Source organism: Cannabis sativa, chromosome 1 (assembly GCF_029168945.1).
Source record: "Cannabis sativa cultivar Pink pepper isolate KNU-18-1 chromosome 1, ASM2916894v1, whole genome shotgun sequence".
Lineage (NCBI taxonomy): Eukaryota > Viridiplantae > Streptophyta > Magnoliopsida > Rosales > Cannabaceae > Cannabis > Cannabis sativa.
In genome coordinates this window covers 5136895-5208983 of record NC_083601.1, presented here as the reverse complement: position 1 = coordinate 5208983, position 72089 = coordinate 5136895, and the positions used below count along the sequence as shown (strand labels likewise).

Here is a 72089-nt window from a genome sequence, read left to right as displayed (position 1 = left end):
TGGATTGCTTGTTCAGGCTTTGTTTCCTGAGAGCCATTCGGAGAAGATAGGACCTCAATTTGCGAGAACTGTCGTGGAGAGAGCAGTCATGATTTTGGAGCAGTGGAAGGGGCAGATGGATGGTGGTGAATCAGAAGGCTTGGCTTTAGGGGCTGCCGAAGCTGTTATGTTTGTGCAGATGGTAGTTGGGTTCGGGTTGAATGCGAAGTTCGATAAGGCTTTCTTGAGAAAGCTAATGCTGCAGCATGCTTCGAGGAGGGATATGGCAAAGCTCGCAGCTGTTTTAGAAGATAAAGACTCAATGCAAGGTAAGGTTGGTTTTTAATTTAGAGAACTACATTAAGTAGCTTAATAAACCTTTTGCTTTGCAGTGATAGTAGATATGTGTAGTTACATTTGATTGACTCCTAGCATGGTGAAATTGTAGAATTTATAACATTACATGAGAATTCACACGTTTAAATGATTGATATACATACAAGTGAATCCTGTATATGTTACAAAGGTACTGTGAACAGTACCATTACAGTGAGTATAACAGAAAACTTCTTGAAACTTATTGTCTAAATTGCTACTGGAAACCTGTCTATTATCTAGTGCAATGAAGTATAATATGGACAATGAGGCAAGGCAATGTAAGTAGGTTAAGAGATAAAAGTTTCAAGGCACTGGAAAAGGAATGGAAAGTATAATCATAGTTAGGCAGAGAAAGGTTTGAACTGTTATACGGTTCTTTTATGGGATGGGAGTTTTTTATGAATTTCAAGTGGAAAAAAAAAATAAAATAAAGGACAACTCTTATATATTCAAAAGTGACATTGGTTGCTCACATCTGAACTTGTTTTTGTTTAAGTAAAAGCTTTTAAAAGTTCCAAATGTTTACTTTGAATGCATATAATCGAGACATTTTTTTCTGACTTTGCAGAGATTATTGATGAGTTGGTGAAGAATAACAAAGAAGTGGAAGCTGTCTATTTTGCTTGTGAATCTGGGTTGGCTGAAAGATTCTCTCCTGTTACTTTGCTCAAGTCTCATCTCAAGAACTTCAAAAAGAATGTTGCCAACATATTAAAGAATGGAAACAATAGCTTGGTTGCAACGGTTTGTCTATATTCTGACATATTTTACAAATGTCTTTTTTGCATGTAGTCACATGACTGCACTTTTTAAGATTTTATAATCCAAGTCGTATCATCCACAGGAGGAATCTAGTAATGTGGAGTTAAATTCCATCAGAGCAATAATCAAATGTGTAGAAGACCACAAATTAGAGTCAGAATTTTCTGTTGAAAGTTTAAGAAAGCGGGCTACTCATCTGGAGAAAGCCAAGGCAGAGAGAAAGAAGAGTTCAGGAGCCTCCAGTAAACCTCAAAATAAGCGAGGATACAGTGCCAGCAGCGGCCGAGGTGGTGGTGGTGGATCATCTTCTTTTCGTCAATCCAAAGCTGCCAAGTATTCCAACACTTATTCCTCTTTTAGCAGGAGGAATGCGAATCCTCCTCCGCCGGTTCATCACAGCACTGCTGCAAGATATTCTGGAGCATACAACTACCCTGTTCAAGCTGTGTACGACACACCAGCTCCAGCCCCAGCCCCATATCCGTCCTCATACGGGGTTCCCCATGCTCAAAGCCCTGTCGCAATTCCTCAACACTATCTCTCGGCCGACAACTTGAGTAGTACTGCCTTTCGGAGCAGTGGCTCTTACAGTGGTCTGACCAACTACAGACCATATGATTATGCCGAAGCAGCTCCACATACTTACCAACCGTCCTCATATCCAAAATAGATTAGGAGCGGAAATGGCCTAATGATAAGAGCCTTGTAATATTACTTTTCTTTTCTCTTTTCTGGCCAACAGATGAGAGAATTTTGCTTAAAATGGCCGACTTTTTAAGGTTAAACCCAAAAGTTGGTAATAAGCCCTGTTTTTATGACAGTTTCAGAAAGGGCTTTTCCCAGCTTGCAATTTTTTCATTCTATTTTAAAATGATGTATATGATTATTAGATTACGATTACTGAACAGTGAATTAGCATAATATAGAGTAGTATTTTTAAAATTTCTTTCTAATATAGAGAAAGGTTTTATAAAACACTAAAGTTGATTTTTTTTTTTTTTAAATAATTTTTATATTATTTATTAAGAGTAATATAGTAATTTTATAATAACTCATTTTTTTCCTTAGTACTCACCAAGCAACTAAGAAATAAACAAGTTTTCAAGTAATTTTATGTCTTATGTTTTCTTAAAAGCGTAAAATATGCAATCGCATGTGGCAGTGGTTGGGACTTCTTTGGAAACAAGGAGGTTGTATAACTACAACTATTGTTTTCTTTTTTTTTTTTTTTTTTTGGTAATTTTTGGCTAAACTACGATTTAGTACGATCAATTCCTAGACTGAAATTTTAGGGACTAAGTGCATGTTTGACCTCATAACTAAAAAATTGTTTTTTGTTTTTAAAAACAGAAAATTGTTTTTTGAAAATAATTTGGCTTGTTTGGCCTTGTTTTTTGAAAACAGTTTTCAGAAAACAAAATTACAAAAAACAAGAATTTTGAAAACAACAAAATGCTGTTTTCTGTTTTAAAAACCAATTCACTTTTGGTCAATATTATTTTTAAAAAACACTAACCAAACATGACTTGTGTTTTAAAAACTTCAAAAACTATTTTTTATTTTCATTTCTAAAAACAATTTTTTGAAAACAAAAAACAGAAAATAATACCAAACATGCTCTAAGCTTTCCAAATTTTGGTTTTGTTTTGGTTTCACCATGATACCCGCATCCCCTTGAAATCTCTCTTGTTTCGCTCTGTTTCTCTTTCCTTTTCTCTCTCTGTCTCAATCTCTTTTGTCATCATCGTGGACAAAAATTAGGAGCTCGAATCTTTATCGATATCGTTCTCTACCATGAGTGGCTCACGAACAAGGAATTTCGAATTTTCAATCTCCATTCGTCCAGATCCAATCTTTTTCTCTCTTTCAGTTCTTTTAATTTTTTTTTGGAGGGAGAGGGGGTGGGCATCTGAATATTGTTGTGGCTGTGGTAGTAGATCTATATATTTTTTTTCTTAAATCTTTTCTCTTACCCCTAATTCCCAATCGATATACAGTAGAACCTCTCTTTAAAAATACCCTATTCAAGAATAACTCTAATTTGTTATAAAAAAAAATTAAGTCACAATTTGGGCCAATTATAAATAAGAATAAGGAAACTTACAAAAATACTGCTTTTTTACCAAATATTTTCAAAAATACTGGGACACGACAAACTTTACATTTTTACTGTCCAAGCCCATTTTTATTTCTTTTATACTGCCCAGACCAATATATTTACTTTTATACTGTAAACAGTAACAAAACACAAACGACATCTCTCCTTCGTGGTTGGAGACGGACAAATCAACATCGGAATCATAAAAATACCAAAAAAAAAAAACCATAAAATTTGGAAAGGAAAAAAAAAATTACTAAATCAACAACAAATTACTGTTTTGTAGTGTTATTTTACTGTTGTTTTAATATGAAAAAAAGCCACATAAATGAAATATTGTAAAAAATGACAGGACATGGAATCTATACCAGTTCTCATAAAGAGCAATGGACAATGGGAAAAAAATATAATTATTTCAAGAGAATGTGACAATGCTATAAAAAAAAATATAAGAAAACACTACTAAAATAAAAAAAAAATAAAATAAAATAAAGAACATATAAAACAAGCATAAAAAAACTCTGGAATGGTAGTATTCCGATCGAGTGTACTTGGATTCCCAATCCAATAAAAAAACATAAGAAAACACTACTAAAACAAAACTAAAAAATAAAAATAAATAAAGAACATAAAAAACAAGCATAAAAAAACATTAAAAGTAAAATAATGAAATGACACACCTCAACAACTCTTTTCCTAATTATGTCTTCAAACAGATCAGTTGATTGAACAATCTTCACTTGGTATTTACCCTTTCCCTAAGAGTTAACAAAATAAAACCAAAACAACAACAAGACACAGAGTCAAACAAACAGAAAACTATAAAATAGGACTAACAAAAAAAAAAAACATGCAAAAAAAAAAAGAAATAGGAAATATAATCAACTTGAAAAAAACCCTAAAACAACACAAGATCAATAGAAAAAAACCTTATCAGATTTGGGAGACTTTGGAACCTTGGCTCAAACTCAAAATCAGAGTCGAAGTTCTCCAACACAGATTGAGAGTATTTTTGATTTAGTGTTCTTTGAAGTACCAGAACCTATATTTGCAAGAACAAATCTAGAAAATCAAAATAAAAAAACCACTCTTTTATTTCCCCCAAAAGTGTGACTAAAAATTAGAAAAACTAAAAAAATGAGAAGAAGATGAAGAAGAAGAACATGAGGACGGTGGTGGTTGGGAACGGCAGAGATGAAGGACATGAGGTCACTACGGCCGAAAAACTTGGCAAGGAACAAGGTGGCGTTGCCTTGGGCTTCGGGGGATTCCATCCAGTGTAGGCAAGACCTCAGTACACACGACTCACCGCACCCCTTCCAGAGGACTCGGCAACCATTGCAGCTCATGCTTATAAATATATTATTATATAGTTTTTAAATCAATATGCTATTAAAAAAGATAAGAAGAAAGAAGATAATAATGATATATGATGGTGGTGATGAAAATATTTAATCTTTGATCGATTGATTTCTTGAAACGAAAGCAAAGGTATGACCTGAGAAAGTGTGTGTGAGAGAGGGAGACTCGAGAGGTGGGTGAGTGAGGTGTTGTTGGTTTCTCAAGAAAGCTAACTCTTCAATTTACTTGTTTGTTTATAAATGAAGAGAAGTTATTGATTTATATAAGAAGATGAGTAGTAAGATAAGATATTGAAAAGTGTGATTTATATAATAATTATTAAATATTAAAAATTAATAAAAAATTAGATTAAAAAAAAAGTAAAGAAGATGTCACTTTTGTCACATCTCACGTCCAATCAATTTCTCTAATAAAACAAAAAAAATTAAATTTTGATGTGAGAAAATCTTATAAAGATATGGGTAAGTAAAAAAAATAAAAAACCTTTGTTCCAAAAAGTCTGTACCTGCCGTATAAAAAAAAACATACACAGTAAAAAAGATAAAAATACCGCCTGACAGTATAAATGTAATAAATTGGGAAAAGTTAGTAATCTATGTAAATTTTTCTAAGAATAACCTCTAAATTGTAATTAGTTATACATTTTCTAAGTTCCATATTAACAAAATATACTTCTATATAAGAATAATTACATCTTAATAAAATATATACATATATTTTATAAAATTATTTATGTAGAATTACTAATTTTATTCTAAATTGTAATACATGTATAAATATTATATTTACTCAAAAACAATTCTATGATATAATATTAAGGATTGTTTAATGTCATTGTTGTTATATTGATATTTTTTGGTATTTTGATTTTTTTTTTCCTAGTGTAACTCTATTTAGTTATAACCTCTCAATTAGAATATAATTTGCTTAGTCCCAAGTATATTCTTGAATAGAGGTTCTACTGTATTTGTGCATAATATATGCATAAATTAGTATATATTATATATGGTTGTGAATTGGTATATAGTATACATGTTTGTGAATTGGTATATGAAGAAAAGAACTCGTAGTAGATGTAGCTAGTGCTATAAGTTCGTGCGTGTCATGCTGGCTCGATCTGTATTTTTTTTATGACATTCAAAAATGAGTCGTGTCGTGCCGTGCCACAAAAAAATATGAGTCATGCTATGTTGTGCCAATATTTTTAAAGGATACCGGCATGACCTGTAGGCCTAGTATTTTCGTGTTGTGCTTTGCTCGTGCCGACCCATATTTTTTTAAATAGATCAGCCTATTTTCATACTCAAGCTTAAATTCATGTTTAATTTTTCATATTTTTTTTACCGTTATTAAATTTTATATATTTCAAAGTTTTAGTTATATTCATATAAATTTTAAATAATATTTTATAGATAATCATATGAAAAAATTTTAATATCATTAAAATTTGAATATTTATTTATAAATGCTGAAATTTTTATATCACACTCTATAAACTATAAATAAATTAATATATAATTTTAATTCTTTTATATTTTAATAATTTTAATTATAAAATTATAATATTCAATATTATGTTTAAATTTTATTATTGTTTTAACTTATTTATAATTTTAAATTCATATCTTAATAATAATAATAATAATAATAATAATAATAATAATAATAATAATAATAATAATAATAATAAATTTTATGGTTTTATAATATGTTGTGCCGTGTTTTTTGGGCTAGTCTATTTGTGCTTACGTGCCGTGTCTTTCGTGCTTCTCGTGCCGTGTCATGCTTCATGACATATTTTTCGTGCCGTGTCGTGCCTAAACTCGTATTTTTTTGTGCCTAGTCGTGCTAGTGCTTTCTGGGCTCGTGTTGGTTTCATGTTGTGTCAGAAAGCCCGACCCTTATTTGAAAGGAGATCCAATATCATGATTCTGGAGGGTCAAACATCGTGTTCCTGAAAGAGTAGTTCAGTTTCTCTCTTTTATCCAAGTGCACAAAAAGGAATTAACTCTTTTCAAATCTCGGCCAAATGATCGTATTAAGCTAAAAAGTAAAATTACCACAAATGAAGATCAAGCAATTAATTCATAATTAATTGTCCACAATTAGAGGACACGCCAATGATAGCTTAATTGTGTCTAATATGCTTAGTCGACAAGTTTATCCTTTCCTGGGCTGGGCCTCATGAAACAACCCAATCTTATGTATTTTCATGTAAACTCCCCATTTAGAGAGAAAAAAGAAAATTAAGTATAATTCCTATAAACACTATAAATGCCCAACAAATTCTTCAGATTAAGGGTTGAATGCTTAGTCGCGACTATAGGCAAAACACAAAAATCAAGCTCTCTACCTGCTCCATAGTCGCGACCATGGTCGCAACCATGAAAAAGGGTCGCGACCATGGAAAATGGTGGTCGTGACTACTCAAGCAAATTGACAGCTTCAGCATCTTTCACTAAAATATGTATAACTTTCACATACAAACTCCAAATGAGTTGATTCAAGATGCGTTAGAAAGAAGAAAAAGAAATCTAAAGCTTCCATGTTTTGACTTTTTCTAAAATCTGATCAGAACATAGTCAAATTTAAACTTGAAGTTTCAGCTTTAATTTCTTGTAAAATTTTCTTTATTTTATAGATTGTTGTTTTCTGAAATTTGATCAATTTATATATTTCAAGTGTGAAACTTGAAACCAAAGAAAACAAGCATAATTCTATTCCAAAAATAATAACAAATAAGAAAAACAACTATAAAAAGTGACCCAAAACGTAGGCTAAAAATAGCCTAACAATGCTCTTGCAATACTTGCTCAAGAAAAAATAGAGAACTTATACTCATCGTATTCCCAAAGGCTTTTCTAGCTAAAAATATATAATAATATCGACTTGTGGACTAAGACTCATTAACGTCTTAACCACGTAAAAACCTTGTGTGTTTATTTTTTTTTTTGAATTATTTATTTCCTTAGTTCTAATTTCTTATAATTAGTTTTTTAAAAATCTCGGTAAACACACCCTGTAGGCCATTTGATAGTGTAGTATAGATCCTAAGGAATCAGGATCTTGATCTATGCCCACAATTTGAAGTTGAACCTTCAAGGCATCTACTAATTGTTTATCCCTCAATGACATGCAAAAATTGGGATATAATGTAACGATGATTGTGCCTGTATTGAGTGTTGCTTCTAGGGTGCCTATAGAGTCATGTTAAAATTTTCTTATTCTTGTATCAAGCAATGTTATTGAATATTCTGGTAAGCCTTTCCTCCCGTGATGGGTTAAGGCGAGTCTGATTGCCCCAAAATAGATGTGAGTTAGACCTTGGTCTATCTATTATTGTGAAAACTCAGGAGGGATTTGGAGAGTGACTAATTATTCTTGCTCTATAGTAGGAAGGTTACATTGATCAAATTTGGTTGATTGGACATATTCTTTGACAGTTTTTAGGTTTTGTTTAATGAGGATTTTTATTGTTTTAGTAAAAAGGCTTTGTGGTTTGAAGAAAGCTTGATAAGGGTTTATTAAGGGAAGGTCATATTATACAATTTTTTTCGTCATCGTAAAGATACAAAATTTCATATTAAATATCGAGTTTTCTCGCAAAAGATCGTCGTAATGTTGGGCTTATTGTAAGAGGCATGGATACTGGTATGGTATGTGTTGAGAGGTTGGAAGAGGCGATAATATTAGAAGGTGTTTTCATGATGTATGAGATTGGGATTTCTCAATAGGAAACATAAGGAGAACGATACCGAGCTCTGATACCATTTAGAGTTGAGTATAGGCTTGGTTAGACTAGTATGGACTAGTAGAGAGATAAACGCTAAGAGAAAATTTAGAAAGACATTGAGTTAAGAAAGATGAGATTTTTATTATCTAAATTTATGTGTTTATAATTGATAATGAGGGTCACTATATATAGGTTTTCTATTAACAAAAATGATAAAAAATTCAACTATATCCTTCCCTTGAGAAAGAATCTCTATGATTCTAGATTATATATATATATATAACTAGAAACAGATAAACTTTTTAGCTGGCCAGATGAATCTTTGTCGTATGTATGATTTCTTATCTTTAGATGTCATTTTTTATGAGCAAGAATCTCTGTTGGTCTTGTGAGTAGTCACATGTCTTGGTACACGAAACAATAGATTGACTTCTTTAGTAGTCACATATCCACCTTATGACATAAAACAAACACGACACAAGTATAGATGGGTATCTTTGCATGCTTTACCATTTTTTTGCTAATCGGTTCATGCGAGGGACTGAGGTTGAGGCACTCATTTGTGTCACTATCATCTTCATACCACACAAATGAAGGACTTGCTCTCTTGTTGCCACTTGTTGATGTAGTAGGGTTGCTGTTGACGAGTTGAGATATTGCTAGTCCCCTACATATTTTTTCATCAAGATCATTGAGTGAGAATGGACAGTTACAAGCTGTGTTTGGGTATTACGTATCTTAGAAAATTGGATCATTATCGTCGACCTCATTTTCATTGGCATAGTGTTTTTTGTTATGATTCATATCCTTTTCTATTTTTGGAGGTATTCAAGCGGATAATATTCCCATGGTGCGTCATCTTTGGGTTTTGGCCATATGTCACTTGAAATCACCATGTTGATGGCAAATAGGTTCTTTTCCAGCAGTCTTGCTTCAGGATTTCCATTACGACAAGTGGGTGCTCACTCGACTTATGTATTTTGACACTTATCATAAATGTTAAGTCTAGATTGACATGTAGCCTGAGTAGCAGGATTGTAAAACATCTCAATGGATTTGCTATGTTTTCATTAGTTGGGAAATTGAGTCCCACGAGCCTCTTGTTGTGAACCTTTTCCCACTCTTGTATGAGGAGTGCGTCCCATTCGGGAAATATTTTGAACCATTGCAACATAGCCATTGGATATTGGTAAGCAGACTTGAGGTCAGGGCGTTGTATATAGCTACGGATGAAAGTTCGAAGCCCTATTGTGTGTATCTAGACCGCAATAGTGTATGAATTGGCGATGTACCAGTATAGGTTATCTTTTTTGGCATGAATATGCTAATTTTTGTGTTTAAGAGTTTGGCAAAAGGTAGTCTAGATAGAAGCTAAGTTATTCAGATATAGCCTTGCCATATCTCTGGACGAGAGTGGAATGAACTTCTAAGGCTCTTTGGATTGCTTTATCCCTTAGGTTTTTGCTTTTGATAATTGTTTTGGCATCACTAAGGAATGTAGAGAGGATAACAGATAGGTTGGCCATATATTATTTATTTTTTGAGAAGATATATTATTTTGAAGAATATGGGAAGAATGGAAAAAATTAAAAAATTAGTATAATTTAAAGATAGGGCTTTTTTCATGTATATACTAAAATGACAAAAATATTACACAAATACATTGGACAGACCCTATAAACATTCATACAACTTAGGAACAAAAATTTACAAAAATACCTCTTAATCTATCCATTCAGCCTCACTAACCACCTTCTTCAACAACGACATCTTCCAGCAACCAACCTAATAACCTAACACAACCAAAACGAAACCCAAAAGTCTGACGACTTTACTTGAGAAGATGACCGAAATCAATCAAAACAGGGGTTGTTTTGAATTCATAAAAACAAGTTCAAAAAAACTATTACAAAACTAAAATTCAAATAGAAATTCAGTTTAATTCGCATAAAGCTAATGTCTTGACTTTAATTTTTAGATCTATGAAATGCAAATTCAAAGAGTTGAACTGGAGTTCCCAAATAATCTAACTCATGTACAAAAAAAGTTAAATGTTTATCCTGATGCATTTTTATTATTTTTTAGATTTCTCATGGTGAATTTGTTCATATTTAATCACAAACAGAATAGTAAATTCACATGCAAATAGAGTTACATATGTAAAAATACTGTTCTGGTATTTTATGTTTCATAACAGTTGCATAAATATTTTGCTAACTCTCTAAAACTTGACACATCAATTATTACAAATTGATAACAATACAATGGATTTTATCATATTTACAAGTATTTATATCGTTAATACAATACAAAGTTCTTTAAAGAAGCTTTTATAACATGGTTAGTTTTATTAATATACTAATTTAGTTGATATAAAGTTGGTTAACAAAGGTCTAACAATTCTTCTACATACAATTAAAATTGAAAGAACATGACTTCACAAGATATCCATTGTGTGTGATCTAGAAGACTAAGAGAAAGAAGATTTCTAAGTGAATGGAAAATAAAAAAATAAAATAGGTGCATCAAATATGGCTAAAAAAGTCACAACCGGAAGACATGCCATAACCAAACAATTAAATATTGAGAGAACATTAATTTGAATTATTTAATTTTTTTTCTGTAAACTTTTACAGGCAAAAAATGTTACTTTAATACATTGTTATTGCATTTAATACATTATTGGTTTTAAAAAAGTTACATAATAGTTGTTTTGTAGTTTAATGCTAGATCCAACATATTATCAAAAATGTAAAGCATTAGCAACACTATATTTGAAACATTAATTAGAAGTTCAAAAAACTTTTCTTATTACGTTGACAAGTATGTTGGTTATTCAACAATTACCAAACTATTGAATGATAGTTGTATAGCAGGCGTTACACATAATGTTAGGTAATTTTTTGGCAATTTAGTTGTCAAAATATTTTTTAATTAATGTGTATTTTTATTGAGCATTTAAATTGTTTTTGATTACATTGATTTTGTGCTTCTAATTACTCTTTTCTTTTATGGAAAGATCCATCACCAGCTAGTTGTAATTGTTTAGAAAGCTTTTCATGCAAGAGAAGAAATTCTCTATTTGAAAAGTTAACTATTTTTTGAAAAATTGACTTTCGCTTTTTTTAATTAATGATTTCAGTTTTGCCTTAATTAGAATAGGTCAAATAAACTTTGTTTGGTTGGTTTGAAGTTAAATTCGTGATCTTGGTTCAATTTAGAAAGTTTGCTTTCTAGTTCTGATCTGCTACTGCACAACCCGATTTTGATGCTACAATTTAGGAAATTTTTTTAAAAAATTTTATACAGCTGGAAAATCATTTTTGTGGCTCTCTCGAGGGTTGCTATGTTCTATAAATAAGACCTAGAGAGTAGCCAAACGATTTTATCTCTTCTAGTCTCATATTTTTATATCTTTTTTTGTGAGAAGAGAGTTTCATTTGTAAAAATCTAGAGTATTCAACTAGGTTTTAGTTTTCTTATTATGATCTCATACTACTATTCATAGAATAGGTTGAAGAGAAGCTTTGAACAAGTGTGAGTCTTTGGGAGAAGACTTTTCCAAATCTCATTTCATGAGGAAGTGAGCATATATCTTTGGAAGAAGATTTGTTTAAGCCTTACTTCGGGAGGAAGTAAGCACACATCAATAGCTCAACGGCGTTTACTACTTGGTATGTTTCAGAGATCAGATTAGCAAGGTGGATTACAAAAGGTTGCGACAAATCACTAGAGGGAGTCTAAATTTATTTAAGTCAATTGCTTTTGTAATCTAGCTTTGATACTTTACTAATTGATTTCATTCTCTGTGCGTGGCCTCGTGGACTAGTAATGTTTGAAAGAACACTAATACCACGCAGAATTCTCTTGTGTCAAGTTTTTAAATTCTGCACTATTTATTTCTAGTTCTGTTTTGATTCTGAAAATCTGTGTTCTACAGTGACAGGATTGCAATCTGTTGTTGCAGAATGTTACAGTTGTGTTTTTACTGAAATTTAGTATAATTATTGGCATTTACAAAAATACAGTTTTACACATAATACATTAATTCAAAAAATTCAAATAATTTCTCTAACTACTTTCATAGATATAATAACTAGACATGTTCAATAAACGTTATCCCACAATTAAATCAAATCAAATATCTTATATCAATATAAACAAGAAATTCTCACAAAAACATATCCATTATAACTCAAAATAATACATAATACTAGATGTTACTAGTTTCTAGGTGCTTCAATATTATATGAGAGGATGCTATATTGTGCAATTGTTTTTTTTTTTTTTTGAAACATGATCAGTATATAACTATATATGTTTGTAGAAAACTAGTGGGTAGGGGCCAGGGCCATCCTAAACGTACATGTGTATAAATAAAAAATCAAAGTGAATTTTGGTAAAATAATTACAAAATCAAATTATTACAGTGTACAAATGGTGCTTATTTGTTTTATTTACTTAATTTTTGTCATCTAATCTATAATAATACATTGTTATACTTTCTAAAAAGTTTAGTAGTCCATTTGAGGTAGTTAATTTTTTGTAATAGACCACTGGCATTATTTTCACATAACTTAACAATACATATATATCATATTTTTAGAAACAAAAATCATACACTGTTCCTTATAAAAAAAAATAAAAAATACTACACTAATTAATTAATTTTGTATACTATTGAATTAATAATGTTACCAAAATTCACTTTGATTTTGATTTTAAGTATTTCAATCTCAAATATTAATTTGTTTGTTTTTGTACCAATTTATACTTCCTCTTATTGCTACTAGTGAAAGTTATACGTGCTGCGCACGGAGAGCAAAATATTTATGACCATATAAATATTGACAAAAGATACTACTTATACTCAATATTACTATAAGATATTATATCACTATTATTATAATTAATTAAATATTAATTTTCACTGTTAACTATTTGTAAAGTGAAGACTATCTCCACTCAAAATATATATATATAAATATAGAAAAATTAAAAAATACACTTTACAAAATAATTATACAATATATATCTATATCGTGTTTTCAACACATAAATAGTTATTATTCTATTATTTTTATAAAACAATACACATTTCAGTTATTTAGCTTCTATATAAAATTACTTTAAGAGAATAATTTTTTAAAAGAATATTAAAAATATATATATTTTTACTAATAATTTTTTTTACTAATAACTTACTATCATATTAGTTTGGATTTAATAGCAATTAACAAGAAAATAAGGTCATTTTTGTAATTTAAGAAGCCCAAAATAACTTTTTCTCTTTTATATATTTATAGATTATTAATAATTTTTTTTTTACTAATAACTCACTACAATATTAATTTAGATTTAATGGTAATTAACAAAGTAAATAAGGATAATTTTGTAATTTAATGTAGGAAGCCCAAAACCACATTCTCTATTTTATATAGTTATAGATTAATATAGAAAATTTTAGAAGAACAAAATAGAGAAAAAATTGTGGGGAAGAAATTGAGATGATGGAAAGATCAAGATTGAAATCGTGTAGAGAAATTAAGGAGAAGAAATTGAATATGATTATTTGTATCTAATTTAAAAATCAAAACTGAAAAATAAAAAAAAAAAGGAAAGAAAGAGAAAACTTTGAGTGTGACAGTTATGTATGATGTGTGTAAAAATTATTTTAGTGAATAAAATTATAATAATAAAAGTAAAAATATTGTCCTAACTTTGTGAGAGTAAAAATGTAATAAAAGGATCATTTTGTATTTTTCATATAAATTTTTCTATATACTGTATTTTATATAAATTAAAAATAATTAAAATAAGTTCATTGGGATGTCCAAAATAATACTCACCGTAAATTTAATCTTAATAAATGAATAATTAATAGATTTAAATATATATATATATAATTGACTTTGACTCATTTATTATACTGTACAATATGTTTGGTACTTGTTTCTTATAAATATAATAACATCTCCTTTAGTTTTACACACAACCAGAAAAAAGAGAGAGATATGAGAAGTTATTACAAAGGCGGCAGCAGCAGTAGTAATGATAATATGATGGAGAAGAAGCCTGCTATAAAGTTCACAAAGCTTTTCATTAATGGAGAATTCGTTGATTCAGTTTCAGGTAATCAATCCTTCTAGATCTCTATCTATCTATAATAATATTTTTTCTTAGTAATAAGTTTATGGTATATAACCACACACACATGGTTATTAACATTAATAATTCTGTTGATCTGCATAATTGGCATGTATGTGGGTGCCTTATCAAAATTCTCTCATGATGACTAAACTAATAAAACAGGGAAAACATTCGAGACAATAGATCCCAGAAACGGAGAGGTACTAGGAAGAATCGCTGAAGGAGACCAAAACGACGTCGACTTAGCTGTGAAAGCCGCCCGTGGTGCTTTCGACCATGGGCCATGGCCTCGCTTACCGGGTTGTGTATGTCAATTCTCACTCTCTCTCTCACCTTAATTAATTATCTACCATCTAAATATTAATGATATCACCGTATCTCTTTCTCTCTCTTTGGAAATAATAGAGCTCTTACTTGTTTTTCTTTTTCTTCCTCATCAAATATTTTTAATGTGTATAAAAACGTACGTGTTGGAAAGGTCACTCACTGTGAACGCCACGTTAAAAATTGAAGTTAATGCATCTAGCTATAAGCTATATCGTTAGTTTTTTCTTTCCCAACTTGGAATTTTCAATATTTAAATCTACTCAGTTTAAAAAAAATCTAGAGCATGTGCTAAGGCATAGTGGTGCTTAGAAGTTAAATCAATTAAATAATTTTTAAGAAATATTATTAATTAATTTTATGGTGTCACCTATAAGTAGATAGCTAGAAATTAAGTGGATAATAAACAGATAATGCACCTTTCAATTCCGTTTCCGCTTTTCATTTATGCCCCCGATTTCCATCCTCGCCCCCGCCCCGCTTAATTCCGATGAGTTTGTGGTAGGGAAATCCCTATGGGGACCTATTAGGTACCCATTAAAAATTTAAACAATAATAATAAGAAAAAAATAATGTAATATAATTCAAAATAAAAATAAAAAATAAATTTTAATATAAATAAACATTACAACTATTAAAAAGTAGTTATTACATAAATTAATAGTCAATTTATAAGTATAGCCAACAACTTTCATAGGTAATAATTAAAAGAAGATTATATTTTTTGATCGAATTTGGAGTGAGTAGTATCACCCTCAAATCCGCCGCAAACCCGCTTCCAGTATATAAAATTGCATCCTATTCCCACTCTTTTATCTATTAAGGCAGATAATTTCTGCCTCATTCGAGGTGGATACAGGGCCGGCCCTGAAAATATATGGGCCCAAGACAAATTAAATTTTGGGGCCCTCAAAAATATATAAAAAAAAAAATTAAAAGAAGAGTGTTACGGGATTTGAACCCATGACCTTGGACTTTATGCCATCCACCTCAACCAACTAAGCTATAAATATTTATTGTTTATAATACACTTAAATTTTACTTAAATAAAAGCCTAATAATTTTTTTTATTTTTTTTATTTCGGGCCCCCAGAAAGTGTGGGCCCTAGGCACGGGCCTAGCCCGCCTATGCCTAGGGCCGGCCCTGGGTGGATACCCATGGATACTCATCTAGATGGGTAAAATTTCCATCATTACTTACTTTTAAGTAATGCTAGATATACTACTAATATCAAATAGCAATGCTTATTTATAAATATTTCCATTCAATTCATTTAAGAATAGGTATTGATGTTGTATATTAAAACAAAAGAATAGTTATTGAAGTTATCGTTGGGCTTTGGATTGGGGATCATATTTGTGTCATATAATCGATGGGAGACTTTGGAGATACTTGGATAGCAACACACTATTTTATATAGGTTAGAGAAGAGCTACGATTATAATTCCAACGTGGGACATGTATAATCTTTAAGATAGAGTATGGTCTTGAATTATTATTTCTACTATTTATTTTCATAATATTGCTTATTTAATACCGTATTTATGGTAGTCATAATAGAGTGTAAATAGTCATTTAATTTATACATAAAATTACAGAAATCAAGTCGGTTCAAAAATAGTGTCCAATAATATGTTAAACTAATCTATATTTAACAAGTTAATTAATTTTTTATTTATTAAAAAATTTAATTTTTAATTAAAAGTCAACAAAAGTAGTTAATATTTAAATATAAATTAAGTTAATTAATGTGTCAAAAATATAAATATGCATGCAAAAAAAATTATTTACACGAATAATTTAGTCACTTTTTGGTTTTTTTTTTTTTTTAAAGAATTTCTATTCGATAAATACTGTTATAAAAATTAAAATAAAAAAATTATATATTTTAAGAGTCAGTTTAGAGCATGGGACAAAGGATGAGATGGGATACATTTGTCCAATAATACGTTTGGCACAAATTTAGGTTCATGTATAATGGATTCTATAAATTTATTCAATGGCTTATTAATCATACTATCCCAACAAAAACATGTGTTATGATAGTGTTTCTCTTTTCTTTATATATATAAACTAATTTTATAAATATAATATATATTATTTATTTAAATTTTTAAAAGACAAATTATTTTTAAAAAAAATTATAAAAAGATAAGCCTTTTTAATTTTAAAATAATAAATGATGTATAACATATTTTTTTAATATTATTTAATTTCCACAATTATTATATACATAAAATAATGTGTTTTTTAATTAAATATCTCGTATTCAAAATTATTTAACATTATTTTTATTAACAGAAATTATAAAATTATATGTTTATTAGAAAAAAAATATTCATATTTTATTTAGTCCATTATTACACCAAATATAATATAGTACTAATATAATTCAATCCATTCTAGCTATATAGTCCAATGTTAACAAATAATCCATTAACTGTATACCAAACATGCCCTTCATCACAATTAGACTGAAAAAGAGAGCCAAATATATGTTGTGGGAGGCCTTGTTTCCTCCCAAATTTTTGATAAATGAACATATTATTAGTTTATTTCTTGGAATTTTTTCTGTAATAAACTAAAAATGGAACAAATTTACATTTATGATCCAGAAAAGGAAAATAAACAATATAGAAACTAAAAGTTGTTAATTACAAAAATACCAGCCAAGGAAAACGGAAGCCTCCATCTTCTTCGTGACCCAGCCGACGAACCCCAACAACCCATTCTCAACCATTTCCTTCCAAAACCAGAAAAATCAAATCTAAAAAAAATATAGATCTCAAGGGAAAACAACTTAAATCCCGAAAATCCAAATACAAAAACGGAAAGAAAAAAAAAATCATCCAACCTCCATTGCTGTACAAAAAAAACTCAAAAACAACATTCAGTCAAAAAAGCAAATCGCGTTTAGAGGTGAAGAATCGAATAGAAGGAGATCTTGAAATCATTGAAACTCACCCATGATTGAATTAGAGAAAGAATTAAAGGTAATAAAATATGAAAAAATAAACATCATCTAAACTTCCAGAAAAAAACCAGAAAAGCAACCACAAAACAACATTTTAAAAACACCCAGACATAAACAACCTAAAAGATGAACAACCGGGAAAAAACATATTAACAACAATCTGCAAAACATGAAATTACTAAAAAAATTGTTCACTGTGAAATAAAATTAAACAACACTAAAACTACTAAAAATAAACATTAAAACAGCTGTTTAGAAAAGGCCAATAGAACACTAAAAGAACAATCAAACAACGAATTAAAAATAAGGAAAAAATGTTACGAAAACACAAAACCTTCGTACAAAAAATGAGAACAAAAACAACAATAAACCCTAAAAAAATACATTTAAAACTTAAAAACAACTAATAAGAAAACCCAAACTGACAAAAAGAAAAATAGTGTAGTTTGGTTAAATGATGCTAAAAATTATTTAATAGCAGTAACAAAACCCAAAAAAAAACTAAAAAAACAAAAATGAGAACAAAAACAAAATGAAAAATAATGGTTGATTAAAAATTTCAACTTAAAAAAATGAAAAAATTCAAGGTAAACAACCCTTGGGTTGAACTTTAGGCTTCACTTCGAAATCAGGAACTTCATCCTCGAAGTCAAAATCGGAGAGAACCTAAAATATTATGGAGAAAAAAATTGAAACACAAAACAACGAACGAAAAACAAAACAACAAGAAAAAACTAAAAAAAAAAATCGAAAAACAACCCAACTTACATCCTTGACAAATCTCGAAGATTTGGTTCTCTTTGCCTTACGAGATTCAATCTTAGCTGGAAAAATCTTTTTTTAGAATCAGATGGCTCTGCAGCATCACGCATTCCCTTCTTCGCAATGTCTTTCAAACCCATTTTAGGATCGTAGCATAGATGGGAGGTTGAAATTCGTGGGTTAGGGCTTCACAGGGGATGATAGTGAGTTATGAAAAGAAAAACTAACAGAAAATAAAAGAAAAATAAAAAAAAATGAATGAAAGAGAAGAAGGTGGAAGAGATGGAGTGTAATATTGGAGATGAAAGAGAAGAAGGTGGAAGAGATAGAGTGTAATATTGGAGAAAACCTATGACATAAACATGCATATGTATTTGTGTAATTATCAAACTTTTTAAAATATAATATTGAAAAATAATTTTTTTAAAAATGTTTAAATAACCGAATAAAGACAAAAATGTAAAAAAATGGCAAAAAAAGATACCAAGTGTAAAAATCCCTTATTTCTTTTATAAAAAATTAATTAATTAATTTGTTCCCCTTTTTTTATTTTGCACTTCATATCCCCTTTTATAGTTGAACTTTAAAGGCATATTGCGCGTTTGCCTGCTTCATTATATAATTGTCTAATTAAGATTTTTTTTTCTTAAATTTTAACATTTATTAAATTGTATCGCCAAATTATTGAGATTATTACTAGATTTAAAAATTTTCATCCAATTCCGTTCAATTTACTAATGAACGTGTATCATAGTAATTATTCATATATTAAATTTTTTTCTCCAAATTAATTTTACCATGTATTAAATTGTGCCTAATAATATTAAGCAACTTAGTCAGTCTAGCTAAGCTCCTCTCAAGTTGTCTTGAGGCCGAAATGAATCATATGTGATATAAATATATACTAATGACTAATTAATTAATTAAATTAAATCTTGAAAATATTAATAGTATCTTAACTATATATTGAGCTGTGTAATTTTTGGATGTAATATGTGAGTATTAATTTCTAGCATTACGTTTCTATAATATATATACAATAGATTATAATTAAAGTTAGAGATATATCTACGTAATTTTATTTATAATTATAAATAAAATAGATTATTACAATGATTATTTTGAAGATTATTTATATTAATTAATTATGTGCCATGTTTCCAATTTCACCCTATTAATTAAACTTATTTGATTAAAATATCAAATTATAAACAATTATTTATTTATTATTTTTTTTTTTGCAATGAACAATTATTTTATTTGATTCTATAATTATTAATTGAAATAAATTTTAAATTTTAAGAATTAGAAAATTATTATTAAAATTTTGATTATTTATATTATATAATTTACAATATTTTAGTCCTATTAAAGATAAATGTATTTATATTGGAAAGTGTTGTTGTACTACATTATAGTATTATTTTCTGATATTTACTAAAGCATGAAGTTTTGACTACAAATATGTACAATATTTAAGTAAATAAGAAGAGGTAAGTCTGTATATACACCCTCCAAAATGTTTTAAAATTATAAATTATATGATTCTTTTTTTAAAAAAATAAATAAATAACAATAAGGTACACTTTCATAACCATAATTAATAAATAAATTTAAACTAAAAAAGTCTCTGTAAGTACCAAAATAAATAAAGGATACTATAACACCCTTTTTAAGAGTATAGAATAGATTTTTCTAATAAGAAGATAATCAAGTAGTTATATTCAAGTTTTACACGTGAATGTTTTCTTTTTTTTTTGAAAGCAATTTTACACGTGAAATTACTCGGCGGGTTTTGACTTTTAGTAGGCAGCATTATTAGTTTCATTAAATAACGAAACCATTGTTATTTACAGTTAATTATGAAAGCATTGTTGACTAAATTGCTTAATTACAATTCTTTAAAAATACGATATAAATATATATATATATTTTTGAAACCTGCAATAAATACAATTTTAAAATAAATACTTTAATGGAATACTCTATGCCTTAGTTTTTTTGAAAAAATATATTTAGTACCTTATATATATTTTCAATAATACTTCTTTCATATCTTATATTTTGAAATTGGACATATATAGTACCTAAAGTAAAATTTGATTAATATAATTTATTAGTTCGACCAAAGTTTTTAGTTATATATAATCATAATAATTAAATTTGGATTCATAATTTATAAAACTGAAGATAGTTTGATAACAAATTTAAATTTAAGGTACTAAATATGTATGATTTTAAAATATGATGTACCAACTATGAACTAAGTATTATAAAAAATATAAGATACTAAACTTGTATTTAGATAAAACATATATAAGGTACTAAATGTGTAAATACTATACTTTAAGGGTCCGTTTGGTACGCAGGACTGGATTGGATTAGACAGGCTAATTTGTCCAATCCAGTGTTTGGGCATGTCAGAAGTCTGGATAACTAATCCAGCTAATTTCATCTGTCTGGGATTATTTATCCCATTCAGCAGGGTGGGATAAATAATTCCATGCAGATGAGATTTTTTTTTTTTTTTATCGTTTTTTCTAATTTTGATTTTATTAATATATTTTAAATTTTATAAGAATTTAAATGAAAGAATTATCACACATTTATTTATAATTTTTTTAATCAAAAAGTTATTCATTAAAATTAGTGAAAATGTATAATTTTAAATTATTATACATAAGTTTTTAAAATTTAAAATATTGTTAATTAAAAAATAGTTACTTAAATTGATTCTAAGAGAAATAATATGACAATAAATTTATATATTATTTTTAAATGACTAGAAAATTTATATAAGTATGTTAAAAATTTAATATTTATATTAAATTAGTGATTAAATTACTGTTTAACATAAACAATTTTATATTATTCAAGTATTTTTATTTTACTATTTTAATTATTTATTAAATAAAAAAATATACTAACCTATTTTATTATATATTTATGATATATATTTAATTATATAGGATATATTATTTTATTTAATTATTTTTTATTTTTTTTAATGTGAATCATTCATTTTTTATTAATTTGTTTATTATTATATATTTCAATTTCAATTTAATATTATATATTTTTATTTTAATTTAAGTTTTTTTTTCTAAAAGGAAATAAATAAAATAGTCCAGTCTATTCTTAAGCCAAACACATGATTACTTTCAGCATAATCCAATATTGTCCAGTCTAGTCCAATCCTCTTCAGTCCAATCCAGTTCAATCCTGCGTACCAAACGGGCCCTAATGGGATATTGGCGGCTAAACCACCTGAACTTTACGTTTTGTAACACTTGACCACAAAAATCGATTTTTCGGGGGTAAATTGAACTACATAAACTCCTATTCCGTTTTGCTTTGTACCTCTCCGTCCAAAAAGCACAGTTAAATGTCACGGTGGACTGTCACGTGTACACACTTGTACGCGTGGCAAATTTTTAATGGTCCACGTAATATTAGTTTTAAAAAATATTAATTTAAAACTATAAAAATAAATAAATTAAAAAAAATTTAAAAATTATAAAATGACAAATATTTAAAAAAATTATAAAAAATCAGAAAAAAATTAACAATATTTTTTTTTCTTTTTCTTTTTCTTTCTTCTTCTTTCTTCTTCTTTTTCTACTGAACCGAAGCACCACCGGAGCCAAGCCTAAGCACCCAGGCCCTCTCTCTCTCTCTCTCTCTCTCTCTCTCTCTCTCCTCTCTCTCTCTCTCTCTCTTAGTGGTGGTCGTTGGAGGTCTTTCTTTTCGTGGTGGTCGTCGAGGTTGGTCGAGAGATTGGGGGGACGAGGAGGTCAGGGTTTTAGGGCTTGGGGATTCCAATTTTGTGGTCTCCTGGTCCATTGGTGGCTCCAACGCCGCACAAGGGGATCGGGGTTGGTCGCCGACGTTAGGGTTTGGTAGGATTTTTTAGTGAAGAAGAAGAAGAAAAGAAAAAGGAAAGAGAACAAAAAAAAGAAAAAAAGAAAATAAAAAAAATAATTTTTTATAATTTATTTATTTTTATAATTTTTAAGTTATTTCAAAAAAAGAAAAAGAAACAGAAAAAAAGTAAAAAAATATTTTAAATTTTTTTTCTTCAGATTTTTTAATTTTTTTTTAACTATTTATAATTATTTTTTAAATTAATATTACGTACGTGGATCACTAAAAATTTGGCATGTGTACACACAGTCCAACGTGATATTTAATTGTGCTTTTTGGACGGAAGGGTACCGAGCAAAACGGAATGAGAGTTTATATAGTTTTACCCCCAAAAAATCAATTTTTGTAGTTAAATGTTACAAAACATAAAATTCATGTAGTTTAGCCGTCAATATTCCTACTTTAATTAAAGCACACTCATCAACTTTATCTCAATAATTATTAGTGTTTTGTGTAGAGAAACACTATTTAAAAAAAGTTATAACTTAAATTTTGCTCATTTGATGGAATATTAGTTTTACTACATATTTTTTTCTATATATTAATTTGAAGAATAAGTTTACCTCAATTGATGTGAGTGGTCTTAGTTTTATGTAAGTACTCTCTATATATAATATTCATGCTGTAATAGTCTAATTCTATAGTTCAATATTATTATATATCATTCATTTTTTTTATAATGTCTCTTACTTCTCCTTATCTCATATTTCCTTATATCTTCTTATTATTTAAATGTATTACCAATTAATATAAAAATGTAATATTTAAATAATAAAAGTTTGAAATGAAATAAAATAAAAATATATATTTTTTTTTTTTACATTTACTTTAAAAGATAAAGTAGGAAATATACTTCTTATAAATAGTTCCCTAGACTTATGATGCCTTGCTACAATAATTTTTTTTTTTTTTTGAACAATGCCTTGCTACAATAATGAGTGGTTAGTTTGTTCAATATTTAGGGTATAACCATCTACTTGGTTTCTCCAAATACAACGAGAGATGATACTACGTTGGCAAGTGTCAATTTGATTAATAAATAAAATTTATTGAAAACACTAACATATTACTAAAAATATCTAAAATCAATGTATATAATATATATAGAAAAAATATCATACGGTGACACCGCATTTTAAAATTACTCAAAAATTACTTTTTTCTTATTTCTTTAATTGTCTCAATTTTAATATTTTACTAAAGCATAAATCTACAAATTGATATTTTACTATTTTTTTTATCAAGAAAAATAGCTTCATTAATCACAAACAAATACACCAAAAACTAAGCAATCAGCTCAATTGAGACACCAAACTACTCACAATATATTTTCTCTACATAATTCCTCTCATGATTTTTTAGGCTTCTTTTTTTGGTAATTAGTAATCTATAATAAACTCATTTTGTGTATCCTGTACAATTTTGGAGGCTATACTCGATTAATGAAATTAAATCTGTATCTTTATTGATAATTGAATGGAAAAGATTACATTGAAATAGAGTTTTATTTAGGGCATAAAGCCCAACAAAACTTTCTCTCAAGTTGCCATATGAAGCTTGCTTCTGTTCCCATTCCAACCCCAAAGGAACCCTCTACACAACTTTTCAATTTCCTTAGTGATTCTATGAGGAAGTATAAAGATGCTCATCCAGTAGTTATGCAGACCAAGTAACAGTGAATGAATGAGTTGGGCTCTTCCTGCAAAGGAAAGGTGCCTACTGGCCCAAATATGAAGCCTTTGTTTTATTTTGTTGATAATCACTCCACAATCTTTAGCTCTCCATTTATAGGTCTTAGAGGGACTCCCAAATATTTGAGAGGAAAATTTCCTTCTAAGAGGGTCACCTCTCTCAGTATAGAGTGTTTTTCTACTTCTCTCACCGCTCCAAAATAGAGTTGAGATTTGTTAGTGATGATAGCAAGCCCTAAGATAGCACTAAACTCATCCAATATAGCTTTTAGAACCTGTATTGATTGTAAATTTCCTTTGCTAAACAACATCAGGTCATCAACAAAGCAAAGGTTTACAATTTTGAGGCTCTTACACATGGGATGAAACCTGTAATTTGATTGACAGGTAGCCAATTGCAATCTTCTAGTAAGGTACTCCATGATCAAAACAAATAATAGAAGGGAGAGGGGATCACCTTGTCTCAACCCTTTCTTGCATTTAAAACTCCCTTGCACTCTTCCATTCATCAATATATAGAGTAGGAAGTTGCTCTCAAACATGTCATAACCCAGGAGATAAACTTGGCAGGCAAACTAAAAGTATTAAGAAGGGCTTCCAAAAACTCCCAATTCACTGTGTCATATGCTTTGGTGATATCTGTTGGAAATTATTTTACCAGGATCTTAGATCTACTCACAAGTATGTTTATTAACATCCTAAATATGAACTTTCTAAAACGATGAAATAAACACATATAAAGTTTAAGAAACCTTACATTGGGTGCAGCGGAATATAATGACTCCTTCCGTTCAGATATCTAGCCCTTGATTCCTTTACGTAGCGAGCATTATCAATATCTGAACCTGGATCTCTTTCTCTGAATCTTTGATGCTGAAGCTCCTTTGCTGATGATCTTTCTTCACGATCTTCCTCACTATGATTGAGGTATCACTTGATGTGTGTGGGCACTACTCAAATCACTAAGGATTTCGAAATTCTAAGGAAGAAGAGAGTGAGTGGTCAGCTAAAGATAGGGAGAGAGAAGGCTCAGTTTTTCTGAATAGAAAAAGTCAGAAGAAAAGTGTAATTTTCCTGAAGCCTTCACTATCTATTTATAGCATTCCTACTAGGGTTAGATTTGAATTATATGGCATTAAAATAATGAAAAAATCAGTTTAAATTTCCTACAAAAGTGGCTGGCCCTATACTAGTGGATTTGGGCCTCACTTTTTGTAATTTTGCAGTTTTACCTTTTACGCATACCGATTTTCTCAAAAATGCCAATTTTCTAATTCAACCATTTAAATGTCAATTCTAACTATTTAATAACTATAAATAATTATTAAATAATATTGTCATTTATCATATTTATTAATTGAACCATACAAAGTATCATAATTAACAAATATGCCCCTATAAACTCTTTCTTTACAATTTCGCCCTTACTTAGTGAAAAATTCACAAATAGACATAGTCTAAATTGAGAATTATAATTGATTAATCAAAACCAATTACATGAGTCTTACAAGCAATATTATCTCAACTAGTGGGGGGACCATGGGTCTACATAACCGAGCTTCCAATAAGTAGATCAAGAATTTAACACTAAAATTCACTAACTTATTAATTCTTCGTTGAATCCACGCATAGAACTTAGAATTGCACTCTCAGTATATAGAATGCTCTATATGTTCCACCATATAGACACATCATTAGTTATCCATTGTTATAATCCTAATGTGATCAATGATCCTCTATATGAATGATCTACACTGTAAAGGGATTAGATTACCGTTACACCCTACAATGTATTTTATCCTTAAAACACTTGACCCCGTATAAATGATATTTCAGCTTATGTGAAATGAGTACTCCACCATTTATGTTCGTTTGGTCAAGCTCGAAGGAGATCATCCTTTGCTTACTATTCGCCAGATAGAAGCTATAGATTCCATGTTTATGCTAGCGCTCCCACTCAATTGCACTACCGTGTTCCCAAAATGTACGTATCACCCTGACCTAAAAGTAGGCTTAACTAACAAATCAAAGAACACGAATAGCCTCTCGAGATTGAGCCTAATCATATCAGGATTAAGATCATTTGATCTAGGATCAACTAGACGATATTGACTTGAATAGATATTACGGTAAGTTTAATAAATCTAAGTCAAAGTTCAATATCGGTCCCTTCCGATGCATACTCCATGCATCCAACCTGAGCTTTACTTTAACCAATGTTCTGGAAAGAACATAGTATTTCTCCAAAAAGTAAACTCTTGTTGTAGATTATCATATCAGTAAGACCCTGTGTCTGATAAATCTAGGAAACTTTATTCACATAGTCATGTTTACTTTCCAATGTGTTGACGGCACAATAAACAGGATCAAGTATGTGAAAAAGGGTTTCAGATGAATTTATACATTATGTACATATAATCATGAAATAAATCATGTGAACCATGCAACATTAAATGTTATTTCTGATCTATATTAATAAGCAAATCTGATTATATTGAAATGAGTTTTATTTAGGGCATAAAACCCAACAAACTCCCACTTGCACTAATATAAAACAAAAAGTGTGTTTCAAATAATCTCAACACCTTGATATGCAAATCAAGTGTAGTAGTAGTAAACTCCTCGTAATAGGATCTGAAAGGTTGAATTAACCACAACCTTTTCTCCACTATTACTCTTCCTTAATCACAAAATCATTGATAATGTGAAATTCCTCTCTATATGTTTACTCTCTTGGGAGACTGGATTCTATATCTTTGGCAACTACTTTTGGTTAATCAGGAAATTAACACTAGTAGTTTAAGGCAATTTGGAATGGTGCCAAAGATGTATAGAACTTTCTTTAGACTGAATAAGTACCTTTCCTGCAGCTTTAACATTCAGTCCCTCTCTGGTAGACCTAGAAACTTCAGATAGGTTTTTACACTTCTCCAAAATCACTATTCCACCCCCAGAGTAACCACCATCTTATCAGAAAGATTTTCTAGCACTAAGGCAAATTTCGAAATCTGATATGGTGTAGTCTAAGAGTTTTTAAACACACTCTTATAGACTAACATATAGTTCTTCTTCTTAATCTTAGGATTTACTTGATTGTCTTCCAATGTTCTTCTCCTGGATTAATCTGATACCTACTCATTACTCCCACTCAACAGCAGGTGTCTGGTCTAAGGCATACAAAAGCATATCTAAGACCTCTCACTGTTGATATAAGAAATTCTTTCATGGCTTTATCTTTTCTGGAATAGTTAAGACTTTTCCTTAGATAAATAAAATCTATACCTAAGAAGTTGTGAAGCTTCTATAGATTGCCATTAGAAAGAAAATGCTTCAGCATCTTACTAAAATAAGTTGCTTGCATTAGAGTAAGTAATTACCAGGTATACCACAAGCCATAGGTTTAGATAAACTCAAACATATAATACTAGGAACAGGAAGTTTTGTTAAGTCCATTGAATGGACTTATAAACGAAAATTTCCTTTTATGTCCTTGTAATAGAAAACTTTAGGTTATTCCATGTGAATGGATTAAACCATAGTTCTATTGGCTTTCTTCTTAGTTTCTTATCTTGACAATCCATTACTTGTTTAAACTCACAATGGATTTTAATCACTAGTGTCTCCCAAGTCATAAGAAGGTGAGTTCCTAGAAACTCTCCCACTACGACAAGGTACCGTGAATTATGTCGAAGAAAACTAAATGGTATTAACCTCTTTGGTTGTGACAAGACAACAGAGGCAGTGGGATCATCATATGTTATATAAGATGATAGAACACTTTTGGAATCAAGAATTAAATATCTCCTTTATTTGCTACTTGTTTTCAGACTTAGTCATTTTCTTAGAAAAGTAGTATTTGTTTGAACAAACACTTTCTTATCTATTGACAATGGGATGGTCCACCCCTAATCACTTAGAATAGCTAAGAAAACATGGTTAACAGTTCTAGCTTTTCTTAAGATTTTGATTAGGTCATCCATGAATCTAGTAATGATTTACATTAAGTATACAACCATTACATCATTCTGAAATTGTATTACCATAGAAAATATTAGGCAACGACTAGTAACTAATCATCAACATGCAACTCGAAATTTCTGGGGAGGTAAGTTTGGATATAATTCAAAAATCAATGTAATGATCTTTGAACTGCATATCTACTAACTATTTCTCCACCCCTATCAGTTCGCAAGATCTTTAACCACATACCTTAATGGTGTTTAACCATTGCTAGAAATTGATGAAATTTTTCAAACATTTCAAATTTCTTTGCATAAGGTATAATCTAGAGTTATCGTTTTAAGAATACAACGAAAAACTCATATCCACCCCTGAATGTACATCCATCTGCGAATGAGATGAACTACTTTCAGTGGATATAGGCATATTAACTCTTTGCAGAGATTGATCTTGTCAAAACCACTATGAACAAGATACAAATGCCATAGATTAAAAAAAATGTGGTAGTGTCTTTGGATGATATAGGTTTAGTTACATCAAAGAGTTCTTAGAATAGTGCAAGTGGATCCTGGTCACAGAATACCTAACTCATATTCCATACAGTTTGAATCCATTAATAAAAGATGGATATTAAACACTTGAGAAAGTGTAACTGTATTGTATTCTGGAATTAGAAATATAAGAAAATTTCTGTTTGGATTCTAAAATTAAAGTCAAAGACTTAAATTCAACCAAATATAATGAGTAATTCTTTCTTGGACCACCACTACTAATACAAACTCTAAGTCAGATTTACCCATACAAGTAGGAGATTTCTAAGATTGAGGATTTATATCAATTGGGAATAGAATTTCGGGATTATAATCATATACGTCATTTAATTTCTTAAGAGAAAATATAATGACATGAAATGATTTATAGACCATTCATCCAATGATATATTATGGAGCTAATTCGAAATGAATAAGCTAAGAGGAATTAGGATAATTTCGTTTAAAATAAGAATCCAACGATGCTTCGATTAGCGAAAGACAAAGTAATCTTATTTATGTAATCTTCTTGTTTCATATTGTAAAAATACTAGTCTAAGGTGTCATCAATTGATGAACAGTTAGATGTCGCATATACAATACTTATCTTTCGAGATCTTACACTATTATGTATGTCTAATGGTGAAAATCCACTAGGGATTTATCTCATTAGATAAACAAACATGTTAGACCAACAATGAAGATTCGAAATTAAACTACAACTTAATAACAGAAAATAACATGGTTCAATATAAATTCATACACAATTCAGAAATTATAAACATATAGCAAGTAGGAATGACTAGTGAAAATACTAAAACATACAATCCTAAATAATTTCCAAGGTTTTCAACAAACTGATACAGTGTCCCGGTAGGCGAGAGTCAAAGCATCATTTATTGAATAGAGTTGTCAGCTCATCTAAAATAGAAACAATTCTAGCAACCTTTTATTCGATCAAAATAAGAATCCAACGTTGTCCCGGTAGGCGAGAGTCAAGGTTATTCTCATTTTATGAGCTTCCACCATTGTTTCATGTTTCATAAGTTTATCTCTAAGTAGTCACCGTAGGGGAGAGTCTAATAGAGACGAAAACTTACAAAACACTTATCAAATGAAATCTTACGGTGTTAAATGCGTTCAACGAATAACCATCCATAGGGGGACGAAGTCTAGCGTCTCGAGGTTATATTGAAAACATTTAACTTTTGTAAGACCAACAATGGAGATCGAATATCTTAATAATAATCAAGCTCATTATTTAAATTGAGTTGTATTTTCTTTGATTCTCTTTATTTATTCTATTTATTTTAAATATATATTTATTTAATTAAAATTTCCAATTTAGAATGAAAAATTCTAAATATAAATTTTAATTTAATATTTATAAATTTTACTTAGATGGATATGAAATAATATGAATTATTTCCATCTTAGTAATAATTTCCAATAAATATTTAGAAAAATATTCAATTTAAGTTGTTACAAAATTAATTTAAATTAATTTACAACTCAAATTTAATTTTCTATAAATATATATTGCATTTCGAAAAATTAAAGTATATAAGAATACAATTTTCGAAAAATGCATATTAAAATAAAAAAAAATAAATTCTGGAAAAATTATTCTAATTTAATGTTGGCCCAAAATTAATTAATAAAATTAATTTACAACAAAAAATATAATTTTCCTATTTAATTAAATATATAAGAAAAATTTCAAATATTTAAGTATGATGATGAAAATCAACTTAAATATTAATTTTCTATTTAATTAAATACACTAGAAAAATACTTCAAGCAAAAATATCATCTATCTAGATTTTCCTTTGACTAATTAATTCAATTTCTAATAATATACTTTAATTTAATGTATTTTAAATTAATCAATAAATGAAAAAATCATTGATTTAAGTTGATCCAAGAATTAATTAAAATAAATAATTAATTTACAACTTAATCTATTTTTCAAGATAAAATTCGAAATTCTGGCATTTAAGAAATGCAATTTCGAAAATTGATTAATAAAATAAAAAAAAATATATATTTTGAAAATTATTTAAATTTAGTTGAAAAAATAAATTTCAACTAAAATAATTTTCTATTTAATTAAATGTCATGAAAAAGAAATATTTAAGTATGATGACAAAAATCAACTTAGATATTTAATTTTCAAATTAATTAAATGTATTAAATTCAAGAAATAAATAATTAAGTGTAGAGAAGGCTTAATTATTAATTTCTAGTTTAATACTAGGAAAAATATACTTAAAATAAATTGTACCAAAATTAATTAAATAATTAATTTCACAATTTATAATATTTTCCTATTTAATATTAGAAATAATAAATAGTCTAGAAATAACTATCTAGAAAATATCTTATTTGACTAAGTATCTTTTCCACAAAATTTGAAAAAATATCTAATTTAAGTTGTATTAGAAAAAAATCTAGAACTTAAATATTTTTCAAATTTAAATTTAATTAAATATCAAAAATTAAGTTGTAACCACTTAATTTGAAAATATTCCATTTTAAGTTAATATTCGAAAAGATATTAACTTAAAAAAATATCTAAAGAATCTTAATAACCAATGCCTAAAATTCCTCAACTTAATTTTGAAATTTTGAATTCAAAAGATATTCAGATTTAAGTTGGTTAGTTGAAGATAACTAAATATCAACTTAAATAAGAATATTTAATGAAAAATTTAAATTAAGTTCCAGAAAGAATCTAGATGGTTATAATTCTATATTTAATTAAATACAAGAAAATACATATAGTTTAGCTTAGAATAAAGAATTCTTTAAACTATAATTTTCTTAAATTAATTTCAAAATAAATGAAATTAATTATGTTGCTAATCAATTTTATTAGGTTAAACTAGTGTAATTAACCTAGTACAGTTGTTCAAATCAGGCAAATGGGCCTTCACAATTGGGGTAGTTTGTGTGAGGGGGTGCTGGGTTCAGTATGTCGTACCCACTTCTATGGCTCCCAACTCTCACACAAGGCCCAAAAGAGAGGAATTTAACCTTAATAAGAACAACTGTTATTAATTGAATAGGCCCAAAAACTAAATGGGCCTAAATAAATTCTATCAATAACTATGATAATTTATTTTAGCAACATTAACCTATATGCATCTATAATAAAATTAAACACATAGGCTCACACAGGCACACTTTGGATGGGTCCTATCATGTTGCTAGGTCATACACAGATGAAAGAAGATTGTAAATATACCTGTTACAAATTATTATCTTGACCAAGGGAGCCATCAGATCATTAGATCTGGCAAAAAGTAACCATGGCTATTTGCAATCAAGTAATAATAGGTTTTGAAAACTTACAAACAAGCTAAAACACATACTCCTGCAACAAGGTTAGCTGGATAGTTGGAAGTAGGATTTATTTAATTTTAAATAAATAATTTCGAAAAATAAATAATTTAAAAAAATATTTAATTAATTTCGAAAATAAAGTTAAAAAAAAAATTTAATTTCAGAAATAAAAAAAATTTAAATTTCGAAAATTTAAAAAATATTTAAAATTAAACCTACTATTTTGAAAAATTAGGTTTCAACCAACCTAAATATCATTTCAAAATTTGCTAACTACTTTTAAAAATTAAATGTTATTTTAAAAATAAAAATTAAATAAAAATTAGAAAAGATAAATGAAATATCTTTTCAGATTTTAAATTTAATTTAAATAAATAAAATAACAAAATTTAAAAGTTAGCAAAATATCTTACATCTATTTAAAATTACATGATTATAAATATCTTATTTTAAATTTAAATAAGGTCAAAATATCTAAAAAGATTTAATTTAAAAAAAAAAATATCTTAAAAGATAAGATATAATTAAAAATATCTTAAAAGATAAGATATCTTAAAAATATCTTAAAATATTTTATAAATATCTTATAAAATCTGACCTTAAATTTAAAAAAAAGATAAGATATAAGCAAATTTAAAAATAAGATAGATTTTTAAGCAAGAAGATAGATACTAATTCTATTCAAATTCAAATTACACTAATATCTTGAATTAAATTTAAAAAATATTAAATTAATTCAAAATGATAATTAGAATTGAATTAGGAATAGTAATAGTATAAATACAAAACTATACAAAAAATTGGAAGTTAATTCCATGAAAAAGCATGAAAAATCGAAGAAAAACAAAAAAAATCGAAACTGTACGGACAGATTTGCGATCGCAGGAAAATATCAGCACAGCCCCGATTTTTTCAAATCTTCAAAAAATCATAACTAATTCAAATAAAATCCAAATTAAGTTCTGTAAAAGGCTAACTTGCTTAATTTTTTTCATACTATCCAATAAAAATAATTCCAGAGATAAAATCGCAATTATTTTTCACGAAAATTTCACAAACATCAATCAATCATCAAATAACACTCAATACAACATGATACCATCCAAAGAACATACAAACAATCGTTTTAAAGTCCAAATTTCTTGCAAGTAAATCAATTACCATGGCTCTGAGGCCAGTTGTTGGAAATTATTTTACCAGGATCTTAGATCTACTCACAAGTATGTTTATTAACATCCTAAATATGAACTTTCTAAAACGATGAAATAAACACATATAAAGTTTAAGAAACCTTACATTGGGTGCAGCGGAATATAATGACTCCTTCCGTTCAGATATCTAGCCCTTGATTCCTTTCTGTAGCAGAGCATTATCAATATCTGAACCTGGATCTCTTTCTCTGAATCTTTGATGCTGAAGCTCCTTTGCTGATGATCTTTCTTCACGATCTTCCTCACTATGATTGAGGTATCACTTGATGTGTGTGGGCACTACTCAAATCACTAAGGATTTCGAAATTCTAAGGAAGAAGAGAGTGAGTGGTCAGCTAAAGATAGGGAGAGAGAAGGCTCAGTTTTTCTGAATAGAAAAAGTCAGAAGAAAAGTGTAATTTTCCTGAAGCCTTCACTATCTATTTATAGCATTCCTACTAGGGTTAGATTTGAATTATATGGCATTAAAATAATGAAAAAATCAGTTTAAATTTCCTACAAAAGTGGCTGGCCCTATACTAGTGGATTTGGGCCTCACTTTTTGCAATTTTGCAGTTTTACCTTTTCTGCATCTGATTTTCTCAAAAATGCCAATTTTCTAATTCAACCATTTAAATGCCAATTCTAACTATTTAATAACTATAAATAATTATTAAATAATATTGTCATTTATCATATTTATTAATTGAACCATACAAAGTATCATAATTAACAAATATGCCCCTATAAACTCTTTCTTTACAATTTCGCCCTTACTTAGTGAAAAATTCACAAATAGACATAGTCTAAATTGAGAATTATAATTGATTAATCAAAACCAATTACATGAGTCTTACAAGCAATATTATCTCAACTAGTGGGGGGACCATGGGTCTATATAACCGAGCTTCCAATAAGTAGATCAAGAATTTAGCACTAAAATTCACTAACTTATTAATTCTTCGTTGAATCCACGCATAGAACTTAGAATTGCACTCTCAGTATATAGAATGCTCTATATGTTCCACCATATAGACACATCATTAGTTATCCATTGTTATAATCCTAATGTGATCAATGATCCTCTATATGAATGATCTACACTGTAAAGGGATTAGATTACCGTTACACCCTACAATGTATTTTATCCTTAAAACACTTGACCCCGTATAAATGATATTTCAGCTTATGTGAAATGAGTACTCCACCATTTATGTTCGTTTGGTCAAGCTCGAAGGAGATCATCCTTTGCTTACTATTCGCCAGATAGAAGCTATAGATTCCATGTTTATGCTAGCGCTCCCACTCAATTGCACTACCGTGTTCCCAAAATGTACGTATCACCCTGACCTAAAAGTAGGCTTAACTAACAAATCAAAGAACACGAATAGCCTCTCGAGATTGAGCCTAATCATATCAGGATTAAGATCATTTGATCTAGGATCAACTAGGCGATATTGACTTGAATAGATATTACGGTAAGTTTAATAAATCTAAGTCAAAGTTCAATATCGGTCCCTTCCGATGCATACTCCATGCATCCAACCTGAGCTTTACTTTAACCAATGTTCTGGAAAGAACATAGTATTTCTCCAAAAAGTAAACTCTTGTTGTAGATTATCATATCAGTAAGACCCTGTGTCTGATAAATCTAGGAAACTTTATTCACATAGTCATGTTTACTTTCCAATGTGTTGACGGCACAATAAACAGGATCAAGTATGTGAAAAAGGGTTTCAGATGAATTTATACATTATGTACATATAATCATGAAATAAATCATGTGAACCATGCAACATTAAATGTTATTTCTGATCTATATTAATAAGCAAATCTGATTATATTGAAATGAGTTTTATTTAGGGCATAAAACCCAACAATATCAACTTTGATAGTACATCTTGGGGATATGTTCTTCCTTTTATAATTCTTCAAGAGGTCTTGAAGAATCATGACATTATGAGCAATGGATCTCCCTTAAACAGAAGCTCATTGATTTTGATTAACTAATAAATGAGGAAGCACTTGGGAAAGTCTCAAACACAACAGTTTAGATATGATATTTTACTATTGTTTTAATAAATTTTCTATAAAAAAAGCATAAATCTACAAATTGATATTTTACTGTTATTTTAATAATTTTTCTATAAAAATATAAAATATTCTAAAAAATTTAGAAAATAAAAATATATATAATAATAATAATAATAAAAATTTACTGTTATCAATCAATATATATACCTTAACCTTTTTGGCTTTTTTTGTTTGTTTGTTTTTTTTTTTTTAAAAAAGTAAAATATAATAATAATAATAATAATAACAACAACTCTAATGTGTACATTTTTGGTTTTTTTTTTTAAAAAATAAGATATAATAATAATAATAATAATAATAATAATAATAATAATAATAAAAGAATCAGTTGTACGTGATACTTGAAATAATATTTTAATTATTTTTTATTACATTTAATTTTTTTTTAAAAAATATTAATTAATTTTTAACAAAAGTCTACTTTACGTCTTTTACGAAATAGTAACTTTAATGTCAAGCATTACATAATTATAACTAAAGAGCATTGTTATTGGACACCAGTAGTGTCCAACACCTTTTATAGGTAGCACTCTACAATTGATTAACGATATTCCCTAAATCTTATTTTTTTAAAGTTATATGAGACTTGCTACTTAATTACACTAATAGTGGTATAATACCAATGAGCTAGGGCTGCCTTTTAGCATTTCTCATAACTAAAATATCACATTTTTTTTTTATATTTTTTTGTTTTTTTAATTAAGATATTTCAAAAATAATAATTACTTTTTTAAAACATATTAATTGATAATAACAGAACAAACTAATTAATGAATTTCTCCAATATTGTCTTAAAAATGTTAAAAAATGTATAAAATTTGAGATGAAATTTAAGATTAAGATTAAGATTTGAGAAATACAATAGTGACAACTACAAGTAAACTACGGTAATGACAATGGATGAGATACAGTGATGACAACGGATGAGATACAGTGATGAAAATAAGTGAGATACAATGAGACAACAAGTGAGATACAATAATAACAATAGTTTTGAAAATGATCGAAATATGAAAATAATGTATTATGGGTACACCGTAATTTTTTTCTATACCATTCTATTTATAATTCCAAATAGTAATTAATAAAATTTTGCATTTAATTTTTAATAAGTAAAATTATTAATAATAACATGAAATAAAATATTATATTTATAATTTTAGTATATTAGAATTATATTTTCGAGTAACTATTTATTATAATACTAAAAGAAATTAAATTAGTAACACGAAAATTGTCTAGTGTATTTATACAATATATGCATTTATATTACGTAAAACTGCCTTTAAAAAGGATAGATTCAACTTTTCTATTTTATCTATTTTACTTTTACATTATATTACACATTATTTTTTTTTATTATTAAAATATTATGTTTTTAAATCATTTATCATATAAAATAATACAAAAGAAATAATAAAGAAAAAAAAATATAATTTTTCTTAAAAAAAAAGATTGAAAAAAAAACAAAAATGTTTAAAAAACCTTCAAGCTCTTAGAGCTATCACTAGAGTCTTAATGAAAAAGCTTCTTCGAATGAGCTATTATTTCTTTCTTTCACTACCTCCTATATAAACTACCTTTTAATTTCGCTTTGTCTTTGACTTTGTTAATTTATTAGACACCCAATTATATACTTTATAAAATATATAAATTATTTATGTTATTATAATGTTCTTTTGACAAAATATAATATATTATAATATTTAATAGGTTAAGAAAATATGTCAGGTAAACATTATAAATATTAAAAAAATATATAATAATATTATCAATTTTTAAAATATATATTTAAAATAAATAAAAAATATAATATTTAAACAATATAAAATAAAAAATAAAAATACTGATGTATGTATTTGAGCATAACATAGCTAAATGTGTATACTTTATTGGGTAAATACTATTTTAGATCATGTGTTTTTTAAAAGTTGCCAATTGGACCCTCTATTTTGGTAAATGATAAAATAGACCATATATTTTTTAAAATTGTAAAAATAAGTTCCTGAACTCAATTTTCAACAATTTTTTTTTAATATAACTAACTTTAAGACAATTTATAACACGAACATATACACAAAATTTAATCAGTTTTGTCATAACATCTTCAGATCAGATAATTATTAAGTTTTATTTTGACAAAAAATCAGTTCAGGTTCCTATGTGTACAATTTTAAAAAATATAGGATATATTTTGTCATTTAACAAAACAGAGGATCTAATAAGTAACTTTTGCAAAATCCGAGATCCAAAATAGTATTTACCCTACCTTATTTGATGGAGAGTGAATATTAACCATTTTAGCCGTACTTATTAATCTAAATTATCTTAACTCAGCTAATATTGTAATTGCTTTCACTACTACAAAAAGATGAATTCGTGACGGTCCCAAAAATAATTTTTTTAGGGACCGTCGTTAAAAAAATTGAGTAACTGTTTAAAATTGTCGGAAAAAATTAGTATTCCTGACAGTTTATAGCAATGCCTAAAATATTAGGCGACGTTTTTCATTAAAAACACACACACAAAAAATAAAATTACGGGATTATACCCGACGGTTTAAAATCGTCGGGTATACCCCATTTAAATTAATTTTTTTTTTTATATATACTACAAAAAGGGGAATAGCCGACTGTTCTAAACCGTCGGGTATAAACCTTCACTTACTTCTCACCATATTTGCCACGTGTCCACCTACTTTTTTTCTATTTCCCACATGCCCACCTATTTTTTCTCCATTTCCCACACCCTAAAACGGAAATATTAACTCTCCAAAACCCCACCCACGCGCACCATTGCCCTCCTCTCTCGTCGTCCTCCTCCCTTTCTTCTCGTCCATCGATCTCCACCCACCCCTCTTCCCGTCGGTCTCCCTCCTCTTCGTCGCATACGTCGAACCACCACCACCTCCCGTCAGTGTCCCTATCATCTCCGTCTCATACGTCGGACCACCACCACCTCCCATCCGTCTCCCTCTCTCTTCGAGCTCGGTATAAATATATTTATTATTTATATATTTTTTATTTATTATATATTTATTTTGTTATTGTACAAATTTAATGTGTTTTAAAGTTAATTGTTATTGTAATATAATTAATTAGTTATTTTATTGTAATAAAATTAATTAGTTTTTTTTACATTAGCGATAATTAAAAACTATCGCTTATTTTGCCCATTTTGCAACGGTTGTATAAACGACGGTTATAGAAACAGACGAGAATACTTTAAAATTTAAATGACTGTTTAAAAACGTCCGGAAAAACCATTTTTATAGTAGTGTTTCACGTTTGTCTCACTCACCTTAGAAGCTAATACTCCTGTAATATTAAATTATTACCATCTAAGTATTAAAAAAAAGAGAATTTTATTTGTACTATTACCAACAATCCCGCTTGGAGATTTTGGCGCCTCTTGCCCGGAATGCACTATCGGAGTTCTTGTGTGGTGATCAAGGGACAAGGGGTGATTCAGTCTTCGGCTTGCATGCACTATCGGAGTTCTTGTGTGGAGATCAAGGGACAAGGGGTGATTCAGTCTTCGGCTTGCATGACGTTGGGAGCTTTCACCTTTTACAGTGAGTGAGCTATATGTGTAACTCATGTATGGCACTAGCCAAATTTTTTACATTCTCCTTAGGAGAGTTAATTTGTGTTAAGCCACGTTCTTCCATTTTCTCAAAAGACCTCATACTAATAGAGTAGGTAAAACACTTATATTCAAGACAACTCTTACTTATTCTTCCCATGTGGGACTTGGGTTAATACTTCAATTGTTAGGATATCAACTCACATCCCACATTATGAGGCTATTTGGAAAAGGCCTATAAATAAAAAAAAATTCAATACATTCAACATCTTTAATTAGTATTTTTATTTAGTTTTAATGAGTAATTATATTTTCACATGTTATACGTAAAATATGTACATATGAAAATTAACACTAAAATGTAACTTTTTTTGTATTTAGATTGGATGGATCCAATTCAATCAAATAAATACTGGATCTAAAATATTTAATGTTAGAAGGATCCGATCCGATCCAAAAATACTAGGTTTAACCCAAATTAAACCAATAGATATATATGAAATACATTAAATTCTCCACGTTTATTGGATGTTAGATTGAATCGATTGGATGACTAAAATTAAACAGATCGAATGATAAAATTTAACATCTAATATATAATCTAGATAGAACTAAAAACATTAAATATCATCCAATAAAAAACCTAAACTATGAGTGTAATATAAATGTTATAAATCACTAGGAACAATATGGAACAATACCGACAAAAATTTGTCACTATAATAAATTTCAATCACACATATGATAGTTATCTAATTACCAAATCACAATCACAGGGTTAAAAGTTGGTAGTCCACTTTAATATTTTTATTTTGCATAAAAGAATAAAATATTTAATTTATACTTGCTTCATTTAATTTGTTTTCAATATTCTCTTAATTAACATGCATGCATTAACATTCATTTATTTATTTTTGTTATGAATAAATCTAGTAATATTAAAAAAAAATGGTGATAAATTGACAATGATTAGGAGAGGGGAAGGATTATGATGAAATTCGCAGACTTAATTGAGCAAAACTTGGAGGAACTAGCCACACTGGAAAGCCTTGATTGCGGAAAATTGTTTAACTATAACAAGTCAATCGACATACCAGGGGTGGCCGCCACTCTCCGGTACTACGCCGGCGCAGCCGACAAAATCCATGGGCAAGTTTTGAAAATGTCACGTGAGTTTCAAGGTTACACTTTGCTTGAACCTATTGGGGTTGTAGGCCACATCATTCCATGGAATTTCCCTTCCACTATGTTCTTTGCCAAGGTCAGCCCTGCCTTGGCTGCAGGCTGCACCATCGTACTCAAACCCGCCGAGCAAACTCCTCTCACAGCTCTGTTTTATGCCCATCTTGCTAAGCAGGTAAGGTATTCATATTATATAATATATGATTTGGGCATAGTTTTAAATATTTTTTAGTGAGCTGAAGTGAAGCTTACTATTAATTAGGCTGGTATACCTGATGGAGTGCTTAATGTAGTGACTGGGTTTGGGCCAACAGCTGGTGCTGCTATTAGCTCTCACATGGACATTAACATGGTATTATTGATTATATATATGTATATGCTATAATATGCAGTACTAAGTAACTTTATATTGTATTAGTTGAATTATTGGTTTGCTCATGTTTTGTTTAGGTGTGTTTTACTGGCTCCACAGAAACAGGTAGAGAGGTAATGAAGGCAGCAGCAATGAGCAACTTGAAACCAGTTTCATTAGAATTAGGAGGCAAGTCACCCCTCATCATTTTTGATGATGCTGATATTGAAATGGCTACTGATCTTGCCCTTACTGGAATCCTTTTTAACAAGGTAATAATAATTATGTAGCTTCTTTCACTGATGGGTAATTATGTGTAAGTTTTAGCATTTTGGATTGTATAATTAGCTTATTAAAAATGTTTAAGTTTTTATCACTTATTTGTATTATGACCCAGGGAGAAATATGTGTTGCAAGTTCTCGTGTTTATGTCCAAGAAGGGATTTATGATGAATTTGTAAACACGTTAGTAGAGAAGGCAAAAGCTTGGGTTGTTGGAGACCCTTTTGATCCTCAAGTTTGTCAAGGACCTCAGGTAATTAACTAGACCAAAATTAGCATTAAATAAAGAAATTAACATTTTGAGTTTTGGATAAATATATATATATGCTAATGCATTGTAGGTTGACAAGGCTCAATTTGATAAAATCCTAAGCTACATTGAGCATGGTAAGAGAGAAGGAGGGACTTTGTTAACTGGGGGAAAGAGTGTAGGGAACAAGGGATATTACATTGAGCCAACCATATTCACTGATGTTAATGAGGACATGCTTATTTTCAAGGATGAAATATTTGGGCCTGTTATGGCACTCATGAAGTTTAAGTAAGTCAATAATTAACTTAATGCTTCACTAAAATCATTATTTGACTTATTAATTTGTTTTCATTCAAAAAATAAAATTAGAGGTTCTGGTTTTTTAATTTATAGTTATAGGAGGTTATTTTTTTCTCTAACCATGACCTGTCGATTTTCTTTGGGTATAGATGCGGCTTAGTCGGATTTGTGTTAATTTGCTATTGTAATTTGATTTTTGTTACTGCGATTAATCTTTTCTCTGTAATATGATTTCGAATGTTTTAGTCTTGTTTATGACATGGTTTTGAGTATTTTAGTCTTGTTTATGTGGTATGGTTTTGTTTTATTGTGTTTCGTTGGTGGTTCTGATTTGCTTTCCAATGGCTCGTCATGAAATTGTTGTTAGTGATTGAGAATAACAAGTTTCTTGCGACTGAAGTGGTTGTTAGTAGTACAGTTATACTTATATTGCACAATATAGTTGAGACTCAAGCTACGATATGGAATGAACTTGGTGCAATAATTTTTACTGTTGTGTTTTTTGAGTAGTAGATAAAAACTAAATATAGGTGCTCTTAAAGTTAACTATGATGCTGCAATAATTTTTATCTTATTTTAATTTATAGTTTGTTTGTCAATCGATCTCAAAATTAGGCAGCTGGTCATTATTTTGCTCGTTTTTTTAATTTTAATCGTGCTCGTGTCTCCAACAAAAAAAAAAATTATTATTTGACTTTTGTATTGAATTAATATTGTGTAAGTGAGATGAATTAATTTTTGTGAATTGTTAGGACAATGGAAGAGGGAATAGCTAAAGCCAACAACACAAAATATGGGCTAGCAGCAGGGATTGTGACGAAGGACTTGAATGTGGCTAACACAGTTTCAAGATCAATCCGAGCTGGGATTATTTGGATCAATTGTTACCTTGTTTTCGATCGAGATTGTCCTTACGGTGGATACAAGATGAGTGGATTTGGAAGAGATCTTGGCTTAGAGGCACTTCATAAGTATCTTCAAGTCAAATCAGTCATAACTCCCATTTACAACTCTCCATGGCTTTAATTATTTCAGATTTGAGTGTACCAGCTAATACATAATATTGGGAGTTGTACAATTTTTTTTTTTTATTTTTAAGGTTATTCTATAAAAGAAACTTGTAAGATTTTTCCTTTTTTGAACATTTAATAAACAGGAGTGATTAAAAAGTGTATATGTATAATAAATAGAATCATTCAATAAATATGAGAACTTGTTATTGTATTAATATCATATGACTACTGTTGTGGCTGTTTTCTACAATTACGTAATTGTAAACCAACAGCTTGTAAAGGACAAAGGAAGAGGCAAGAGTTCAAATGAGAGCACTAGTGGAGTGCCAGTCAAAGGGACTCTAAAAATCAAGTTAGCACGATTACAATCGAATAATGAGACAACGATAAATAAATAAAATAATGATGATAAAGAGGTAAATCAGATGGTTGGATGAACGATTGAGAAAAAAAAAAAAAAGAAGAAGAAAAGTGTTAAAGGGTATTAGGAGTGTCAACTACTTTTCTACGTGTTAATATTGCTATTGGTTCAACTAAGTATTGAGTTTTATATAGTTTAATGTAATAACTTTTAGGTGACGTTTGGTTGGAGGTAATGAAATAGAATGGAATGGAAAGTAAACAATTTTCATTCCATTCCTTTGTTTGGTTGCATTTTAAAGTATTGGAATGGCATTCCAATGGAATGCTCTTTCCACCATTTTGGTGTAATGACTATTCTATTTTAAAAAGGAAAGAATGACCATTCTAATGTAACAAGAAAAAAAAATTAATTATTTTTTTATTAATTTTTTTTTATGCATTTTAAATTTTATTCCATTCCATTGTTAGACAATTTATATGTATAAACTGAAACATATATGATTAAGTATAAAGTGCGGAATTAATAAATCATATATGCACTATAATTTAAAGATCGAAATACCTCCAGCCATTGAATCTTGAGCTTCAAACCCACATAAGCTTTGATCTGCAAAGGAAATTGACTACCATGGGTAATCGGGCTTCCTCGCTCTCTCAACTCTCTTTAGATGGAATTTGCGGTTATGAATAGAATGAGTGAGGAGCTCGGGGACCGAGACCCTATTTTTATAGGTGAGATACTCCACCAGTATCTGTGCCACATTAATTGTCAGAATATTTTGACAATTAATTCAGGAAATCAAATTAGGTAATAAATATAGAAATTTGACCATATATAGAATATTACGTAATTGATTCTGTCCAGATTCAATGAATATAAAATATTCATTTATCAAAATCAATAATATTATTTTATTTCCTTAATTAGAAATATTCTAATATTCTCCCACTTGGTCAGCATTTAAACTAAAACATTCAAACCCAAACGTTCCTCATTATATAATAAACATACGAATCATAGCGACATGTCCTCATTATAAGTCGAGTATTATCTTCCATGTATTACGATATATTTATTATATAACAATGTACTTTATGTGGCAATGTACTTAAGCGAATAAACCCTAACCCTTATGTTTATTCAGGTCCTCTTACGATAATTTTCTCAGATGAAATTAAGGTGCACATAAATATGAAAAAATATCGAAATTAGAGTTTCATTAAATAATTTTTGGTTGTACAAATAAAAAACTGCATATGGGTTAACTGAATCCCATATTTACTTTATGATCCTTGAATTTGTGTTGCGGCATGCCTTTAGTCAAGGATCTATGCGATCACCCAATTCAGTTTGCGTGATTAATGACCACTTATCACGCCTTTTTATGGCTAAATACTTAATGTCGATATGCTAGCTTCGACCAGTACTCTTAGAGTTATTAGCCATAAATATTGTAGCTGAATTTATCGCAAAATTTTCTTAATGGCCTAATGAAACTGTAATTCTGAACTCTAGGCCTACTATGAAACTCTATAATACATCATACGAGATGTATCCTCAAAACAATAAATGAATTTGACTTCTATAGTGGAAATAACAACCAGTGAAGTATATTAGAATCTAATTGGTTAACTATATTTCCAGATGGTCAATTCATCTTAAAATATGTATGAATATAATTTTTAGTATCTTAAAGATACCTCATCACTTTATATGAAAAATAAAGTGGTCTTAACTTTAGTTATTCTGATACTACTTAACGATCCTGAAACAAATGTAATGCAAAGTCTTATTCAGACTCTTAGGCATACATTAGGCTTCTAAAATAGAAGCAAATGAATGTTCTTAATTTATTCTCACTCCAGATCATTTTTCAGATGCTGGTTCGAGTTGAATTTATCACACTTAAAGATAAAAGTTATATCTGATAAATAATACATAATTTTATTTAATCAGAGATGCTGTGGCTACTCTCTAATTAATTAAAATTATATATATTATTTATATTCCTTATCTCAAAATAATAATTTAAGATATGAATAATTTCAACTTATATAGAAAACTTTTATCATCATTTGCAAGTAACATATTGTCGACGTATAAAACAAATATTACTCCCACTAACTTTCTGGTATATAATTATTTCCATAATTCTCTTTTCAAACCTAAAGGAAAAGATGATATAATACCAATTTGTGAGATGTTTGTTTTAATCTATAGGTAGACACTTTAAGCTTGCATATGTTCACCACTATTAGAGGAAAATCTTTATGGCAGTCTATATACCTTCTCCTCTAGTTCACTATTTGGAATTGATTAATGAATTAAAACAAGCAACAAATGCCAAGGTCTATAATAGAATCTTTTATAAAAATAATTGAGAATGTAAATGTCATTTGTTATTGATTCTTAGTTCAAAATGAACTTCTTAGCAATGAATATTCTTTTATATCTTTATGTTTCTCAATGTTGCCTAATGAATATTATTGGTGAAAAAACCTATGCTTAATTAATGTTCTCCACCCCATTAGGCAACTTTACTAAAGATAAACTTTATTGCTATTTAAGATATTCATTTCTTCATTCATGGCATATTGTACTACAACTTCAATTCTTTATCATTCTATAATTTAATTTGTGTCTCAAATTAATATTGTAGTTGAACTCTTATTGTACAAAATGTGATCACTAGAATACATTGATCTTACTGTTCTAATAAGTCATCTTAAGGATGGACCAACAAACTCTTAAAAGAGCAAATGGTTCAATAACATGTTATTTTAGAAATTGTAAGCAATTACTAAATAACATAACTTATTAGAATTTTACCAATGACTTGTATATTATTAATGATTAGTTATGAATTCTCAATAACCATTAATCTTAAGGGTTGTTGTGAATCATAATTAATCTAACACTTGAGGTGGAAGTTTGAGTAAATATGAATGATCTTTCTCGGAAACTAGGTTCCTAGATTGATCACTCCCACTGATCAAGTCAATTCTTAATTCCACAATTCTAGTGTTGTGAGATGGATAATAAAATATGTAACCCTTAAACCTTATAGCTTTTCAAATGAAATATGCTCATTTATGGTTTAGGGCTCAGATCTTTTCTTTGACAATTGTACTCTAACTATATATGGGTATTTATAAAATGTGTACATGTCATCAAGTCGGTTTTCAACCTTATCACAACTCAAAATATGTTTGAGAAACAACTTTGGTTAGAACACGATTCGATATGTACACCCCATTGTTGAGTATCAATAGACAAAGATTTAGGAAAGATTGGAGTTTGCTATGTAGGCTCCACCCCATGTCCAAAAAATGCTTAGTTTCTTAAATCTGTTACACACTATAATTTGGGTGTACCAAGCATATGTATCGGGCAATGAACCCATGCTTAAAGAAACTTTACAAATAGACTGGGAGTTTATCCATACTCACGAATTTTAATGTAGTATTCTCCATTTTATATTTGATCTCACTATCTTAATATGCAAAATGCACCATTTCTCTACTTAAGATTTAAATGTCTTTGAAACATATAAATCTATACTTTTGTAGAAAAATTATTTATGTGAGTAATCGTTAAAAAGGAGATGCAAAATTTGAGTCCATGTCTTCAAAATTAATTGACTTGTATGATTTCTAATATGATAGAATTCTAGTATGCACCGATTTTGACTTGTTGGAATACATATTCTTAATGAAATTCACACAAGTTCTAAATAAAGTTAGTAAAATCAAGTGTAATGAAGATCCCCACCATTTACTAACATTTATTCTATTTATGGAGATATGTTCCATAATTTTTGGTGCTATAATGTAGAAGAATTCTTATTAATAACACATTTCTTATTGTCAGATTGAACTTGCATATCTTTATGAGTGACATCATTTGTAGTAAAGACCTCTAAATGTGTCTAAATCAAGTTTCAATAGAATCTTGGAACATAAAGGTCTTTGCCAATTTTAAAACAAAGCCACTACTATATTGCTTGTTCCTTAAACTTCTAAATGTGAGAACTTATCTTGTCTATGGATAAGATTTGCTCACAGTTATTGACTTTCTTAGTTTTATTTGTAAACCTTGCAAGAAATTATGAATGTGGAATAACAATCTAAAATAATCCACTATGTGTTAATAATCACATTAACTATATTAGAATGAATTCATACACAATAAATTAAAATTTATTGGTGATAATAAAGTGTGATTTATTTTTCTTAATTATACAGTAAAAACTGTACATTTTAGATTAAGTTATCAGAATAAATTTTTGGAAATTTCTACTGGTATGGAAGAAATTTATGAATAGTGATGTAATAAAATTACATATATAGTTTTGAGGTTTAAATGAATCATGTTTTTACCAATGAATAAACATGCTTAAATATGAAATCTTATTAAACAAAAAGTGCCTGTGGGCTAAATTTTTAATTTAATAAGATTAGATTTAGATGTAGATTATGATAGATTTACACAATTTATGAAAAACTTAAAATTTAATATTTCTATCTTAATGAAAGGTATGAAACACTTAATTATTTATAAATGTTTCAAAATTTTATACTTTATGATAAAATTATTAAATTAAATCTACATAATTTCCTGTGGGATAAATTAAGAGAATTTAATTTAACATATTAATTATGTAAAAATAATAAAATCCCTGTAGGGTAAGATTATTATGTTTACATAATTCATGTCCATTATGTGATCTTGATCCACTTAATATATATAATTTTATATAATTAAGGATGCTGTGGCTACTCCCTAATTATTTAAAATTATGTGGTTCACTAGACACCAAAGTATAAACTGAAGATTAAAATTTTATTAAATCCAAAATTGCCTGTGGGCTAAATTTTAAATTTAATAAAATTAGATGAACCTTATGATAGATTTAATTAAACAATTAGTTTAGGAAAATGAAGGTTTATTATCTATCTTTAATTAAATTTGTGATAACACTATTAAATTAAATCCCCATAACTCCCTGTGGGGTAAATTAAGAGAATTTAATTTAACATATTATCCTAATTAATTATACAAATATAATAAAATCCCTGTGGGGTAAAATTATTATACCTATTTAATTAATTACAAGGTATGTCCATTAAGGTGAATCTTAATTAATATATAATTTTATATAATTAAAGATGCTGTGGCTACTCCCTAATTATATAAAATTATATTTTCACTTTGACATTAGGTATTAGGCTCTACCTAAAAGTAATTTCGTTATTAACATAATAGACAATCACTGAGATTAGTGCTCCTAGTGTGGTCGTCCGAAGATCATTAAAAACCGTTCTAGATATGAGCATTTGTCCCAGGTTCATGTTTTCTTATGTCAAACCACAAAATTACTTACATTTTATTCATATTTTATTCATTTTGGGAATGTTTTATGAATATTTTATGAATAATTTTATAAAGTTTTATGAAACTTAATGTGCTATAAAAAATATTCAACTTATCTTAATGTTTGAATATTTCTAAATATATCTAACACTATAAAAGGAATTTATGTATAGCATTTAAATCATACAAATCAAAATTAATTATATTAAAAATAAATTTGCCAAATAAATACAAATTAATACAATTATTGTATGATAATAAATTAAATGCTTAATTCCATAATATATAATTAATTATGCATTTATGACCATATAATATCTTAAATATTTGTACTAATAATCAATTTGTATAAATAAGGTAAATATACAAATTAGTACAATTATTATATGATATGAATTAAATGCAAAATTAAAGAATATACTTAATGGTAGATTTTTTTAACTTTTATTAATTTAAACAATAAATTACATAAATTTGGTAATAAATAATTAAATGCACAATTATTACATGCCTAAATAAATCATGTAATTAATTACCAATTTAAAACAAATTTCCATTTTCAATTTATACTAAATAACATATTAATTCTAAATATATGTATTAAATTAAAAATGGAAATTGAATGAATGTAATTTATTGACTAAATATACACAAAATAGGAAAATAATTAATATTCCAAATAAATAAAAATTTATAAAAATTTGGAATTTTCCCTTTTTTTTTTTTTGAAAAAACTGTCCCGACCCAAACCCGAACAGGAAACGAATTCCGACAATAAAAATTCATGGAATCACTCCCATTTGAATCTCCATGCATAAATAAAGAGATTCATGTCGGTTTTAGGCAATTAAAACACGTAAAAATTGGACTTTAATTTTAATAAAAAATTTCTAGTCCGTATGAGTTCTTAAAAAATTAATTTTCAAATTTCAATAATTTTTCACATGTTTAGATCGATCTATAATACTATATGAATATAGTGATGTATATAGAATTCGAAATAAACACGGAAAAAAGAAAAATAAAATAAAACAACCAACGGACCAAAAACTCCAATTTTTCTCCAAATGAATCTAAATGCAAAAATTAAGACATTCATATAGATTTCATGCATCGAAAACACGTAAAACAAAGACTTTAAAATCACCAAAAATTTTCGGGTCCGAAAAACTTTTTCCAGAAAATTTGTGAGATTTCTTTATTTTTCAAAATGAGTTTTCATGCTTAGAACAATCTATATTAATATATGAGTGTATTGATTCAAAATGTATAATACTGTATAAACATATATACATATATATAGAAAAATAAAAATGTACCGTATGTATATATATAAACATGTAATGTATATATGTGTATATTTTTGTATAGTATTTATATATAAACAAATATGATATGTATATATAATATGAACACATATGTATATATATACGTAATGAAATGAAAAGAAGAAAATATATATATATATGTATAAACTGTATATGAATATATATATAAACTGAATGTATATAGGTACGTATGAAAATGTATATATATAATATGAATATATATATAATATGAATGTATATGCGAACCCAAAAATGAATATAATATATATATATGAACACCGTATATACGTATATATATATATATATGAAACTCAAACAAAATCAAGGCAGAGATAAAAACCGCTCTGATACCAACTGTTAAACAATTTATATGTATAAACTGAAACATATATGATTAAGTATAAAGTGCGGAATTAATAAATCATATATGCACTATAATTTAAAGATCGAAATACCTCCAGCCATTGAATCTTGAGCTTCAAACCCACATAAGCTTTGATCTGCAAAGGAAATTGACTACCATGGGTAATCGGGCTTCCTCGCTCTCTCAACTCTCTTTAGATGGAATTTGCTGTTATGAATAGAATGAGTGAGGAGCTCGGGGACCGAGACCCTCTTTTTATAGGTGAGATACTCCATCAGTATCTGTGCCACATTAATTGTCAGAATATTTTGACAATTAATTCAGGAAATCAAATTAGGTAATGAATATAGAAATCTGACCATATATAGAATATTACGTAATTGATTCTGTCCAGATTCAATGAATATAAAATATTCATTTATCAGAATCAATAATATTATTTTATTTCCTTAATTAGAAATATTCTAATATCCATTTCTATTCTTATTCCCATTCCCATTCCTATTCCTATATTTTCATTCCTCCAAACCAAACGCTTATCGTTAACCAATCGCAAAATAACAGTTTTAAAATATGATAGAGACTATTGGTACCTAATAAAAATGCTCAAAAAAGAAGGTGGTGGAGTAAGGTGGAGGTCAGATGACTGGTTCGAGTGACTAGAGTATTCGATATTAAGTGCCCCGACGGTTCCCTCTCTCTTATTCACTCCCTTTAGTGTCATTACTTCTTCTCTTTAATCGCATGTCTAACTTGCTCACCAGAGTTATTCCATGAATAACTCTCGCATGTCTTTACATTCCTTCCAACTAATTAATTTGTGTACTTGGCTTCGAGTCGAGTTATACAAATTACTCATGGGTTAATTTGGGTACGACTAGTTCTATTTACTTTATTGGGCTTTATTAGTTTTGACTATGCGTAATTATAGTAAATGACTCCAAATTATAGGAGTATGTTAGTTTATGTCTTCATTTCAAGAAAATATAACAAATCGCCTTAAATCATAAGACTATGTTAGTAAATGTTCTCATTTCAATTTTTTTTTTAGAATTAAAAGCAAATTATTTAAACATTATGGTATATCTATATTAATTTTGTTAAAATCTTTTTTTATTTTAAAGTTATGTCAATTTTTTTTAATTTTTTATGAGTTGTTTAGGGTTGTTGGTATATAGATTTTGTTGTACGGTATTTTTCTATTTTGTTGTACGGTATATTATTATTCTTAGATGATATTTATTTTTTATTATGATATGTGTTGCTCCTAAATTCACCCAATATACGTGGACCAGTCAAGGGGGGACACGTGGATCAGATAACTTGGAAAAATTTGCTAAGTCTTTTTATGCCACCAGGAAGCGCTATTCGCATGGGTCCCGGAGGATATACCCGGAGTACAAGGTACTCCTGGAAGCTAACATAGCATGAAGGCACTCCGGGATGTGTCAGGTCTCTCCCGAGAAATCAAGTCGCATTTAATGCTGCATGGGAGGAAGCGTGTTGGGACTGTAACACGCAATAAAGTCTGACGGCACAACCCCCGAACAGCAGCGCTACAGTAATGATCATTTAAGTCTAGCGACGGCTACCCTGCGAAGAGTCATGTCAATCATAAGACAAAAAGGACATTCTCCATAAAAACCCTACAGCACCTAGGGATTTGACCATGCATCACTCATGGTATATTCATCGGAAATGCCCAACTTTATGGATACTTACAGACACATGTGTAAGAACAATTCTAGGGATTACCCCACCAAAACACTATAAATACCCCCTCAAAGCTCATTTAATGGGGTCGGAGAATCTTGGTTGCAAAAGAGCAAGAAGAGAAAAAAACTCACCAAGAACATTCTCTGTATTTAAGAGAAAAACATTCTCTCAAGTGTAGAATCTGTATTAAATACATCCATTAATAGTAGTGGCTCGTGGACTAAGGCTCATTAACGCCCCAACCACGTAAAAAGTCTTCATCTTACTTTCTTACAGCTCATTATAATAATTATATTTTAATAGTTGCCGAAAACCTCGGTCAACATTTTGGTGCTTTCATTGAGAGCTGAGGAAAGTTGCTTCACAACAAGCATTCAACTTCACGATAATGGTGGAGACAAGAGCTACACGTCATCCTCGCCCTCTAGAAGACGCTCAAGATCCCAATGAGGAAGATGTAGCCTCAAGGGCAGCAGAGGAGTCCGAGGAAGAAGAAGAAGGAATAGTTCCCGATGAAAACCACGAGGAACACCTCGACGAGTACGCTTACGATGATGGAAGCTACCAAGAGCTGGTGCTCCTCAGACAAAAAGCTATCGATCATGAAGCTGAGATCGAAGCTCAGAAAGTGCAAAATCAAAAGATGCATGAAGTGATGCTAGCCATGCAGAAAGCCATGGAGGCAGCTGGTATCCACGTGCATCCTAAGGCGATGGCCGCTGGACTCGACGGGGAGCCAGCGACGTCTTCGCCTAATTCCCAGCAGCAAAGGCCTAGGGAACCTAGCCCTATAAGGCACCCTGCTGAGGAAAACCAAACAAAAAACCCTACTTCTGCCCCTGGTCGAAAGAAAAAGGCGCAGGATCCGCGAAAGGTCCGCTCGGATTTCCCTAAAGGGAAAGGTCCGCAGAGGGGCAAGCCCCAAAGAGGGAGTCTTGGCCCTCAGGATCGAGGGGACCGGAAAAGCGTTTCCGTGCACCAGGAACCAGGGGGTAGAGGAAGAGGAGGACAGAGATGTCCACCCATTGATCTGAGAAATCAAATCAATGGGAATCAAGGTGACCTCCGGGATCACCTTGACCAAAAAAGATACAGACCCGTAGTCTCCTCGGGTACTGTAAACGAAGGGATTATGGCAGAGCTTGCCATACTTCGAAAAGATATTGCCCGAGTCTCCCGGAGGCAGAAGGGAGATGACTCCGACTCGGACAGTGAGGATCGGGAGCCTTGTGCCAAACATATCCTGGAGGCGGAGCTCCCTAAAAACTTCAAGATGCCCGAGATGGCGGCATATACTGGGAACTCCGACCCCAGTGATCACTTGTCACGATTCAACCGAGTCATGACAGTCATGCGGGTCAGCAATGACGCCAAATGCTTATGCTTCCCCCTCACTCTGAGCGGATCGGCAGAGGAATGGTTCAAGAAATTGGAACCAGGATCGGTGGGATGTTGGAACAAACTCCAAACCAACTTCCGGAGACAATTTGTCGCCGTCAGGAAGGTCAACTTGGAGGTTAGTGCTTTGACCAACATCAAGCAACTACCCACCGAGACCTTGAAGAATTACATCAAGAGGTTCCGAGAGGAAGCCTCGAAGACCAAGAAGGTCGACGACGGACAACAGCTTGCGCTTCTCCAAGCAGGAATCCGCACTGGGACTCCCTTCTGGAACGAATTACAGCAAGAAGGCGCTGCTAGCCTTCAGGACTTCCAGAAGCGAGTCCAAAAATATATTAACCTCGAAGAAGCCCAGATCGTGGCTTACGGAGGCTATTATCCCACCGGGATAGCAGGATACATGCCAGGAGTATCGCCCTCGGGTACTGTCCCGACCGCGACCCCTCCGGTAAGTGGCATACAGTTTTCTGCTACTCCCGGATACGAAGGTGGCCAAGCTTTGCCCCCGGCATCTTCCCATTACGGCAACCCGTCCGGGGTGAACGGACGGGCTCCTTCACAGCCGCCCCGACCGCTAGCTTGATGTGCCCTACCCAGGGGTCGAGAAGCAAAAGGTCTTCCAAGGGCAGCACCCGAACGGGAGAGAAGCGCCAAAAGAAGGGGTACACACCCCAATACACCCAGTACACAGAGCTCACGGACTCTCAGGAACGTGTATATTTTGCCACAAGGCAGAATACGCACTACCGGAGACCCCAGCCGTTGTACAGAGACAGCTCCCGGAGAGATCCGAGTAAAAGGTGCGAGTACCACAACGACATTGGCCACAGCACCAATGAGTGTAAAAATCTCAAAGATGAGATTGAGAATCTGATCCGTTTGGGCCACCTCTATGAGTGGATCAAAAATAGGTTGCCCCACCTTAACCCGGGGCAGGTGGCAGGGGGTATGCCTTCGGGAACACCGGGGGTACGAGCGGGAGTATTGCCTCCACCGCTCCCGCAGTGACACCCAAGATATACCCGGACTACCGCCCCGGCCTAATGGACGGGTAGCCATGATCTCCGGAGGTCCCCATATCGGAGGAAACACTCGAAAGGAGCGAAAGAGATATGCCGAGGCCGCAAGACACAGTGAGGTGTGGGAGGTCACTCAACTCCCAGCTCAAAGGCCTCGACTAATGGACCAACCCATAACGTTCACGGAAGAAGACGCCAAGACGGTGCGTTTTCCTCATCACGACCCGCTGGTCATAGAGACCCCCATCGCAAATAAAGTGGTGGCTAGGGTCCTGATTGACAATGGAAGTTCCGTGAACCTGCTCTTCAAAGAAGCCTTCACTGCGATAGGGTTGACCGACCGGGACCTCTCTCCTAGTGGATCGCAGCTCACAGGGTTTAACGGGACAACGCTAATCCCGATGGGAAAAGTCAGGCTCCCAGTTACCCTGTGCCCGGATACCCCCCAAAGCACATTCAAGTATTGCACCTTTGTGGTGGTAGACTGTCCAACAGCCTACAACGCAATCTTAGGCCGACCGGCCCTCGTCGACTTTGGTGCAATAACTTCAATCCGACACCTATGTCTAAAATTCCCTACCCAGGAAGCCGGAGTCGGAACGGTGAGGGGAAATCAAGGAGAGGCCAGGCAATGTTACAATGTTGCCACCCACTTGCCAGTACTCATGGTCCGGGGGCCCCCCGAAATAGAGAAGGCTGAAGAAGACGAGCTGGATCCTCGCATAGGATCCGAAAGGGTCGTAGAACCAATGGAGGACGTCGAAGAGATACCAGTGTGCGGCGACGACTCCACCAAAGTACTCCGGATAGGGAGAAGCCTAGATCCGGAAGAAAAAGATAAAATAATAAAAACACTGAAGGGCGCCATCGACATTTTCGCATGGCGCCAAGAAGACATGACCGGCATCAGCCCTCATGTCATCACCCATGTACTCAATGTCAACCCGGACATGCCCCCTGTACAGCAAAAGAGACGCCCGCTCGACTCGGTGAAAGCCGAGGCCCTAGAGAAAGAGGTGGATAAACTTTTGTCCAATAGCATGATCCGCGACGTATACTATCCGGAATGGCTGGCCAATCCGGTCCTGGTGCCCAAGCCAAACGGGACTTGGCGGGTTTGTATAGATTTCACAGATCTTAACAAAGCCTGCCCAAAGGACTGCTTTCCGCTGCCCAGGATCGACCAGATGGTGGACGCCACGTCCGGATTTAAGCTGCTATCTTTCATGGATGCCTATGCTGGGTACAACCAAATAAAAATGCATACGGCAGACCAGGAGTGCACTAGCTTCAGGACCGATAAGGGGGTATACTGTTACCTAGTCATGCCTTTCGGACTGAAAAACGCCGGAGCAACCTATCAAAGAATGGTTAACCGGATGTTTAAAAGCCTCCTGGGACGAAACATGGAAGTATATGTAGACGACATGCTCGTCAAATCCAAAGCATGCAACAGCCATGCAAGCGACTTAGAGGAATGTTTCGAAGTCGTCCGGAGATACGGCATGAAACTCAATCCGAAAAAATGCACCTTCGGGGTCAAGTCGGGAAAATTCCTGGGCTTCATAGTCAGCCAAAGGGGGATCGAGGCGAACCCGGAAAAAATCCAAGCTCTCCTGGACATGCCATCCCCCAAGAAACATAAGGACGTGCAGAGTTTGACCGGAAAGGTAGCCGCACTGAGCCGTTTTATCTCACGGTCCACGGACAAGTGCATACCCTTCTTCAACATACTGAAGAAATGCCAAAAGTTCGAATGGACAGATGAATGCGAGAAGGCATTCAAAAGGTTAAAAGACCACATGGCCAAACCTCCTATCCTATCAAAACCCGTCCTTGGAGAAGACTTGTTCCTTTACTTGGCCGTCTCCGAGCATGCGGTCAGTGCTGCATTGGTCCGGGAGGAAGAAAAAATTCAGCACCCCGTGTACTATGTTAGTAAACGCATGGTAGGGGCCGAGACAAGGTACCCGGTTATTGAAAAGTTAGTATTCTGCCTCCTGATGGCATCACGGAAGTTGAGACCATACTTCCAAGCCCATCCGATCAGAATTTTGACCAATCATCCACTCCGGCAAGTTCTCCAAAAGCCTGAAGCATCCGGAAGACTCCTCAAGTGGGCAATGGAGCTGAGTCAGTTCGACCTACATTACGTGCCCCGGATTTCCATAAAAGGCCAAGCCTTGGCGGACTTCATCACCGAATGTAATGAAGCCGAGGCAACAGCCAATACACCGGAGCCACCCATCCCCACTTGGAGAGTATTTGTGGATGGAGCTTCTAATGAAAACGGTTCAGGAGCCGGAGTGGCTATGATATCACCTACTGGGTTGCGGCTCCAGGCAGCACTCCGATTCAACTTCACAGCTTCGAATAATGAAGCTGAATATGAGGCCCTGATAGCAGGGCTAAAATTGGCTAAAGCTGTAGGAGCCAAGAGGGTGGAAGTCTACAGCGATTCTCAGCTGGTAGTAAACCAAGTTTCCGGAGAATACCAAACTCGCGGCGAAAGGATGGCCGCGTACGTAACAATAGTCCGGGAACTGCTCCACGAGTTCACGGACTATAAAATAGAAAGAATCCCCCGAGAAAAGAACGCTCACGCGGACTGTCTGGCTAAGTTAGCCTCGGACAGCGAAATCGAAGAGCTGGGGGTAGTACCAGTGGAACGCTTGGCAGAGCCAAGCATCAAAATAAAAGAGACCACACAAACGGTTGGGCAAGAACCCAGCTGGATGGTCCCCATCATAAAATACATAACTACAGGTGAGTTGCCCCAAGAGAGGGCACTGTCTCGAAAGATTCGCATCGGGCTCATCGTTATGTAATGATGGATCAAATTCTCTACCGGAGAGGACTCAGCATGCCTTATTTAAGGTGTGTATCGGACCCTGAAGCTAGACAAATCATGCTGGAGGTCCATGAAGGGTTCTGTGGAGATCATACGGGAGGACCCAGCCTCTCAAAGAAAATATTGAGGCAGGGATACTTCTGGCCAACAATGAAAAAAGATTGTATAGACTATGTCCAAAAGTGTGACTCGTGCCAAAGGTACGCGAACATACCGAGAGCTCCTCCAAATGAGATCACGTTGATGACCAGCCCCTGGCCCTTCGCGGTCTGGGGCATAGACCTCATCGGGTCTCTACCTACGGGAAAAGGAGGAGTAAAGTATGCAATAGTAGCAGTGGACTACTTCACCAAGTGGACAGAGGCTGAGCCTATGAAGACAATAACTGCTAAGAAGGCGTTGGACTTTGTTATTAAAAACATAGTGTGTCGATACGGCTTGCCTCACAAAATAGTCTCAGACAATGGAAAGCAATTTGATTGCGAGGAATTTACTGACTTCTGCAACCAACACGGAGTAGTGAAAAGCTTCTCCGCGGTAGCCCGGCCTCAGACAAACGGCCAGGCGGAAGCAGTCAATAAAATCCTAAAGGTCACCTTGAAAAAGAAGCTGCTGGCCTGTAAAAATAACTGGCCTGAAGAATTGCCAAGGGTATTGTGGGCCTACCGGACGACCCCCAGAACCACAACCGGTCACTCACCGTTCTCAATGGTGTACGGTTGTGAAGCAATGGTCCCGGTGGAAACATTATTCCCATCCCACAGGAGGACGACTTATGATCCGGCCACCAATCAGGCCCTGCTCCAAGAAGCTCTGGATCAAGTCGAAGAACTCCGGAATGAGTCCCAAATACGGATGGCCGCTTATCAAAAGAAGGTGACCAAGTATTTTAACTCCAAGGTTAAAAGCAGAAAATTCGCTATTGGGGATATGGTCCTAAGAAGGGTTTTCCCAGCCACCCAAGAACCCGGAGTTGGGGTACTTGGACCAAATTGGGAAGGACCATATGAAATCGAGGACGAAATCGGTTCTGGCACTTACAAACTGAAAAGAATGGACGGAACTACTGTCCCAAGAGCCTGGAATGCCGATCACCTCAGAAAATATTACCAGTAGCGAATTAAACTTAGATTTTGTTCAAAGGGTTTGTACCGTCCAAATGTATGCCTCCTCTATATTAAATAAAACTGAGTGCCTTAAAAACAAAGTTTCTATGCCACTCAGGGGGGTACTAGGGTATACCGCACGGACAAACAAAAACAATCTAAGTAAAATATCCTGACCCAAAGGGCAGGTCAATCTAAGTAAAATATCCTGACCCAAAGGGCAGGTCAATCTAAGTAAAATATCCTGACCCAAAGGGCAGGTCAATCTAAGTAAAATATCCTGACCCAAAGGGCAGGTCAATCTAAGTAAAATATCCTGACCCAAAGGGCAGGTCAAAAAATATGCGCAAAAATAAAGAGCGTAAGTATAAAAACCCTGAGCCAAAGGACAGGTTGAAATATGTGTGAAAAAAAAAAGATCGCATATATATATAAATGGCCCGGGGACAGGCCTTAAATTGTCTCCCCTTCAAATAAAAGCTGCCGCCTGTATGTAAATTGTTCTAAGGCAGCAGCAAATATGTACAAACAAAAAAAAAAAGTTATAAGAAGAACGGGTAAAATCTGGGTCAATAATATGGCAGCTCAGTCGGCCGCCGGTGGAAGACGAGGTCCAATCCGTGCCTCAAGCTCAGCATCAAGCCTCTTCTTCTTTTCCCGAAATTTGGCAATCATGTCCTCGGGTTTGGGATAAAAAGTGAGCTTGATACTCTGATCGTTGGTGGCCCAAGCCATGTAGACACCATCGTCAAAGCGCTTCGGGCACCGGGTGCAGGAGACAGGAGAAAGGAGCTCGGCCCTCTTGGCCTTCCTGGTAGACTGATCTTTGTAGTCCCGAAGCTCCTTCAACTCCGCAGTTAGAGCGGCCTTGGATTCGATATCCGACTGGTGAGTCTCCTCTAGAGACCTCACCTTGGCAGCCATTTCATCCAAAGCCTCCCTGGCCTCCCGAAGATCTCGCCTGGCCTTCTCGGCAGCCTCGGTTTGAGCCCTTAGCTCCTCCTGATGATGGGCCTCCATCCTGCCTCTCCTCTGGGCCTCGGCCTGGATCATGGCCTCCGCCTGAGCCTCCCTCCGGGTGGCCTCCTCTTCCTTGGCCTTGGCCTTCTCTTCCTTAGCCTTGGCCGCTGCTTCTTGGCGCTCGGCAGCCTCCTGGTAGATCTGCCTCTCCGCTGTGAGGTCTTGGAGGACCTTCCTGACGTCGTTCATGTCCCCAAAGTCGGACAGAGCGAAGCCATGGTTTATGATGTTCCTGGAGAGGCGACCAGCCTCAGCAGCAAGCTGAACCATAACGGGGTATAAGGAAAAATTTTTCAAAGGAAGAAAACGAAATACAAACAACAAAAAGGAAACGCAAAAATTGCAAAGTACTTACCACTGTGAGGGAATGGCTGAGGTCCTGGACCTGGAAGATGGAGTTCAGAGAGGCGCAAGTGGCAAACCGCTTGGGCGCACAGCGTGTAAGCTGAGAAGCGAACTCACCGGTCATTTCCGCGGCAAAGGGAGCCAAAGTGGGCCCTAGGAGGGGACGGAACCAGTCCGTCAAAGGGTCCAGGTTGAGGTTCCACGGATCATGATAGTCCGGATGGTTGATGCTCGCCTCAACCTCCGCTCGCAGAATCCTCCTAAGGGCCTCCACCTCGGCATACCCCCGGGAGTACTCGTCCATAGCGTAGTTGTGTTTGGCTATGCGAAGCTCCTGCCTCACCTCATCCCCCGGAATCGGGGTAAGATCAATGTGAGGAGGAGCAGGATTTTCCTCCATCGGGGAAACCCCGCCGTCTAGGCCATGAGCAGGAGTGTCGGCCCTCCGAGGCCTCTTCGGCTCGTCCTGGGCAATCATCTTGCCCTTACGCTTGCGAATCAGAGCCACTTCAGGCTCCTCCTCGTCCTCCTCTGCTACCACTGGAAGGGCTTGAGGCTCTCCAGTACCCTCGGCGGCTTCCTCCGAGAAGTCCCACCCTTTCCCTTGGCCTTCTCCCGGAAGCACCTCCTCGTCATCCACTAAGTCAATGGTTTCGGGAGGAGCGCCGGAAGGAACCTTTAAGGAAGGAGCCGGGGGAGAGGGGGTGAAAGCCGGAGGAGCCACAGGAGTATGAACCCCGGCAAGCTGTTCCAGGATGGCATCCATGGAGGTACCTGTTCCAATAAAATAAGCAAGTGTTAGAAGTTCGTGAGAAACTGCTTACAAAGGGTGCAGCAAATAAACTACTCCTACCCGGACTTCCTAATTCGGCCCTAGCAAAGTCCCGAACTTTAATGCCGGACATCATCTCCAAGATAACCGTCCGAGGGCCGAAACCACCGGACGTTATGTAAGCCGACGGACCTAAGGGAATAGGTTCCGGAGGGCCGGGGCCCATCCGGGACCGACCTAGGTAATCTCCTAAGTTCGTAAAATAAAATTCCTTCAAATGATCCCCCCACCGGGTCGACGGCATCTTAAACCTACGGAGACGCTCGTCGAACCCTATGGGCCTACGACTGGTATATTCATCAACGGAAGGGACATAGTGAATTATCAAAGGAGACTTACCACCAGCACCGGAAGTGCTAGCACCGGGAGCACCCGAGTTTGGTTCGGGGGCTGAAGGCTGAGGCCGGAAGTCCGGTTCTCGAAGAACCTTCAAGACGAAGGGGCCCCCCGGCGGAAGGACCCCCAATCTCTTCTTGAAGAATCTTGTCAAAAAAATTTGCCTCGGACTTCCCGCCAATGGCTTGGCTCCTTCGCACCACCGGACTCCCCACGCGAAGCCCTCTCCCAGAGGCAGCCTGGGCCTTAGAGTACGCCTTCTCCTGGGCCTTCCGGTAGAGATAATCTTGGTATTTCTTCTCTGCCGTAGCAATGAGCTCATCCCGGAAGGCCTTCTCCGCAACCGGCGCCCTCACATTAGGGCAGATGACCTTGGAGAGGTTGGAGTCATCCACGGATTGATGAGAAAGGATAAGTTTAGCCTTTCTACAATTCTCCGTGGTGACCAGGCCCCCGACATTAAGATCGGCATGATCGTAGGAGGCGAAGGCTTGGGCCCTTCGAAGGAAAGCCTGAGTGGGGAGCGTCCGCTGGTAAGGTGGGATCCGCACCCACTCCGTGAGAAGCTCCGGGTGGTCCACGGCCCTGAACCCGGACGAGAAGAAAAATCGGTGGCGGTACTCCTTAACATGAGTCTGCCTATTATATGGAACCATCCCCTCGTTAGCAGGGTGGATCCGGAACCCATAAAAACCATCCTTAAGTTTGTCCCCTTTCTTGGGGACGGATACTAGTTCATAAAAATATAAAATTTCTGCCGGGCTGGGAGACCCCCAGCCGCGGGCGGTGTAAAAAATAAATAAGCCTGAGAGCAGGCGGTAAGCTTGAGGAATAAGTTGGTATGGCGCAAGGCCGACAAATACAAGAAAATTCACAAAGTAATCTTGGAGCGGGAGCATGGCACCGGCCATCAAGTGGGTCTGACTCCAAGCCCCGAAGCCGTCATAGTTGTGATTAGGCGTCTCCGAGTCACGAGGAGGCCGGTGGAAGGTCTCTGAGGTAGAGGGTTTGATCCCAGCCACATTAATGATGTTCTCCAGCTGGTGAGGGCAAGTCAGGGTCGATCGGATCTCGGCCGCTTCCCAACCAGTGGCGCGGGACTTGTACCCTTCCTGGGCCACGGGTCCCAGGGAAACCTCCTCCAAGGTGGCTATGTTTTTCCCTTTCTTCTTCGAAGATTTCGAGCCAGAAGCAGACATTTTATGTTCTGAGAAAAACAAAAAGAAAAAACCCAGCAGTTAGGCCCCATACCAAACCCTAAATCAGGAAAAAGGGAGTGGGGGTCCCCTAACCGCTGGAAAGAGGCCCCCTCCGGACACGTGTCACCTGGGAAACTCAGGAGAGAATCCCTGAACAAGTGTCGGGTGCAGTAAAATCGCAGAAAAGTGGTTTTGCAAAAAGAAAAGAGAAAAACCTTCCTATGTCCTAAGCAATTGCTAAACGAAGAACACATGGCCTTCTTCAAACTAAGCTGTATGCCTACAACAGAGGCATGACAATGGCGACTCTACAACTAACACAGTAAACATAAAGCAGAACTCGAAGAACTTAAACACTCACACACCCAGAAGCCTCTAAGTGCGAACCCAGAAAACAAACGAAGTAAGTGTAAGCATGTTATTATCTAAAGATGCAAGAAACTTACAGTTGATTGTTGAACTGGGGGTACTGAGCGTGGTTGAGTGAGAGTTGAGAAGCACTGGCAAAATCGAACACTGGAAAATTAAAAGAAGTGTTTAAGTGTTAAAGCAGTTGGTGCTACTTTGAGGAATTTTCTCTCTGAGAAATTCGAGCAGAAATGGCAAGGAATGGAAAGTAACCGAAATGAAGGAAAGGTGGTGGCTTTTATAGGCAAAAGTGCATGAGGAACAGGCGTCTTCACCTACCAATCGCACGGTGGGGCAAACGCACGATTCGAATCCCCAAAAGATCAACGGATCAGATCAATCTACCATTAAGGCGGTGGAAACGTTTGAGTATCCGCCTGACAACATCAATGCGCCGCATCAATCATGGGGCGTGAAACGAATCGACCTCTGCAAAAGTGAATCGCCGCATTTAATGCCATTATTAGACACACCTCCACGCGCCCCCAAGTCGTATCAGAAGACCGAGGAGGCGGCTGGAAACATTCCTGCAAACAAACATATTGCTGCATTAAATGACATCATTTAATGTGCCCCCACGCGCTCGAGGCTCGAGCTAGGGAAACGAGGGGTCAACCGGAGACACTTGAACAAGCCTTGGTTTATTTTTACTAAGTAAACAAGGCTTGGGGGGTAAATGTTGCTCCTAAATTCACCCAATATACGTGGACCAGTCAAGGGGGGACACGTGGATCAGATAACTTGGAAAAATTTGCTAAGTCTTTTTATGCCACCAGGAAGCGCTATTCGCATGGGTCCCGGAGGATATACCCGGAGTACAAGGTACTCCTGGAAGCTAACATAGCATGAAGGCACTCCGGGATGTGTCAGGTCTCTCCCGAGAAATCAAGTCGCATTTAATGCTGCATGGGAGGAAGCGTGTTGGGACTGTAACACGCAATAAAGTCTGACGGCACAACCCCCGAACAGCAACGCTACAGTAATGATCATTTAAGTCTAGCGACGGCTACCCTGCGAAGAGTCATGTCAATCATAAGACAAAAAGGACATTCTCCATAAAAACCCTACAACACCTAGGGATTTGACCATGCATCACTCATGGTATATTCATCGGAAATGCCCAACTTTATGGATACTTACAGACACATGTGTAAGAACAATTCTAGGGATTACCCCACCAAAACACTATAAATACCCCCTCAAAGCTCATTTAATGGGGTCGGAGAATCTTGGTTGCAAAAGAGCAAGAAGAGAAAAAAACTCACCAAGAACATTCTCTGTATTTAAGAGAAAAACATTCTCTCAAGTGTAGAATCTGTATTAAATACATCCATTAATAGTAGTGGCTCGTGGACTAAGGCTCATTAACGCCCCAACCACGTAAAAAGTCTTCATCTTACTTTCTTACAGCTCATTATAATAATTATATTTTAATAGTTGCCGAAAACCTCGGTCAACAATATGTATAATAGTGGTATATAGTTTTATTAGCATAATAAAAATAATTTAATGTATGTATATAATTTTATTGCCATACTACATATATTTAATTATTATTTTTATATTTTTTGATTGTATGATTATTTATTTTAAATAATATTTAATTAGTTTTTATTTTATTATATACAATGGTCATGGTATATATATTTTAATTGTGGTATATAATTTAGTTAGTATAGTATACATATATATATATGTTTTAGTAATCTATATTTTTATTATTATTATTTTTTGTATATATATTTTGGTGTATGGTATATGTATTTTTTGTTATACGGTATATAATTTTTTTTAAATAATATTTAAGTTTTATTTTCTATTGTACTTTTGTTGACATAATATATAATTTTATTAGCATCTTATATATTTTTATTTTTATTTGTTGTTATTATTATATATATTTTTATTGTAAGGTATATATTTTATGTTATATGGTATATAAGTTTTATTGTATAGTATATCATTTTATTTTAGATAATGCATGTTTAATTTTTATTTTAGTATACGATATATAATTTTGTTAGTATGACATATATAATTTTTTTTAATAATATTATATTATTTTGTTTTATTTTTTATTGTAGGTATATACGTTTTATTGTATGGTATATGATTTTTGTTGTCTATAATATATTATTTATTTAATATAATATTTAGTTTCTATTTATTATATATAAATTTTTTGGTATGTATTCATATTTTAATGGTGGTATATATAATTTTGTTAGCATGATATATATATTTTTTGAGTATTAATTTAGTATTGTTATAATTTCTTTGTGGTATATAATTTTATTACTACGGTATATTAACTCTCTGTACTACGATATATCTAATACTGCTGTATATATTTAAATGATCTAATATATCTATTTATTTTTGTTACAATATCATAATATGCAATACTAAAAAAAAATTATGTAACTTAATTTTGTTATTATATATATTTTTTTTAAAAAAAATATGTGATAAATCTATTTTTATAATTTTTATTATCTAATTTATTAGATTTGGCAATTTTCTTAATTTTTTAAAAAAGTGGACATTTACTAACTTAGTTACCAAATTGAAGGTCATTTTGCATCTCAACCCTTTGCTCGGTGGGGGCTTTATATATTGTTTAATAGTTGCAAGTACATTTTATTACTGGTTTTTACAGAAAAGTACTGAATTTGGATGACAGTTTTATATTTATACAGCCACACAAATTTTTTTGTTATTATATATGCAATACTAAAAAAAAATATCATAATATGCAATACTAAAAAAAAATTATGTAACTTAATTTTGTTATTATATATATTTTTTTTAAAAAAAATATGTGATAAATCTATTTTTATAATTTTTATTATCTAATTTATTAGATTTGGCAATTTTCTTAATTTTTTAAAAAAGTGGACATTTACTAACTTAGTTACCAAATTGAAGGTCATTTTGCATCTCAACCCTTTGCTCGGTGGGGGCTTTATATATTGTTTAATAGTTGCAAGTACATTTTATTACTGGTTTTTACAGAAAAGTACTGAATTTGGATGACAGTTTTATATTTATACAGCCACACAAATTTTTTTATAAAAATATTGTCCTCACCTTAATTTTTTTTCATACTGTACACACCCTAAAACACATAAGAAGTCTCCATTTTCAACACTTATAGTCTGAATCACCAGAGCATGCAACACTAGAACAGCTGAAGAAAAAAAAAATACTATACTTTAATAACTCTTTTGCGAGTAGGGACTTCCATAACATCACGAGAGGAAACTTTCAACTTGGAAAATTTCCCCTTACCTTAAATACATAAAAAAAAAAATTAAAATAACTAAAAAATAACCGTTAAAAAACACAAAAATCAAGTATATAATACTAAACACAGAATAGGACATACAAAATAACAAAACATATAAAATTTAATAAAATCAGAGTGATGAACAAAATCCCAAATTGATATCTGTGAAAACTAAGAAGCAGAGGAAAAGCAGGGACAAAGAAACAAGAGATACACAAGGAATGCTTAGAACTCTTGCCTCAGAATTGAGGCTTAGCACTTTATTTATAGTAGCAGACTTGTACAACTTTACATAACAGAATTCTGTTACATAATAGAAAGAAAGCAAGAAACAAAAACTAACTAACTGTTACATTGAACACAGCCAACCAATTTAACTAATCTTGGTTATCATCCCCCCTCAAACGAAACGGGGTAGAAACCACTTTGAGTTTGGATTTTAGATACTGGAACCGGTCTTTTGGTAGGCTTTTTGTAAAGATGTCAGCTACTTGATCAGTGGTAGGAACATAGCGCACTTCGAGTTCTTTGTTTAGGAGTTGATCACGAACAAAGTGTTGGTCGATCTCGATATGTTTGCAGTGAGCATGAAAGATGGGATTTGCAGCTAGAGAGGCTGCTCCTTGATTATCCACCCAAATGATGGGGATATCAGACAAAGTAATTTGCATCTCAGTAAACAGAGATCGAAGCCACTTAATTTCTGCAGCAGTGTTAGCCAAAGCTCGAAATTCCGACTCTGTTGAAGACCTGGAAACAACCTGCTGCTTCTTAGCAGACCAGGAAATGAGATTAGAACCAATAAACACAGCATAGCCCCCTGTAGATTTTCGGTCATCAATGCAACTGGCCCAGTCTGCATCCGAGTAGGCAACAAGGGACATTCGATTAACTGGTTTGAGTAGAATACCATCAGAAATAGTCCCTTTCAAATATCTGAGAAGACGTTTGCAAGCCTCCTAGTGAACATTAGTTGGGGCATGAATAAACTGGGACAATTTGTTTATGATATAAGCGACATCAGGTCGGGTAAGAGTTAGATATTGCAGAGATCCTAAGGTGCTTCGATACAATGAGACATCTTCAAATGGAGACCCTTCATGAAGAGACAATTTGTGAGCAGAGGTGGGACTTACACAACTTTTAGCTCCCTCGAGATGAACTCTAGTGAGTAAATCTGTTATATATTTGGTCTGAGAGAGATAGAGGCCTTCATTATTTCTGTGAATCTCAACACCTAAGAAGTAGTGCAGGGGCCCCAAATCTTTGAGAGAGAAGGCAGAGTTGAGATCCATAATCAATTTTTGAATTAGTTGAGAGTTTGGACCGGTGACAAGGATGTCATCCACATAGACTAGGAGAATAATCAATGTAGATCCAGTGCCATGAATGAATAGGGAAGTGTCAGCCTTTGATGCAATAAAACCCCAGTTGAAAAGTGTAGTCTTGAGTTTGTCATTCCATGCCCGAGGAGCCTGCTTGAGGCCATACAGTGCCTTGTAAAGTTTGCACACATGATGAGGTTTAGAAGAGTCTTCGAAGCCAGGTGGTTGATGCATATACACAGTTTCTTGGAGTGTGCCATTAAGAAATGCATTTGCCACATCTAACTGTCGAATTTCCCAATTGTAAGAGACAGCTAGAGTGAGCACAAGTCTTACTGTCACAGGCTTAATGACAGGGCTGAATGTTTCTTCATAATCAATTCCTGGTTTTTGAAGATACCCTTTAGCTACAAGTCGAGATTTTAGCCTATCCAAAGTGCCATTGGCATTAAGTTTGACTCGATGGACCCATTTGTTACCTATGAGATGCATGTGAGGCTCATAGGGAACAAGTGTCCAAGTTCCTTGAGACTTGAGAGCAGTGAACTCATTATTCATTGAAGCAAACCATCCAGGATGGTTTAGAGCAGATCGAAGAGTCTTTGGTTCTGTAGGCAATAATGATTCAAGCAACCTGTGCTTTGTAGCTAAATAAGATTTAGGTTTGTAAATCCCATGTTGAGACCTGGTGACCATAGAATGAGTCCTCATAGAACCTGTTGTGGCATGGATGGGAATACTAGCTGTGTTAGTAGTAGTAGTTGCTGGTGCAGAATCCTGAAAGTGAGGATTCGAATTTTCTGGTGGAAAATGCACAGGTGGATCTGCAAGACAAGGAGCAACAGCTGTAGGAGTATGATCTCCAGCAGGCAAAGTGTCATTCAGAGGCTCAGATGAGGTTGTTGGTGATGCAGAATCAGGTATAACAGAAGAATGAACATCAGAAAAATTAGTTATACCAGTAGCAGATTGTGTAGAGAAAGTGGCAGTAGGACAAGAGATAGGTTCAAAGGGTACCTGAGAATGACTTTGATCATGAGTGGCAGGAAAAGCATGTTCATTAAAAACAACATTTCTGGCAATGAACATTCGGCCAGCCTTGTTTTCACAAAGATACCCTTTGTGTTTGGAAGAATAACCCAAGAAAATGCATTCTTCAGATCTGTAGTCCATTTTGTGATGATGGTAAGGCCTTAGGTGAGGAAAACAAGCACAACCAAACACCTTTAGAATGCTATAGTCAGGAGCTTGTTGAAATAGACACTCATAAGGGCTGAGATGATGTAGAACCGGGGTAGGCATTCGGTTAATAGAATAGGTTGCACATTGGAAAGCATGCCACCAATAGGACATGTCAAGACCAGATTTTGCCAGAAGTGTAAGCCCTGTCTCAGTATTGTGTCTATGTTTCCTTTCCACTCTCCCATTTTGCTCATGTGTATGAGGACATGAATGTTGAAACCAGATACCTTGGTCTTTCAAGAACCTTTCAAAAGCACGATATTCACCCCCACCATCAGCCTGAACCTTTTTAATTGGCAAATTAAATTGCTTTTCCACTAGGCTCTTGAACTGAATAAAAATATCAAAAGATTGGGATTTGACAGCCATGGGAAAGACCCAAGAAAATCTACTAAAATCATCAACAAAAACAATGTAATACCTATAGTTATCTTTGGAAGCAATGTGAAAGGGCCCCCATACATCAGTATGGATAAGGGCCAAAGGCTGACTAGCACGAGTATGAGACAAGGAGAAGGGGAGCGTGTGGCTTTTTCCTTGTTGACAAGCATTGCAAAATTGCAATCCTTTCATACTGTGAGGTATATTAGCTTGAGTTAAGATTTTAGTGAGTATAGGGGGTGAGGGATGACCAAGTTTACAATGCCATAGATTGATATCAGTGGACAAATTCGAATTATACACAACAGCAGTAGGTTGAAAACAGAAAGTAGAATCTGTAGTTTTATTAATATGAGAGGAATTACAAGAATCCTGAACACAGGTTTGAGTACAAGACTGACAGATACATTGCTGAGATTGTGAAAAACCACTAGACTCAATAAGATGACATTGGATGGAAGTGCCAGACAAATTCGAGCCTTCATCTCCAAGAAGATATAGACCATCTTTAAGTGTCCCTTTGACAAGAACTGCTCCCGTTTGCTTGTCCTTAACAAAACAACACATTTTATGAAATTCAAGAAAGACATTGTTGTCATTAGTAAGCTTAGAGACACTAACTAGATTTTTAGTGATAGAAGGAACATGTAAGACAGAATTCAAACTTAAAGGAGAGTAATGTTTAGAAGGAATGAAAGCTTTACCAATATGAGAGATGACAAGCTTCTTACCATCACCCACTGCAACAGATTCTTGGCCAGAGTAGGGGGTGATTGTGTCCAGGGGAGCTTCACTATAGGATATATGATGCGTAGCACCAGTATCGACATACCAATTCTGATCATCACCAAAATCAGAAATGGTTTGAGGAACAAAGGCAATAGGGTCATAGTCAATGACATTTTCAGTAAGGTGAGCCTGTGGAGAAGGGTTGCCAATGACAGATTTGGGAGTTACCCAATTTTTATCAAACCTGTAATGACAGGTAGGGGCAGTATGGCCATAGCGCATACACACTTGGCACAGAGGTCTATTGGGATTTTGTGACCTGGAATACTGATATGGATTGTGGTTCTTGGTGGACATTCTTGAAAAAGAATCAGTTGGAGTGCCTCTACCATTGTTTGTGTACTGTCTGTAGCCACCATTTCTTGAACCGAAGGTAAGGTTTGCTGCCATCTTAGTTGAGAGATCCATCATAGTCGTATGGCGTTCAAGTCTTGTTTCATGGGACATTAACAAGGCTTGAACCTCTTCAAGAGACAAGTTGTCACTTTGGGAGGTGATTCTAGAAACCACCGAATCAAACTCAGGTCCAAGACCATTGAGTAGATGAAGAACCAAATCAAAATCAGAAATTGGACGGCCAGCAACAGCAAGAGAATCACAAAGAATTTTGATCTTATCAACATAATCGGAGATCGATAGGTTACCTTTGTGTAAATTGGACAATTAACTCTTGAGTTGAAGAAGTCGAGCCTTAGACTGACTAGAGAACTTTTGTTCAAGAGCTTTCCAAACACCATTAGAGCTGTTGTAACTGGCCACAGTACCAAGAATACCTTCTGTCATCGAAGATCGGAGCCACGAAAGTAGGAGCTGGTCTTTCTTGCGCCATTGTTGATAAGCTGGATTCGGATTACCATTAAGCAGAGAACGTGGAGGAGATTGATCTGTGAGAAGAATCTCATCAAGCTCGTGACCAATAACCGTGGGAAGAACTTGGGACTTCCAAGTAAGGAAGTTCGTGCGATCAGGTTTAATGGTGAGGGAGGAAGTAAGGGAATGAGAAAACGGATTCCAAGAAGGGGCTGCCGGAGCATAGGGAGTACCACCAGGATCGGAGACAGTATCTAGGGACGAGTTGTCGCCAGAAGAAGCCATTGACAAAGGTCAGTGGCTCTGATACCATGAAAACTAAGAAGCAGAGGAAAAGCAGGGACAAAGAAACAAGAGATACACAAGGAATGCTTAGAACTCTTGCCTCAAAATTGAGGCTTAACACTTTATTTATAGTAGCAGACTTGTACAACTTTACATAACAGAATTCTGTTATATAATAGAAAGAAAGCAAGAAACAAAAACTAACTAACTGTTACATTGAACACAGCCAACCAATTTAACTAGTCTTGGTTATCAATCTGAAACTGAACATGCACAAAAAAAAAAAAAAAAAAAAACTGAAAAAGAAGCTTAAGAAGTTGATTTTTTTTTTTTTTTTTTTGAAGATGATGGAAATGAGAAGAGCAAGAAGTAATGGAAATTACAATTGAAAAAACGTGGATTAATCTTTCAAACAAATGAAAAAAAAAATTAAGAAAAGCTTAAGAAGAATAATAAGAAAATTTTGAAAATGATGGAGATGAGAAGAACAGTAAGTAATAGGTTTGGAGTAACGTGTATTCGGCTGTTAAACTGACTCAAAAGAACACGCCAAATAACAATAAAACAACTGTTAAAAAAAAACTAAAACTATATGCATACAATAAGAAACAAAAAATATGAAATACATAACAACAACAACAAATAAATTAAAATGAGTAGAATAGATCAGAGAAAAAAAAAAACACAGAACATCTACAACCAAAAAAAGGAAAAAAACTCTAAAATAACTGAAAAATAATATAAATACCTTCCACACTTTGAGTATTTTAAAATCTTCTCATCAAGTTCAAAATAATTCTTTAATGATTAGTTACAAACATTTTGATTTTTTCTTTTTCAGAGAATGAACAATTAATTTTCTTTTGGGTTCGAAGCTATAGAAGATGTAGGGTTACGGTGGTTTTCTTTGAAATATTTCTTATCCATTTTTAATTTACTAACAAAAATAAGAGGAAAAAAAAGAAAGAAGAAGAAGAAAAAAATGAAACAAAAAATTAAAAAAAAAAAAAAAAGGTGAAAAACGAAAAAGAAGATAAACAAAAGAGAGAAAATGACAATATAAATGAAAAAGAAATAAATTAACCTAATATAACTACAAATGAAAAAAAAAATATATGTAGAAGATGGTTTTAATCAGTTTTTATCATAATATTGATTTGGAATGACACATATAATAAAATGCCACATAATTTTTTTTTTTCAAAAAACACAGTAAATAATATAGAATATATACATTATAAATATAATAATACGCGTGCTACAGTAAAAAAAAAACAAAAAAAGATAGTATACAACATAAATTCCTCTTGTTCAAAAAAAAAAAACATAAATTTCTCTTTTGTTATTGGGATATTGGCGGCTAAACCACCCTAACTTTTAGGTTTGTAACAGTTAACCATAAAAACTGAAATTTTGGCGGCATAACTATCTAAACCCTCGTTCCGTTTTGCTCTGTACACCTCCGTCCAAAAATCACAGTTAAGTACCACGGTGGACTGTCCATGTCTACACACTTGTACACGTGGCAAATTTTTAGTGGTCCACATAATATTAGTTTTAAAAAATAATTACAAATATTTAAAAAAAATTAAAAAATCAGAAAAAAAAATTGTTATAAAATAATATAAAGTAGATGAGAAGAAAGAAGAGGAAGATGAAGAGAGAAAGAGAAAGTGAATGAGAATTTCTGAGTTGTTTATTCCAATGGGGTGAACCCCTATTTATACAAATACAAGAGTGAGATATTAAGAAACTAAGAAAATGGGAAACTAAGAAAAAGAGGAATGTTGATTACAATTAATGGTAATAAATAAAAAATTTGGACATCCACATAATTATTAATATTTATAACACTTCCCCTTGGATGTCCATAATAACTGCCTTATTAAAAATCTTGCTGAAAACTTGATCAAAGGAAAAAGAGTATAGTGTAAACTAACTCCCCCTCATTTAAGCATTTGTGGATGAAAAACCGTGTTTTTGCAAATGTCAGTTATATATAAGAAAATATAAAAACTGTAAGCGTTTGCAGCAGCAGAAAGTAATTCTGCTCGCTGACAAACGAACAGTGCGAGAATATAA

The 72089-nt window shown here is 32.7% G+C and overlaps 2 protein-coding genes across 2 annotated transcripts in view; both read left to right on the top strand.

Moving 5' to 3' along the window:
• Positions 1–2094, top strand: part of LOC115707654 (FRIGIDA-like protein 4a) — a 2987-nt gene extending 893 nt beyond the window's left edge. The window contains exons 1-3 of the mRNA XM_030635677.2: positions 1–308; positions 926–1101; positions 1202–2094. The exon at positions 1–308 is cut by the window's left edge and continues 893 nt beyond it. Coding sequence (XP_030491537.2) covers positions 1–308; positions 926–1101; positions 1202–1789 — 1072 coding nt within the window. The 3' untranslated portion in view covers positions 1790–2094. The remainder of the gene's footprint in view (positions 309–925; positions 1102–1201) is intronic.
• A 12191-nt stretch (positions 2095–14285) lies between these two features.
• LOC115705374 (aldehyde dehydrogenase family 2 member C4-like) lies at positions 14286–42439 on the top strand. The gene is made up of 8 exons (XM_030632700.2): positions 14286–14444; positions 14625–14767; positions 39816–40199; positions 40287–40376; positions 40475–40648; positions 40774–40911; positions 41000–41199; positions 41964–42439. The coding sequence occupies exons 1-8, from the start codon at positions 14327–14329 to the stop codon at positions 42235–42237; spliced, it is 1521 nt and encodes a 506-aa protein (XP_030488560.2). The 5' UTR covers positions 14286–14326; the 3' UTR covers positions 42238–42439.
• Positions 42440–72089: the final 29650 nt, after the last annotated feature.

Coding starts and splice junctions, on each gene's coding strand:
- LOC115705374 (XM_030632700.2), top strand. CDS start 14,327: ATGAGAAGTTATTACAAAGGCGGCAGCAGCAGTAGTAATGATAATATG. Junction 14,768..39,815: donor GGCCTCGCTTACCGGGTTGT/GTATGTCAATTC, acceptor GACAATGATTAG/GAGAGGGGAAGGATTATGAT. Junction 40,649..40,773: donor CTGGAATCCTTTTTAACAAG/GTAATAATAATT, acceptor ATTATGACCCAG/GGAGAAATATGTGTTGCAAG.